The sequence below is a fragment of the Mobula hypostoma genome, chromosome X1 (genome assembly GCF_963921235.1).
Source record: "Mobula hypostoma chromosome X1, sMobHyp1.1, whole genome shotgun sequence".
Lineage (NCBI taxonomy): Eukaryota > Metazoa > Chordata > Chondrichthyes > Myliobatiformes > Myliobatidae > Mobula > Mobula hypostoma.
This window is the reverse complement of record NC_086128.1, coordinates 68,776,604-68,848,692: the sequence shown is the minus strand read 5'-3', so window position 1 is coordinate 68,848,692 and position 72,089 is coordinate 68,776,604. Positions and strand designations below refer to the sequence as shown.

General features: G+C 52.2%; 1 protein-coding gene across 1 annotated transcript; it reads left to right on the top strand.

Moving 5' to 3' along the window:
- Nucleotides 1-16,274: 16,274 nt before the first annotated feature.
- On the top strand, nt 16,275-49,681 carry LOC134340214 (migration and invasion enhancer 1-like). The gene is made up of 5 exons (XM_063037189.1): nt 16,275-16,350; nt 29,081-29,179; nt 29,552-29,638; nt 45,581-45,657; nt 48,282-49,681. The coding sequence occupies exons 1-5, from the start codon at nt 16,275-16,277 to the stop codon at nt 48,363-48,365; spliced, it is 423 nt and encodes a 140-aa protein (XP_062893259.1). The 3' UTR covers nt 48,366-49,681.
- Nucleotides 49,682-72,089: the final 22,408 nt, after the last annotated feature.

Here is a 72,089-nt window from a genome sequence, read left to right as displayed (position 1 = left end):
ATCCACTCTATCTGTGTCCTCTGGTCCTAGACTCCCCCCACTATAGGAAGCATCCTCTCCACATCCACTCTATCTGTGTCCTCTGGTCCTAGACTCCCCCCACTATAGGAAACATCCTCTCCACATCCACTCTATCTGTGTCCTCTGGTCCTAGACTCCCCCACTATAGGAAACATCCTCTCCACATCCACTCTATCTGTGTCCTCTGGTCCTAGACTCCCCCACTATAGGAAGCATCTTCTCCACATCCACTCTATTTGTGTCCTCTGGTCCTAGACTCCCCCCACTATAGGAAACATCCTCTCCACATCCACTCTATCTGTGTCCTCTGGTCCTAGACTCCCCCACTATAGGTATCATCCTCTCCACATCCACTCTATCTGTGTCCTCTGGTCCTAGACTCCCCCCACTATAGGAAACATCCTCTCCACATCCACTCTATCTGTGTCCTCTGGTCCTAGACTCCCCCCACTATAGGAAGCATCTTCTCCACATCCACTCTATCTGTGTCCTCTGGTCCTAGACTCCCCCCACTATAGGAAACATCCTCTCCACATCCACTCTATCTGTGTCCTCTGGTCCTAGACTCCCCCCACTATAGGAAGCATCTTCTCCACATCCACTCTATCTGTGTCCTCTGGTCCTAGACTCCCCCCACTATAGGAAACATCCTCTCCACATCCACTCTATCTGTGTCCTCTGGTCCTAGCCTCCCCCACTATAGGAAACATCCTCTCCACATCCACTCTATCTGTGTCCTCTGGTCCTAGACTCCCCCACTATAGGAAACATCCTCTCCACATCCACTCTATCTGTGTCCTCTGGTCCTAGACTCCCCCACTACAGGAAACATCCTCTCCACGTCCACTCTATCTGTGTCCTCCGGTCATGGACTCCCCCACTATAGGAAACATCCTCTCCACGTCCACTCTATCTGTGTCCTCCGGTCATAGACTCCCCCACTATAGGAAACATCTTCTCCACATTCACTCTATCTGTGTCCTCTGGTCCTAGACTCCCCCACTATAGGAAACATCCTCTCCACATCCACTCTATCTGTGTCCTGTGGTCCTAGACTCCCCCACTATAGGAAATATCCTCTCCACGTCCACTCTATCTCACCTGAAGTCCCCCAGCACCCAGACCATGCTCTTTTTCATTGCTGCCATCAGGAAGGAGGTACAGGAGCCTCAGGACCCACACCACCATGTTCAGGAACAGTTATTACCCCTCAACCATCAGGAAGGAGGTACAGGAGCTTCAGGTCCCACATCACCAGGTTTAGGGACAGTTATTACCTCTCATCCATCAGAAAGGAGGTACAGGAGCCTCAGGACCCTCACCACCAGGTTCAGGAACAGTTATTACCCCTCACAAGTCAGGCTCTTGAACCAGAGGGGATAACTTCACTCACCCCATCACTGAACTGTTCCCAGAAGCTATGGATTCACTTCCAAGGACTCTTCATCTCATGTTCTCGATATTTATTACTTACTTATCTACTATTCTTTTTGATTTGGTGCACAGTTTGTTATCTTTTGCACACCGGTTGAACGCCCGAGTTGGCACGGTTTTCGATCGATTCTGTTACTCAGTTATGGACTTACTGAGTCTGCCCACAAGAAAATGAACCTCAGGGTTGTATATGGTGACATCTTTGTACTTTGATAACGAAGTTACTTCGAACTTGGCACATCAGGTTGTTTGTTAGTCCAGTTGGGTGTGGACTTCCAGTGAATCTGTTGTGTCCCTTTGTATTTACCGGGAATGCCCACAAGAAATTGAATCTTGGGATTGTATATCAAAGGTCGAACTTAATGTCAGAGAAGCGTATACAATATACATCCTGAGATGCTTTTTGTTCGCAAGCATCCACGAAAACCGAGGAGTGCCCCAAAGAATGAACGACAGATAAATGTGAGAACCCCAAGGTTCCCCCCAGTTCCCCCCTCCGCATGCAAGTGGCCCCTCCCCCACCTGAAAAAAAAAGCATCGGCACCCGCCCCCGAGCCCTCAAGCGTGAGCAAAGCAACAGCAAAGACAAAGGACTCCAAAGGAGTTTGTGTTTCACCCGGTATTTGACATACCACAGGCTCTCTCCCTCTCTCCCTAATAAGGGAGAAAGAGGTGCCTCCATTTTCCCAGCGAGCGGGGAGACATAACAAACAACTTGCTGGTTTACGACGTTAAAAGTCCGTTACGTCGCTTTTTCGAGCTCTGTGCTTGAAGGTCGCAAAGATCCCGGGTCTTCGGGCCCACAGCGAAAGATTTTCCGACTCCCCCGACGTGTCACTGACCCTCGATCCGCCCGTCCCCGGAGCCCCGAGATCTTAGGCTTCCGAATTCGAGCCGGACTCTCAGGCCGAACCCTTGGCGTGCCGAACAACGGCCGGTCCTGAAACCCCGAGAATGGGTCCTGTTCCCGCAAAGAACTGAAGTCAGCGTGTTACTCCAGGTCAGGGTCTTCAAAAGAACCCTGGAAGGGGAAAATAAAGATACTTAAAGATGGAAATAGAGCTGTTTCCGAAGATGCAAGCATTTAGCGCCATCTTAACTTCGCTCCGCCTCTCCTTGACATATAGGTACTTTGATAAAAAATGTTACTTTGAACTTTGAGCAACACACATCAAAGTTGCTGGTGAACGCAGCAGGCCAGGCAGCATCTCTAGGAAGAGGTACAGTCGACGTTTCAGGCCAAGACCTTCGGGATGATGCCTGGCCTGCTGCGTTCACCAGCAACTTTGATGTGTGTTGCTTGAATTTCCAACATCTGCAGAATTCCTGTTGTTTGCGACTTTGAACTTTGAACCTGTTTAACCTACTTCGATCGGACAATCCTCTCGTCCCAAGAATTAGCATAATGACTGATATCCGTTGGTCTAATATATTCTCGATAAAGAGTCCAGATCTTCGTGCCGAACTCCAGGTGTGGCCTCACCAACACCCTGAAATGAAACCTCCCTCTTTCTAAACTCCGAGATTATAAGAGTCAAAGTACGTTTATTGTCCAGGTATCGTATTTATGATTTATAATTTAAATTTTTAATATTTACAAATTTTAAACTATTTTTAACATTTAATATTTGTAATCCAGGGAGTGGGAAGCGCAGAATCGAATATCGCTGTGATGATTGTACGTTCTAGTACCAATTGCGTTGAAGCGCCCCAGACGTGTCAGCCCACGGAGGAGAGGTTGACACCCTGACACAGTGCGAGATGAGAACCTCTCCCTCGATGTCTGAAAACAGAAGAGCTGAATGTAGAAGAACAGAGACAGGCTCGACCAATCAACATCTGTAGTTGGGAGGGTGAGTAAGTTTCACATTCCTCGGTATACACATCACCGAAGACCTCACCTGGACCGTACACGCCGGCTGTGCGGCAAAGAAAGCACAACAGCGTCTCCTCCACCGCGGGCGACTTAAGAAGTTCGACATGGGCCCCCAAAATCCTCAAGGCCTTCTGCAGGACCACCATTGAGAGCATTCTGACTGGCTGTATCACCGCCTGGTATGGGAACGTCACTAACCTCGATCGCTGGGCACTGCAGGGAGTGGGACGGACAGCCCAGCGCATCTGTGGACGTAAACTTTCCTCCAATGAGGACGTTTACAGCAGCAGGTGCAGAAAGAAGGCCTGGAAGATCATCAGGGTCACCAATCACCCCGACCATAAACTGCTTCTGCTGGTTCTGTCCGGCAAATGATACCACAGCATTAAAGCCCGGACCAGCAGGCTAGGGGATAGCTTCTTTCTACAAGCCATTAGACTTTTAAATTCACATGTCTGTACATTGCAACGGTGTCATAACGCAAAGAGTTTTACTGTCTCGCATTGTGGGATGGCTGTAGGATTTAAATAAATTCGGGATAAATAAAGATGGGGGGAGGAGATAGCAGCGCAGCCCTCTGGTGAAAATGATATCGTATCCGTTAAATAGGGGCCGTGGACAATTCTGATTTGATGGAGACAGACGTGAAAGCACAGAGGGACATCTGGAGAAATTTCTGAAACGCCGGTTCATTGCCGCTGTTACTGCGATCGGGAATCTTCAGGAGGGAAGGCCCCAAAATCCCCGGCTTTGCCTGCTGCTGGTGACTGAGGCTGAGGTCGAAGCGTTCGGCAGAGATGGTGCTCGGTACTCGGGTGTCGGAGGGCTGGTCGGAGGCTCGAAGTTTTCGGACGACTCAGAGTCGGACTGTGGTCGGGCATGGCAGGGAGAGTTTTCTTCCTTCTCCCGTCTGCGTGAGATGTGGGACTTTCGAGAAACTTGGAACTTTTTACTGTGCCCATGGCCTGTTCTTCATCAAGTTATGGTATTGTTGCACTGTTGTAACTGTATGTTATAATTATGTGGTTTTGTCAGTTTTTCAGCCTTGGTCTGTCCTGTGTTTTGTGATATCACACTGGAGGAATATTGTATCATTTCTTAATGCATGCATTACTAAATGACAATAAAAGAGGACTGTGTGTCTTCATAATCTAAAAAAAAATTCCAATTCATTTCAAATTGCTCAGTATCAGCATCAGGAACACGCACAACATGAATCCCAAATACTCCAAAATGATTCAGAATCAGGTTTATTATCAGCTGCACGTGTCACGGAATTTCCTAACTTAGCAGCAGCAGTTCGATGCAATACATAATGTTGAAGAAGAGGAAAAAAATTAATAATGATAAGTAGGTAAGTACATCAATTACAGTATTTGTATATTGAATAGATTAAAAATCGTGCAAAAAACTGAAATAATATATATTAAAAAAGGGAGGTGGCATTCACGGGTTCAATGTCCATTCAGGAATCTGATGGCGGAGGGGAAGAAGCTGTTCCTGAATCGTTGAGTGTGTGTCTTCAGGCTCCTGTACCTCCTCCCTGATGGCAGAGGGGAAGAAGCTGTTCCTGAATCGCTGAGTGTGTGTCTTCAGGCTCCTGTACCTCCTCCCTGATGGCGGAGGGGAAGAAGCTGTTCCTGAATCGCTGAGTGTGTGTCTTCAGGCTCCTGTACCTCCTCCCTGATGGCAGAGGGGAAGAAGCTGTTCCTGAATCGTTGAGTGTGTGTCTTCAGGCTCCTGTACCTCCTCCCTGATGGCGGAGGGGAAGAAGCTGTTCCTGAATCGTTGAGTGTGTGTCTTCAGGCTCCTGTACCTCCTCCCTGATGGCAGAGGGGAAGAAGCTGTTCCTGAATCGTTGAGTGTGTGTCTTCAGGCTCCTGTACCTCCTCCCTGATGGCAGAGGGGAAGAAGCTGTTCCTGAATCGTTGAGTGTGTGTCTTCAGGCTCCTGTACCTCCTCCCTGATGGTAACAGTGAGAAAAGGGTATGCCCTGGGTGCTGGAGGTACAAATCACACAAACAGCAACGAGGACATCAAATCCCACCCCCTCACCGCAAACAAACAAATTCCGCCAACAGCAATGAAGAAGGAACGAGTGATAAAGAGTCCAATCGAACTACACGAGCCGCAGACCCAGAACTCCGGTATCATCCTCTGACGGCATTGAGAGAGAGGGACCATTCGATCGCGGGGACCTTCCCTCGGAGGCACCAAGCAAGAAGCGGAGGGAGGGAGAGGGAGAGAGGGGAGGGGGGGAGAGAGAGAGACCATCATACAGACATCTTCCTGCAGCAGCAGTGAACAAGAGACTGGTAGACGGGGCTGAACCCTCGCTTGCGCCTCGACAAAGATTCCAATCTTTGTCGAAACCTTAACTGGCGAGATATGGAGTCTTGAAGCCTCCTCAGAGACAGTGATGCGCTAGATCGGTCAATGGGCCTGAAAGCACACCTTCAAACTGCGGATCGCGGGCTCCAACAGCACCAGAACCACATTGAAGGGAAAAAGAAGACGGAAAAAAGAACAGTTTCTTGACTATCTGGGAGCCGCCAGCAGAGGTAGCTCACAGCCTCCACCTCCAAGTCCTTCCCAATAAAATCTAATCTACTTCTCTTCTTCCCGCACCTACTGCCCGCACCTGCCTGTTAACTGCGTAAGAGCCATGCACAAACCCCGAGGTCCCTCCGAACTTCTCTCATTTTCAACCTCTTTCCACTTAAACAATTTGAGGCGGCCGACCGTGGATGTGGTGCCCCGGCTGTCTACGTGATGCGCAAGCCGGGTCAGTACGATGCGGAGAGCGAGCTGTTGCCCCGTGTAGCGGGCTCCCCCCTTCTCCACGCAGATGATGATTCCAAAGGAACGGCAGAGACCCGACACAGTTTGGCACCAGGAGTTGCCGGTCAGCGTTGAACTCAACACAGGACTGCCTCGGGGACTCCAGCTCTGGATTTTTCCCTAGGGGTTTACTCCAGAAGCCTTCCCCGTCAGCGGGCACAGCGGGAGGTTTGAGACCAGAGTTTTCCTTCTCCTAGATGAGCTGGTGAGCCCCATCCGCCCGGAGCGACTGGTTTTAAGGGGCCAGTAACCCGACTTTGCCCCTTCTCCTGTCAGTAGAAACGGTTCCGCCGGGCTTAGCAGCTAAACCACACGTGAAGGCCGGGAGCCGGACTTGGTTGTCAGAGGCTGTTTGAGACGCACGTCACTGGGAGTGTTTAGTAGGCTGTGGGGAGCTTATTCCCCTCCCCTCCACCCCTCACCCCACTCCCCACCTACGACAACCTTAGGAAACCAATTTAAACAATAATTCCTTTTTAACTTCTCTTGAGCTCGCACTTCCCGTACATTCAGCACGGCAGTCTGAGGCAGGCGTAACGTGACCATTCGTAGTTTTGCGGCAGCAGGGCATTACAAAGAAGTTACACTAAGAAATCTGAGAAGTTAGTAAGTATTTCAAAAAGCAGAGCAAAATTGTAGGAGAGTGTGCACCAGTTCATTGTCTGTTCAGAAATTTGATGGCAGCCCATTCCCTCCCCCCCTCAGCCAATCCAAAGTGGCTGCTCCACCTTTTGTCCACAGTGGCAAAGAATGTTGCAGATGTAGATTGTCTTCTTCAGCCATCGGCGCGCCCACAGAGCAGTCTGGCCCCCTATAAGTCACGGATGACTGGAGCATTTCTCATTGTTTCGCAATGGGAGAGAAAAAAACAAACAAACAAAACGAACCAGTCGCAACCCGCCCTCCCCCCCCACCGGCACCTTTTACTTCATCCCCCGCCCCGCACCCTCGCCATCATACTCCCTCTCGTTTAATTTATGGCAGCTGTGCTGACGTAACCGTTGCTCTGAGCGGGAAGAGGCGTAATGAAGCACAGGACAACAAAGGAAAGTTTCGCCTTCCGTAAACTTCTTCTATCTGCGCCCAGCTCTGCCTACATGGCAACAAAGGCGTCGCACTTACAGTGCGGCCGAGCAGGAATAGTGTCCCGTGCCCCCCCCCCGCACTACGGCTGGTTAATTATCCCTCTCAACTCCGCACAATATGCACATCAAGCAAAGCCAAGCCACGACTTGCAACACAAGTAGACAATGTCAGGCAGTCAAGCCAACTGAAAGGCAGAATGGGAAAAATAAGATGTTTCGGCTAGATGGCGTCAGCGCTCAGCGAGCCGTCGGTTTATTAACAATAGGCTACTGACTTCCATTCTGTGTTTATTGTTGCAATCTGTAGCAGTGTTGCAATTTGTGTTGGAAACCAATTTCCCCTGGGATCAATAAAGTATGACTACGACTATGACTATTTGAAACACTGACAGTGTAAATACGTTGAAGCTTTAAAATGTTTCAAAGTAAACGTCGTGGTACATTTATTATTTAGAAAATTAATGGGATTATATTCATCTGACTGCTTTTCCCAGAGGGTGGTGCATCTGTGCCCAATGAAACACCGGGGGCTCCCTCAGTAAATATATTTAAGACAAGGTTGGATAGATTTTTGCACAGTACGGGAACTGAGGATTTTGGGGAAAGGGCAGGTAGGTGGAGATGAGTCCATGGTCAGATCAGCCATGATCTTATTGATTGGCGGAGCAGGCTTGACGGGCCAGATGGCCGACTCCTGCTCCCATTTCTTATGATCTTATCTATATTATAGAACATAGAATAGTACAGTACAGTACAGGCCCTTCGGCCCACAATGTTGTGCTGACCCTCAAACCCTGCCTCCCATATAAGCTCCCACCTTAGATTCCTCCATATACCTGTCTAGTAGTCTCTTAAACTTCACTAGTGTATCTGCCTCCACCACTGACTCAGGCAGTGCATTCCACGCACCAACCACTCTCTGAGTAAAAAACCTTCCTCTAATATCCCTCTTGAACTTCCCACCCCTTACCTTGAAGCCATGTCCTCTTGTATTGAGCAGTGGTGCCCTGGGGAAGAGGCACTGGCTATCCACTCTATCTATTCCTCTTATTATCTTGTACACCTCTATCATGTCTCCTCTCATCCTCCTTCTCTACATAGAGTAAAGCCCCAGCTCCCTTAATCTCTGATCATAATGCATACTTTCTAACCAGGCAGCATCCTGGTAAATCTCCTCTGCACCCTTTCCAATGCTTCCACATCCTTCCTGTAGTGAGGTGACCAGAACTGGACACAGTACTCCAAGTGTGGCCTAACCAGAGTTTTATAGAGCTGCATCATTACATCGCGACTCTTAAACTCTATCCCTCGACTTATGAAAGCTAACACCCCATAAGCTTTCTTAACTACCCTATCCACCTGTGAGGCAACTTTCAGGGATCTGTGGACATGTACCCCCAGATCCCTCTGCTCCTCCACACTACCAAGTATCCTGCCATTTACTTTGTACTCTGCCTTGGAGTTTGTCCTTCCAAAGTGTACCACCTCACACTTCTCCGGGTTGAACTCCATCTGCCATTTCTCAGCCCACTTCTGCATCCTATCAATTCACGTTCCTTGGCTAACTCTTTTGAGTTAGTGGTGGAGAGAAGGTCACTAAATAAACTGTTATCCATTATATGGATAATCGGGTACATCCTCTCCACGACCTTCTGAATAAGCAGTGGAGCACCCTTTCGAACAGGCTTACTCTCTTCCACTGTCACAAGGATCATTACAGAAAATCTTTCCTGCCAAATACAATAAGCATATACAACAGTTCATCTCTGTGCGACGGGAGAACACACATCATAGTGCAATGGTCTCAGTTTTATTATTTCATATATTACTAGTGTGTATTAGCAACACAGATGCTTGCTAATAACGTGCTAATAATTGCTAACATGTAAACACAAAATAATCTGCAGATGCTGGGGTCAAAGCAACACTCACAACATGCTGGAGGAACTCAGCAGGTCAGGCAGCATCTGTGGGAAAAACTGCTAACATGTGTTGCCTGAAATTCCAGCATCTGCAGATCTCCTCGCGTTCGCGTTACTTGTGCTGCCAGGATAATCAAGGACACGACCCACCCAGCCAACACACTTTTCGTCCCTCTTCCCTCCGGGAGAAGGCTCAGGAGCTTGAAGACTCGTACGGCCAGATTTGGGAACAGCTTCTTTCCAACTGTGATAAGACTGCTGAACGGATCCTGACCCGGATCTGGGCCGTACCCTCCAAATATCCGGACCAGCCTCTCGGTTTTTTTGTACTACCTTACTTTCCAATTTTCTATTTATGATTTATAATTTAAATTTTTAATATTTACTATTGATTGTAATCCAGGGAGCGGGAAGCGCAGAATCAAATATCGCTGTGATGATTGTAGGTTCTAAAATCAATTGTTTGGCGACAATAAAGTATAGAGCATAAAGTACTTTATTATTAGTTAGGTCTGCACGCTGCTAATTTATTTCTCACTCGGGATCGATAAAGTATTATCATTTTTATTAAAAAATGTTCAACACACACAAAATGTTGGAGGAACTCAGCAGGTCAGGCAGCGTCTGTGGAGGAAAGAACAGTCGATTTACCCGTAACCAACCAGGCAAGGCCCCGCCCCCTAATTACCAAGTCTTGACCCCGCCCCTAGTTACCCAGGCGTGGCCCCGCCCCCTAGTTACCCAGGCGTGGTCCCGCCCCCCCAGATACCCAGTGATTGGCTCCGTCCCCGCCTTCCCCGCCCTGACGCCGCAGCAGGCGGTTGCCTCTCTTCTATTGGTCGGAGGCGACCACGTGGTGCACGCCGACTCCCTGTCAGTCACGTGAGAGAGGCGAAGGTGGCGGTGGTGGCGTCTGTTGATCGTGCGGAGCAGAGCGGAGCGAAGCGAAGATGAGCGTCAAAGTTCACGTCGAGTACTGGTGTGTGGGGCCGAGATGCAGGGGCGGCGGGTGGGGAGGTGTTTATGTGAAGAGGGGGCACCGCGGTGTCCGCGCTCGGTCATCGCCCGGCTAACGCATCGGCAAACCGGGGGATAGGTATGATTGACGGCTCCTGCAGCCAGTGGGATTTGCCAGGTGCGGGTCGCCAGCCAATGGGATTTGCCAGGTGCGGGTCGCCGCCCAATGGGTGCGAGAGGGGGGCGGGCGGGTCCGCGGACTCCGTAGACCCGGGAGCTGCGAATGGTTTGGCCGCTGCTCCTGTGAACTGGACAGGAGGGGAAGGGGAAAGGAAGGGAGGGGAAGGGGAAAGGAAGGGAGGGGAAGGGGAAAGGAAGGGAGGGGAAGGGGGAAGGAAGGGAGGGGAAGGGGGAAGGAAGGGAGGGGAAGGGGGAAGGGGAAAGGAAGGGAGGGGAAGGGGGAAGGAAGGGAGGGGAAGGGGGAAGGAAGGGAGGGGAAGGTGAAAGGAAGGGAGGGGAAGGGGAAGGAAGGGAGGGGAAGGGGGAAGGAAGGGAGGGGAAGGGGGAAGGAAGGGAGGGGAGGGGGAAGGAAGGGAGGGGAAGGGGAAGGAAGGGAGGGGAAGGGGGAAGAAGGGAGGGGAGGGGGGAAGAAGGGAGGGGAGGGGGGAAGAAGGGAGGGGAGGGGGGAAGAAGGGAGGGGAGGGGGGAGGAAGGGAGGGGAAGGGGAAAGGAAGGGAGGGGAGGGGGAAGGAAGGGAGGGGAAGGGGAAAGGAAGGGAGGGGAAGGGGAAAGGAAGGGAGGGGAAGGGGGAGGAAGGGAGGGGAAGGGGGAAGAAGGGAGGGGAGGGGGAAGGAAGGGAGGGGAGGGGGAAGGAAGGGAGGGGAGGGGGAAGGAAGGGAGGGGAGGGGGAAGGAAGGGAGGGGAAAGGAAGGGAGGGGAGGGGGAAGGACGAGGACGAGGAAGGGAGGGGAGGGGGAAGGGAGAGGAAGGAAGGGGGAGGGGAGGGGGAAGGAAGGGAGGGGAAGGGGATAGCCGTAAGGAGGGGGAGGGTGCTGAAGAAATCAGGTTTAATACCAATAGCATGTGTAAAAGTTATGAATACGTATGTAGCGTTCTCCGCCTGTAAAGAAATCTGATGGCCGAGGGGAAGAAGCTGTTCCTTTCGGCTCCTGTGCCCTCCTCCCTGATGGTAGCAGTGAGAAGAGGGCACGTCCTGGGTGGTGGGGGTCCTTAATGATGGACCCGTTGAAGATGGCCTGGATGCTGGGGAGGGTGGGGCCCGTGCTGGAGCCAGATAGATAGACATACTTTATTGATCCCGAGGGAAATTGGGTTTCGTTACAGCTGCACCAACCAGGAATAGAGCATAAATATTGCAATACAAAAACCACAAACAACAATATGCAAACTATGCCAGATGGAAATAAGTCCAGGACCAGCCTATTGGTTCAGGGTGTCTGACCCTCCACGGGAGGAGCTGCAAGGTGCGATGGCCACTGGCGGGAGCGACCTCCCCTGACACCCAGTGTTGCAACACAGTGGAATGTGGCCGAGTTGTAAACTGAGTTTGCAACTCTCTGCAGTTTATTTCAACCCTGTGAGTGCCCTCTCTCCCCGCCCTCCCCATACCAGATGGTGATGCCGCCAGTTAGAATGCTCTCCACAGGTCTTCAGGCTCCTGTACCTCCTCCCTGATGGTAGAAATGTGACCAGGCCCTGCCTGGGGTGTGGGGGGGGCTCCTCTCTCGATCTTTGAGGTCTGCAGAAGATTTGACTGGATGCTTCTGGTACGGGTGACCAGACCCACGAGGAGATCGTTGCTGGGCGCGAGGGCTTCCACTCGGACTTTGAGGGAGGGATTAGCCCAGGTTTTTGGAAGGGTCCTGCCAGAAGCTCCCTCTATCGCTATATTCAAAACGGAGGTTGATAGGTTCTGGATTAGTCAGGGAGTGACTCACGGTGTTGGCGCATGGCCAAGTAGTTAAGGTATTCGTTTAGTGATCTGAAGGTCGCTAGTTCGAGCCCCAGCCGAGGGAACGTGTTTGTGTCCGTGAGCAAGGCACTTAACCACACATTGCTCTGCGACGACACCAGTGCCAAGCTGTATGGGTCCTAGTGCCCTTCCCTTGGACAACATCGGTGCAGCATGGGCAACTGCCAGTCTTCCATACAACCTTGCCCAGGCCTACGCCCTGGAAACCTTCCAAGGCGCAAATCTCGAGAGACTAATGGATGCCTGGTCAGGGAGTCAAAATTACGGGGAGGAGGCAGGAGAATGGGGGTTGGGAGGGGTAATAAATCAGCGGTGATAGAATGGCGGAGCAGACTCGATGGGCCGAATGGCCCGTAGAATGAGAGTTGGGTTTAATATCACAGGCATGTGTTGTAAAGTTCGTTATTTTGCAGCATAACTTTTAAAAATCCTATAAATTACAGTTAAAAAATGTATATATTTACGGGATGTGGGTGTCGCTAGCTAAGCCAGTGTTTACTGCCCATCCCGAGTTGCCCTTGAGGAGGTGGTGATGAGCTGCCTTCTTGAACCGCTGCAGTCTCTGAGATGTAGGTTCACCCACAGTGCTGTTAAGGAGAGGATTCCGTGACTTTGACCCAGTGACAATGAAGGAACGGCGATGTGTTTCCAAGGCAGGGTGGTGAGTGACTTGGAGGGGGATTTCCAAGTGGTGGTGTTCCCAGGGACCTGCTGTTCTCGTCCTTCTGGGTCTGGTAGGTGCTGCCTTAGAAACCTTGGTGTGCTGTTGCAGTGCATCCTGTAGATAGTACACACAGGGCACGTGGCCAAGTGGTTAAGGCATTGGACTAGCGAGCTGAAGGTCGTGAGTTCAAGCCCCAGCCGAGGGAACGTGTTGTGTCCTTGAGCAAGGCACTTAACCACACATTGCTCTGTGACGACACCGGTGCCAAGCTGTATGGGTCCTAATGCCCTTCCCTTGGACAACATCGGTGTCGTGGAGAGGGGAGACTTGCAGCATGGGCAACTGCCGGTCTTCCGTACAACCTTGCCCAGTGACGACTTTCCAGGCGCAGATCCATGGTCTCGCAAGGCTAACGGATGCCTTTACTTGTTCATGCACTGCAACGGTTCGTCGATGGTGGAGGGATTGGATGCATGTGGAAGGGGGACCAATCGAGTGGGCCGCCCTGTATGGTGTCCAGCTTCTCGAGGGTTGAGGGAGCTGCATTCATCCTGGCAAGTGGCGAGTATTCCATTACGCTCCTGCCCTGAGCCTTGTAGATGGTGGACGGGCTTTGGGGAGTCAGGAGGTGAGTAACACGCCGCAGGATTCCTAACCTTTGACCTGCTCTGGTAGCCACGGTGATTTTATGTCTCGACCAGTTCGGTTTCCTGTCGATGGTCACCCCCAGGATGTTGATAGTGGGGGATTCAGTGATGGTGATGCCGCTGAATGTCAAGAGACGATGGTTAGATCCTCTCTTGTTGGAGATGGTCATTGCCTGGCACTTGAGTGGCTCGATTGTCACTTGTCAGCCCAAGCCTGGATGTCGTCCAGGTCCTGCTGCATTTGGGTACGAACTGCTTCACTATCGGAGGAGTCAAAAATGGTGCAGAACGTTGTGCGGTCATATAGAAACATCCCCACCTTAGGCGGGAGGAAGGTCATGGATGGAGCAGCTGAAGATGGTTGGTCCCAGGACACTTCCCTGAGGAACCCCTGCAGTGATGCCCTGAGGATGAGATGATTGACCTCCAACCATCTTCCTTTGTGTCAGGTGTGATTCCAGGCAGCAGAAGGTTTTCCCTCGTAATTCCCACTGACTCCATTTTAGCGAGGGCATCTTGATGTCACTCAGTCAAATGCTTCCTGGATGTCACTCTCACCCCACCTCTGGTATTTAGCTCTTTGGTTCATGTTTGGACCAAGGCAGTGATGAGATCAGGAGTTGAGTGGCCTTGGTGGAACCCAAACTGGACATCTGTAAGCAGGTTAGTCATAGTCATGCTTTATTGATCCCAGGGGAAATTGGTTTTCGTTACAGTTGCATGGTAAATAATCAAATAGTAATAAAACCATAAATAGTTAAATAGTAATATGTAAATTATGCCAGGAAATAAGTCCAGGACCAGCCTATTAGCTCAGGGTGTCTGACCCTCCAAGGGAGGAGTTGTAAAGTTTGATGGCCACAGGCAGGAATGACTTCCTATGACGCTCTGTGCTGCATCTCGGTGGAATGAGTCTCTGGCTGAATGTACTCCTGTGCCCACCCAGTACATTATGTAGTGGATGGGAGACATTGTCCAAGATGGCATGCAACTTGGACAGCATCCTCTTTTCAGACACCACCGTCAGAGAGTCCAGTTCCATCCCCACAACATCACTGGCCTTACGGATGAGTTTGTTGATTCTGTTGGTGTCTGCTACCCTCAGCCTGCTGCCCCAGCACACAACAGCAAACATGATCGCACTGGCCACCACAGACTGGTAGAACATCCTCAGCATCGTCCGGCAGATGTTAAAGGACCTCAGTCTCCTCAGGAAATAGAGGCGGCTCTGACCCTTCTTGTAGACAGCCTCAGTCTTTGACCGAGTTATTGCCGAGTGGGTGCTGCATGATGGCGTTGTTGCTGACGCCTTCCATTACTTTGCTGATGGTTGAGAGTAGGCTGATAGGGCAGTAACTGGCTGGGTTGGACTTGTCCTGTGACTGGGGTACAGGACATACCTGGGCAATTTTCCATCTTGCCGGGTAGAAGCCGGTGTTGTAGCTGTATTGGAGCAACTTGGCTAGCAGCGCGACAAGTTGTGGAGCCCAAGTCTTCGGGATATTGCTGGGATTTCGTCTGGGGCCCATACCCCTCGCGGTATCCAGTGCTTTCAGCTGTTTCTTGATGTCACGTGGAGTGAATCGGATTGGCTTATGTAATTATATATAGAACTTATTGCGAAAGTACACGTATGTCACCAGAAACAACCCTGAGATTCATTTTGCCGTCGTCCTACTCAGTAAATCATTAACCAGAACAGAATCAATGAAAGACTGCACCAACTTGGGCGTTCAACAGGGTGCCGAAGACGACGTACTGTGAGGAGCTTTAAGCTCCTCGGGGTCAATATCACAAATGACCGGACTTGGTCCAACCAAGCAGAGTCCACTGCCAAGAAGGCCCACCAGCGCCTTTACTTCCTGAGAAAACTAAAGAAATTTGGCCTGTCCCCTAAAACCCTCACTAATTTTTATAGACGCACCGTAGAAAGCATTCTTCTAGGGTGCATCACAACCTGGTATGGAAGTTGTCCTGTCCAAGACCGGAAGAAGCTACAGAAGATCGTGAACACAGCCCAGCACATCACACAAACCAATCTTCCATCCGTGGACTCACTTTACACCGCACGCTGTCGGAGCAGTGCTGCCAGGATAATCAAGGACACGACCCACCCAGCCAACACACTTTTCGTCCCTCTTCCCTCCGGGAGAAGGCTCGGGAGCTTGAAGACTCATACGGCCAGATTTGGGAACAGCTTTTTTCCAACTGTGATAACACTACTGAACGGATCCTGACCCGGATCTGGGCCGCACCCTCCAAATATCCGGACCTGCCTCTCGGTTTTTTTTGCACTACCTTACTTTCCATTTTTTAATTTTCTATTTATGATTTATAACTTAAATATTTAATATTTACTATCGATTTGTATTCCAGGGAGTGGGAAGCGCAGAATCAAATATCGCTGTGATGATTGTACGTTCTAGTATAAATTGTTTGGGGCAATAAAGTATAAATACAAAAAGATTTTGCTCCTTGTGTTGCAGCAGCCCCAGCCTAATCGCAGGAGAATTTACAATGATCAATTAACCCCCTAACCTGTACGTCCTCGGACTGTGGTAGGACCCCCTCACCCCCACCACGGTACACGGGGAGAATACGCAAACGCCCTGCAGAGTTGAACTCCGGAACGTCCCCCAGGCTCGCGCCAGCCTCTACCGTCGCCGGCCGCACGCAGTGGCGTCCGCACTGGACTTCGAGCCGAACGGTCCCAGCTGCTTGCATGCTTCCTGTCCGTGCTGGGTCGAGCGGCGAGCTAGCACGACCCGGCCTCGTGTTTTCTTTTCTTAAAAAAATACACGCAGTCAAATGTCGCAGAAACAGCAAAAATAAAAATGGAGGCCGATGCGCCAAGCGGCGTGAAAACGAACAGTGACAACGGCCTCTACTGTGGCGCCTTGGAGTCGGAAGGCACTTGCAGACTCCCCTCCTCCCCCCCCCAGCACGATGCCATGGTGTGTTGATTGTTAAGGTAAACAACACAGTTCATTCTGTGTTTTGATGTACACCTGATAAATATCACAGAAACAAGCTCATGCAGGTGAGATGAGCTCGAGCACTCACTTTGTTAATTGGCAGCCCATCCCTTTCTAAAATCCAAAACATGTTTTGTTACAGGGTAATTTTTTAATGAACACCATTATCTTGAAAGGTCAACTGGGTGCACCACTTTCCCCCCAGGATTTAAATATTTCCATATTGTTTGTTGAGAATTTCTTTGTTAATGATCACTGGGCTGGTTTCTCACTCGATCGAGCCTCTGATCCTGTGGCGCATTCGGTGAAAATTATTTTCGTATGAGCAAGAGCAAACTGTTAGAACACCTTGTTCAGGTTGGGTGTCGAGGCAGAAACATTTGGAGCATCTAAGGCAGATTAAACAAGAAAGCCAGAGACTTTTTTCCCCCCCGGGGGTGGAAATGGCTGTTTCGAAGGAGGCAGAATTTTAAGGTGACTGGGGGGAGTATGGGGTGGGGGGTGTTGTCAGGAACACGAGGAAATCTGCAGATGCTGGAAATCGAAATTCTCTGTAACTTCTGCGATCTCCAACGGGATCTCACCACCAAGCAGCTCTTTCCCCTCACCCCCCCCCCACTTTCTGCTTTCCACAGGGAGCCCTCCCTACGCGACTCCCTTGTCCACTGATCTCCCGCCCAGCACTTACCCTCGCAAGTAGCACAAAGTGTCACACCTGCCCCTGCACCAGCTCCCTCACCACCATTCAGCACAACCCAAGCGGTGAGGTGACACTTCACTTGCCAGTCTGTTGGGGTCATCTACTGTATCCAGTGGCTCCTGGCGTGGCCTCCTGTACGTCGGTGAGACCCGACGCAGATTGGGAGACCGCTTCGACGAGCACCCAGAAAAAAAGCGGGATTTTCCGATGGCCGCCCATTTTATTTCCACTTCCCATTCCCATTCTGATATGTCCATTCTGCTGCGATGAGACCACACTCAGGCTGGGGGAGTAACCCCTTGTATTCCGTCTGGGTAGCCTCCAACCTGATGGCATGATCATCAATTTCTCCAATTCTGGTAATTGCCCCCTCCACCCCTCGCCATTCCCCATTGTCATTTCCCCCTCTCACCTTATCGCCTTACCTGCCCATCGTCTCCCTCTGATGCTCCTCCCCCTTCCCTTCCTTCCATGGCCTTCTGTCCTCTCCTAATAGGTTCCCCCTTCCTCTGGCCCTTTATCTCTTTCACCAACCAACTTCCCAGCTAGTTACTTCACCCCCTCCCCCTCTCCCAGTCTCGCCCCTCACCTACCACTTTGTATTTCTCCTTCCCCTCCCCCAAAACTTCTTACACTGACTTCTCAGCTCTCTTTCCAGTCCTGGTGAAGGGCCTCGGCCTGAAAAGTCGACTGTTTACTCTGTTCCGTTTACTCTCAGCCTGACCTGCTGAGATCCTCCAGCATTTTAAGATTATTACGGGATTGGACACGCTAGAGGCAGGAAACATGTTCCCGATGTTGGGGGAGTCCAGGACCAGAGGCCACAGTTTAAGAATAAGGGGTAGACAATTTAGAACGGAGTTGAGGAAAAACTTTTTCACACAGAGGGCTGTGGATATGTGGAATGCTCTGCCTCAGAAGGCAGTGGAGGCCAATTCTCTAGATTCTTTCAAGAAAGAGTTAGATAGAGCTCTTAAAGATAGCGAGTGAAGGGTTATGGGGATAAGGCAGGAACGGGGTACTGATTGTGGATGATCAGTCATGATCACAGTGAATGGCGGTGCTGGCTCGAAGGGCCGAATGGCCTACTCCCGCACCTATTGTCTATGTTGTGTGTGTTGCGGGGGATGTCAGAGGTAGGTATAGAGAGTGGAGAGTACCCGGAACACCCTGCCAGGGGTGGTGGTCAAGGCAGATACATTAGGCACATGGATGGTAGAAAAACGGAGATATACGTGGGAGGGAAGGGTTAGATTGACCTTGGAGTCGGTTAAAGGGTTAAAGAATGCCATACTATTTCTGTCAAAAGGCTTACAAATCAGCCACCTTTGCTCTTTACCCAAGTGGCAGGGTATTTTATTGTGACATTGTGGGGCAAGGGGCCTGTAGCGTGCTGTAATGCTCTCTGTTGTATGATAGGGTGCTAGAAGTGGATTTGTTCTTTCTTTTCAAATCATTTTATTATACAAAAGAGATAACACGAGTACGTTGGAGTAAAAAAGACATTATCTTAAAGATTGAAAAAAAATTTTGTGATAACGAAAGAAACCTACTGAGCAGAAAAGTGAGGGGGGAGAAAAAAAGAACCTATTAGGTGTACAACCCTGGAGCAGCGTGTCATACAAAAAGCTTCTAGAAATAAACATCAAACCGCCAGCAAGAAAAGAAAATATACCAAAAAATTTACAATTACATTGTGGAAAAAAATCTATCAATTAACTCAGATGATGATAACGAGCAAATGAGCCCCATCTTTTCTCAAAATCAAATAAAGGTTTGACTTATAATTTTCTCCAAACTAAGACATAGCATCACTTGGGAGAACCATTGTGACAAAATGGGAGCTGATGTATCCTTCCACTTTAACAAAATGGCCCTCCTGGCTATCATAGAACATAGAACACAGAATAGTACAGCACAGTACAGGCCCTTCGGCCCACAATGTTGTGCTGACCCTCAAACCCTGCCTCCCATATAAGCTCCCACCTTAAATTTCTCCATATACCTGTCTAGCAGTCTCTTAAACTTCAGGAGTGTATCTGCCTCCACCACTGACTCAGGCAGTGTATTCCACGCACCAACCACTCTCTGAGTAAAAAACCTTCCTCTAATATCCCTCTTGAACTTCCCACCCCTTACCTTAAAACCATGTCCTCTTGTATTGAGCAGTGGTGCCCTGGGGAAGAGACGCTGGCTATCCACTCTATCTATTCCTCTTATTATCTTGTACACATGTACACATATTTGTTATCGATGTAACAAATGCAATAACATGTTGGTCAGGGACAGAAATACCATGAATATTTTGAGGAATTATTCCAAAAAGCACAGTTAATTTATTAGGTTGTAGATTAGTTTTAAGTGCTTTAGAAATAGTTGGAAAAAAAAAAGACTTCCAGAGCTGTTTCAATATAGAACAAGTCTCGGCCTGAAACGTCGACTGCACCTCTTCCTATAGATGCTGCTTGGCCTGCTGCGTTCACCAGCAACTTTGATGTGTGTTACTTGAATTTCCAGCATCTGCAGAATTCCTGTTGTTTGTGTCATGAAGTGGATTTGTTCATAACGTGCAAAAGGGAGCTGGGTAGAGATTAGAGAGGGGTGATTAGGGGAGGGTGAAAGAACTGCTACTAAAAAGAACCACACAAAATGGGGGGTGGCTACCATCTGCAGTGTTCAGAATACACTCATTTTTAGTTACAGTAAAATACCCGGCCATTTCGGTAAAGGTGGTTGTTTTGCAAGCCTTTCGATGGAAATGGTATCACATCGTTTGTCATCATTACGATAAAGTGAGTGCCACTATCCTCTCTAAGCTTCAGATGAAGGACCACCTTTCGAATGTGATTATTATTGGTTAAACGTTCTGCTGGCTAGTCTACCTTTCTGTGGCTGTCTGCTCGTCAAGAGCTTTAAAACAAAAACTGAACATAGAGCCTTACAGCACAAGATCAATCTAACCCTCCGTTTTTCTATCATCCACATGCCTATCTGAGAGCCTCTTAAATGCCCCTAATGTATCTGCCTTGACCACCACTCCTGGCGGGACGTTCCACACACCCACCACTCTGTGTAAAAAGAAAACCTGCCTTTGACATTCTCTCTCTCCCTCTCTCCCCCCCCCCCACCCCCGCCATACGTTCCTCCAAAAACCTTAAAATAATACCCCCTCATATTGGCCATTTCCACCCCTGGGAAAAAGTCTCTGTCTAGTCGATCTGTGCCTCTTATCATCTTGTACACCTCTATCAAGATGCCTCTCTTCCTTCGCTTCAAAGAGAAAAGCCCTGACTCACTCAGCCTATCCTCATAAGACATGCTCTCTGATCCAGGCGGCATCCTGGTAAATCTCCTTTGCACCCTCGCTAATCCAGGCAGCATCCTGGTCAATCTCCTCTGCACCCTCTCTGATCCAGGCGGCATCCTGGTGAATCTCCTCTGTGCCCTCTCTGATCCAGGCAGCATCCTGGTGAATCTCCTCTGCACCCTCTCTAATCCAGACAGCATTCTGGTCAATCTCCTCTGCACCCTCTCTAATCCAGGCAGCATCCTGGTAAATCTCCTCTGCACCCTCTCTAAGCCAGGCAGCATCCTGGTAAATCTCCTCTGCACCCTCTCTAATCCAGGCAGCATCCTGGTAAATCTCCCTCTGCACCCTCTCTGATCCAGGCATAATCCTGGTCAATCTCCTCTGCACCCTCTCTAATCCAGGCAGCATCCTGGTCAATCTCCTCTGCACCCTCTCTGATCCAGGCAGCATCCTGGTGAATCTCCTCTGCACCCTCTCTAATCCAGGCAGCATCCCGGTGAATCTCCTCTGCACCCTCTGTAATCCAGGCAGCATCCTGGTGAATCTCCTCTGCACCCTCTTTAATCCAGGCAGCATCCTGGTGAATCTCCTCTGCACCCTCTCCAATCCAGGCAGCATCCTGGTGAATCTCCTCTGCACCCTCTCTAATCCAGGCAGCATCCTGGTGAATCACCTCTGCACCCTCTCCAATCCAGGCAGCATCCTGGTGAATCTCCCTCTGCACCCTCTCTGATCCAGGCAGCATTCTGGTGAATCTCCTCTGCACCCTCTCTAATCCAGGCAGCATCCTGGTAAATCTCCTCTGCACCCTCTCTAATCCAGGCAGCATCCTGGTCAATCTCCTCTGCACCCTCTCTGATCCAGGCAGCATCCTGGTGAATCTCCTCTGCACCCTCTCTAATCCAGGCAGCATCCTGGTGAATCTCCTCTGCACCCTCTCTAATCCAGGCAGCGTCCTGGTGAATCTCCTCTGCACCCTCTGTAATCCAGGCAGCATCCTGGTGAATCTCCTCTGCACCCTCTCCAATCCAGGCAGCATCCTGGTGAATCTCCTCTGCACCCTCTCCAATCCAGGCAGCATCCTGGTGAATCTCCTCTGCACCCTCTCCAATCCAGGCAGCATCCTGGTGAATCTCCTCTGCACCCTCTCCAATCCAGGCAGCATCCTGGTGAATCTCCTCTGCACCCTCTCCAATCCAGGCAGCATCCTGGTGAATCTCCTCCGCACCCTCTCTAATCCAGGCAGCATCCTGGTGAATCACCTCTGCACCCTCTCCAATCCAGGCAGCATCCTGGTGAATCTCCTCTGCACCCTCTCTAATCCAGGCAACATTGTGGTGAATCTCCTCTGCACCCTCTCTAATCCAGGCAGCATCCTGGTAAATCTCCTCTGCACCCTCTCTAATCCAGGCAGCATCCTGGTAAATCTCCCTCTGTACCCTCTCTGATCCAGGCAGCATCCTGGTAAATCTCCTCTGCACCCTCTCTAATCCAGGCAACATCCTGGTAAATCTCCCTCTGCACCCTCTCCAATCCAGGCAGCATCCTGGTGAATCTCCTCTGCACCCTCTCTAATCCAGGCAGCATCCTGGTGAATCACCTCTGCACCCTCTCTAATCCAGGCAGCATCCTGGTGAATCTCCTCTGCACCCTCTCTATTCCAGGCAGCATCCTTGTGAATCTCCTCGGCACCCTCTCTAATCCAGGCAGCATCCTGGTGAATCTCCTCTGCACCCTCTCTAATCCAGGCAGCATCCTGGTGAATCTCCTCTGCACCCTCTCTAATCCAGACAGCATCCTGGTGAATCTCCTCTGCACCCTCTCCAATCCAGGCAGCATCCTGGTGAATCTCCTCTGCAGCCTCTCTAATCCAGGCAGCATCCTGGTGAATTTCCTCTGCACCCTCTCTAATCAAGGCAGCATCCTGGTGAATCTCCTCTGCACCCTCTCTAATCCAGGCAGCATCCTTGTGAATCTCCTCGGCACCCTCTCTAATCCAGAGAGCATCCTGGTGAATCTCCGCGGCGCCCTCTTTGAAGTTTCTCAAGGTTGTTTACGGTGCAGTGGGGCCCCCGGGGGAGAATCTCCAGCTCACCTGGTTACCCAGGGAGTTGATGGAGAGTGCACAACAACATCCACAGCGGCAGTGAAGATTTCACAGTGTTATTCTGGTGTAAGTCAATTTGTTACCGCGTTGGGCACAGGGAAAAGCTGCTTTGCTTACGGTCCAGACAGGCTATTTCATCTTATCAGTGCATTGGAGCAGCAGAAAGAAAAACAAATTTTTTAGGAATGCAAAATACAGGGGAGTGCAGAAACAGGTCAGCAGTAAAGTTGTTTCCTCCTTATGCCCTGCACGCAATACTGGGTGACAGCAGCTCAGCAAAGTCCTCCATTTTGGGCCACCATTCTTTCAAGGCATAAGATCCTTCCTCTCCCAGGGATGAGGACTTTGGAGCCTCTGTTGGCGTTTCTGTAGTGCCAGGTTTTTACGGGACGGGGTTATCATCATCCCCGTGTCCGACCCTTCCTCCTTCATTGGCTGTGCTTGGGACTGTCCACGGTTGAGCTGGACAAGCCTGAGGTAGCTTTGGGTGGGTGGGTGGAGTTGGGTCTCTATTAAAGGAGGTGTGAGGTGCTCCTTCCCTCCGCTAGCCCGCAGGTCACCCTCAGGCAAGGCGTATATCCTGCTCAGCATCCCCCCCCCCCCCGCCGATCAGGGTCACGTGAAACCATGGGAGCAGGTGGTGGACGGTCGTACGAGCAGCCGGTGCAGATCACAAGTCCTGGGTGACGCGATCACTGACGCCAGGCAGACAATCTCTGAAGAGTATTGATAATGGCTGGGGGTTCACCCGTCTTGTAAAGTCACTGCCCAGAAGGCGGCAATGGCAAACCACTTCTGTAGAAAAATTTGCCAAGAGCAATACTGCTCGTGGAGAGACCGCGATCACCCGCGTCATACGGCACGTAATGGGCTGACGACGAGATCAACGGACCACGCGGGAGCTGTCCAAATGTCTTGTAGTTGTGGGGTAGATGGTCCTTGAATCTGGTGGTCTGTGCTTTCAAGCTTTTGAGAGAGGAGAAGAGGGAATGGGTGGGGGTCTTTCATTACGCCGGCTGCTTTACTGAGACGGTAGGAACTGTCGAGGCAGTGGAGGGGGAGGCCGGCTCCTGTGGCGCGCAGAGCTGTGTCCATGAGTCTCTGCACTTCCTTCCACTGACAGGCGTAGCTGTTGCCGTACTGGGCCGTGATGCAACCAGGCAGCACATCCTCTGCTGCTTTGTGGTAGGTTTAGACAGGAACCTGCCGAATTTCTGTCAATGGCAGGAGACATTTTGCAACAGACCCAAGGTAAGGAAGTATCAGTGGCTCAGTTTTCCCCCAACGATAGAGTAAGTTTCAAAGTACAAAGTCAATGCATGATCGAAGTACACATCTGTCACCATATCCAACCCTGACATTCATTTTCTTGCCGACTCACGGCAAGTGGGAAGAAACACAACAGAATCACTGAAGAGCTGCATGTGACAAAGTTGGACGGGCAAGCAATGTGCAAAAGACAGCTGTGCAAATGCAAGAGGAAATAGATAATAGTCATAATAAGTAAATAAGCAATAAATATCGAGAACGTGAGATGAAGAGTCCTTGAAAGTGAGTCCCTAGGTTGTGGGAAGAGTTCAGTGATGGGGCAAGTGAAGTTGAATAAAGTTGTCCTCTTCGGTTCAAGAGGCTGATGGTTGAGGGGTAACCCTTGGAGGGTCAGACACCCTGAGCCAATAGGCTTGTCCTGGACTTATTACCTGGCATAATTTACATATTACTATTTAACTATTTATGGTTCTATTACTATTTAGTTATTTATGGTGCAACTGTAACGAAAACCAATTTCCCCCCGGGATCAATAAAGTATAACTACTAGACTAATTGTTCCTGAACCTGGTGGTGTGGGTCCTGAGGCTCCTGTACCTCCTTCCTGATGGTTGAGGGGTAATAACTGTTCCTGAACCTGGTGGTGTGGGTCCTGAGGCTCCTGTACCTCCTTCCTGATGGTTGAGGGGTAATGACTGTTCCTGAACCTGGTGGTGTGGGTCATGAGGCTCCTGTACCTCCTTCCTGATGGTTGAGGGGGTAATAACTGTTCCTGAACCTGGTGATGTGGGTCCTGAGGCTCCTGTACCTCCTTCCTGATGGTTGAGGGGTAATGACTGTTCCTGAACCTGGTGGTGTGGGTCCTGAGGCTCCTGTACCTCCTTCCTGATGGTTGAGGGGTAATGACTGTTCCTGAACCTGATGGTGTAGGTCCTGGGGCTCCTGTACCTCCTTGATGGTTGAGGGGTAATAACTGTTCATGAGCCTGGTGGTGTGGGTCATGAGGCTCCAGTACCTCCTTCCATTCAAATTTGAGGATAAGAGTCTGCTGACCAGAAAGCTAACTATTTAAATAATGCAGTTCCGGGAACTTCTGGGTCTTCCCAGGAGATTTGAATGTAACCACTAGTAAAATTAGATCGGCCATGATGAAATGGGAAATCAGCCTAATTCTGCTCCTCATTCTCATTGTACCAGAATTGACTATGGTGCGAGGAATATTATGTTTCAGAAAACCTATGAACGAAAAGCGCAGTGAAAGTGATTGCATCATCAGGTTAGCCTGGCCTCTTAAAGCGAAGCCCCACCTCAATATCAGAATTATTTCCACCAATTACGTTGTCCTACAGTCTTGCAGCCTGGGGACGAAGCTGTTTCCCCATCCTAACAGTCCATGTCCTAGTGCTACGGTGTAGGTTCAATGAAGTTCTTTTGACCACACTTGTGATCGCTTCTGGTCGTCAGTATAGGAAGGATGTGGAAACTTTAGAGAGGGTGCTTTAGAGATCTACTGCCTGGATTAGAGAGATTTTTCTTTTGCCTTACTCGACTGCAACACAGCGTAACGATTTGACCTATAGGAACAGTGTGCAAGGCAAGCTTTTCACTGTACCTCTGTTCTGTGAGGTTGTCATAGTGGGGGGGGGGAGTGCTGGATTAGCTTACAACTTAGGAGTCAAGTTAGGAAAAGGGGAAGTACAACGAGATCTAGGTGTTCTTGTACATCAGTCACTGAAAGCAAGCATGCAGGTACAGCAGGCAGTGAAGAAAGCTAATGGCATGTTGGCCTTCATAACAAGGGGAATTGAGTATAGGAGCAAAGAGCTCCTTCTGCAGCTGTACAGGGCCCTGGTGAGACCACACCTGGAGTACTGGTCTCCAAATTTGAGGAAGGACATTCTTGCTATTGAGGGAGTGCAGCGTAGGTTCACAAGGTTAATTCTCGGGATGGCAGGACTGTCATACGTTGAAAGATTGGAGCGACTGGGCTTGTATACTCTGGAATTTAGAAGGCTGAGAGGGGATCTGATTGAAACATATAAGATTATTAAGGGATTGGACACGCTGGAGGCAGGAAGCATGTTCCCGCTGATGGGTGAGTCCAGAACCAGAGGCCACAGTTTAAGAATAAGGGGTAGGCCATTTAGAACGGAGTTGAGGAAAAACTTTTTCACCCAGAGAGTGGTGGATATATGGAATGCAATGCCCCAGAAGGCTGTGGAGGCCAAGTCTCTGGATGCTTTCAAGAACGAGAAGGATAGAGCTCTTAAAGATAGCGGAATCAAAGGTTATGGGGATAAGGCAGGAACTGGATACTGATTGTGGATGATCAGCCATGATCACAGTGAATGGCGGTGCTGGCTCGAAGGGCCGAATAGCCTACTCCTGCACCTATTGTCTATTGTCTATTTTTTTATGTGGAATTTTCTGATCCTCTTCGGTGACCCCCTCCAGACCAGACGGGTGCAGCCAGTTAGAACTCTCTCCACAGTGCATCCTGTAGAAATTTGCAAGAGTTAATGGAGACGTACATCAACTCCTAATGAAATATAGCCACTGTCGTTGCCTTCTTTGTAAACCTCGGTGTTGCTCGTGTGAGCGTGTGGATCAGTGGGGATTCGGGCTGGGTTTCCTGCTGGAGACTCTGAAATGGGAATTGCCTTTCCAGTGACTCTGATTCTAAGTTGAGGCTGCCATGTAGGATTCGATATCCAGAACTGGGGGACGCAGCCTCACGATTCGGGGGTGAATAGATTTAGGACGGAGATGAGGAGAGGAGGAACTGCTTTTCCCAGACGGTGGTGAATCTGTGGAATTTCTGCCCAATGGAGCGGTGGAGGATACCTCAGTAAATGTGTTTAAGACAAGGTTGGATAGATATTTGCGTTGTCGGGATATTAAGGGTTATGGGGAAAAGGCAGGTAGGTGAAGATGAGTCCATGGTCAGATCAGCCATGATCTTATTGAATGGTGGAGCAGGCTCGACGGGCCAAATGGCCGACTCCTGCTCCCGTTTCTTATGTTCTTATGTTAACACGCAAAATGCTGGAGGAACTCAGCAGGTCAGGCAACATCTATGGAAAGGAATGAAGAGTTGATGTTTTGGATCAAGGCTCTTCACCAGGACTGTGTGTTCTACTGGGCTTCCAACATCTGCAGAATGTCTTGAGTTTAAGGATTTGTGTGTCCATTGGGGAGTTTGCAGGCTCCCCCCGTGACCCAGTGGGCGTCCTCGGGTTACCTCCTACATTCCAAAGGCATGCAGGCGAAGCTCCTTTCTTCCCGGACGTCTCAGGAAATGGCTCGTCAGCCCTTGCTGAGTGCCGAGAAACCCACCTTTCTCCGGCCTTGTACGTCTAGAGTATACGCACTCTGGTCCCGCCAAGTCCGTGAGATTGGGATGTCTCTCCCATCCAAGCCTCGGTTTGTGTGAGTGTTGTGTGATTTTTCTGCCCTGTTACAGCTCATCGGCAGGAAATAACAGACTGCACACCACATACAATTAAACTAACTATATTTATGAATATTAACTAAAGGGATAGTAAAGAAAAGAAAACAAAACCAAAAAGGGCCCATTATAATTAAACAGTCAAATGTGCACGGGAGCTTATAGATTCCAAAAGTCATACCCAGTAGACTCCCACACCTTGGCTCCATCGAATCACGGTCCCTTCCAGATCAAATCCTATCCCTGGTTCTCTCCAGTGTCTCTCTCTTCGTCTTCTGCTGAACAAAGACAAAAGGCTCCCCATGTCAGGCACGGGGGGGGATAAGTAACCCACACCCCCAGCCTTCTCTCCTGATTGGATGACCCACATTCCTAAGCACCCCTCATCCCTAACAGTAAACCCAAGCACTGCTTCTACAGAAAGACTGTGACGTGAACCACTCTACAATGGTTAGCAGTGAAACCTTGATACCAGGGCGTTACGCAGAAGAGGGTTAATAAGTTCTTAGTGCGCGATATCAGCACTTATGGGCTGCCCAGAACTTCCACGGACTGTGGTTGTTGAAGTGTTTTACAGAACGTTTCAATGCACATTCAACAAAAGAAAAAGTTAATCTGACTAATCTTCAAGGGACCAGTGGTTAAGGTTCTAAATTGGCATTTCTGTGAAGGGTGGCGGGGTGGAGATGGGTCACTACCAGAGGCGGTGTCGGGCACTCCTTCCCTCTGTTAGCCTGCAGGTCGCCCTTGGGCAAGGTGTAGCACCTGCTTAGCCTCCCCGATCAGGGTGATGGGAAGACGTGGGAGCAGATGGTGGGTGGTCGTATGAACAGCCAGTGCATATCGCAAAGTCCAAAGTAAAATTTTATTATCAGAGCACATGTACATCACCACATGCAACAACCCTGAGATTCATTTTCCTGTGGGCATTCTCAGCAAATCTATAGAATAGTAACTGTAAACAGGAGCAATGAAAGATCAAGTAGAGCTTAGAAGACAGCAAACCGTGCACCGTGCTGTTCAATAACGAGAACATGAAACAAGATAGAAAGTCCTTAAAATAAGATAATTGAAGTGAGAACATCTCAGTCAGTGAGTGTAGTTATCTACTTTGGTTCAAGAGCCTGATTGTTGAGGGGTAATAACCATTCCTGAACCAGGTGGTGTGGGTCCTGAAGCTCCTGTACCTCCTTCCTGATGGTTGAGGGGGTAATAACTGTTCCTGAACCTGGTGGTGTGGGTCCTGAGGCTCCTGTACCTCCTTCCTGATGGTTGAAGGGTAATAACTATTCCTGAACCTGGTGGTGTGGGTCCTGAGGCTCCTGTACCTCCTTCCTGATGGTTGAGGGGGTAATAACTGTTCCTGAACCTGGTGGTGTGGGTCCTGAGGCTCCTGTACCTCCTTCCTGATGGTTGAGGGGTAATAACTGTTCCTGAACCTGGTGATGTGGGTCCTGCGGCTCCTGTACCTCCTTCCTGAAGGTTGAGGGGGTAATAACTGTTCCTGAATAACTGGTCTTTGGGTGCTGCTTTCCTGCAACAGTTATTCATGAGGATGTGCTCAATGGTTGGGAGGGCTTTACCCGTGATGTACTGGGCTGAATCCACTAACTTTTGCAGGATTTTCTGCTCAAAGGCATCGGTGTCCCCACACGAGGCCGTAATGCAGCCAGTCAGCAAACTTTCCACGACATATCAATAGAAGTTTGTCAAGTCCTGGTGATGCGACCACTGATGCCAGGCGGACAATCTCTGAAGAGTATAGATAATGGCCGGGCAGCCACAGAAAGACCATGACTGCCCATGTGATGTGATATGGCACATAATGCAGGTTTGCAGATCCTAGCTCCCGCCGGGCGCCACAGTAACGTAACGGTTAGCCCGACGCTATCACAGCTCGGGCTGTCGAAGTTCAATGCCAGCGCTATCTGTAAGTAACCTGTACGTCCTCGCCGTGACTACGTGGGTTTCATCCGGGTGCTCGGTTTCCCCCCACCGTCCAATAGACCGATTTGGTCGTTGTAAATTAGGCCAGGGATAAATCGGTGGGTTGCAGGGCGCCACGGCTGAACGGACTGGAATTGCCAGTTCCGTGCCGTATCTGAGATGCAAATTGGACACGCTGGAATGAAATCTTGGGCGAAGTTGGAAATAGACAGAAGGACTCAAACCCTTCTGTCACAGTTCCACAGGGATCAGTAACTGTGTGTGTGTGTGTGTGTGTATTTTGGGTTTATCACCTGCAGCATAGTCCCTGATAGTGCTATTAATGCAACCTGTGTTCACCGCAGTGGCGCCTGAGGGTACGAAGTCCGCTATCAGGAACTCGCCAACAACATCTTGAAGTCGTTTCCTGATGCGGATGTTTCTGGAGATGTCGGGAGGAATGGTAATCCCAGGAATTTTTTCGGTTCAGTACGGTATTGCCGAGGGGCTGGAGCAAATTCCGACCTTCTTACTCGTCGACGTTCGGTACTGGGGGGGGGTGAATCTGAAATTTCTCTACACATGGCAAGCTTCTTTATCAAATTGAAAAGTACTCCTCCGCACCAACTGACCCACCCCTCCACACCCCCAATCACCCACTGTCCCACCCCTCCATACACCCAATCACCCACTGACCCACCCCTCCACACCCCCAATCACCCACTGTCCCACCCCTCCACACCCCCAATCACCCACTGACCGACCCCTCCAAACACCCAATCAGCCACTGACCCACCCCTCCACACACCCAATCACCCACTGACCCACCCGTCCACACCCCCAGTCACCCACTGACCCACCCCTCCACACCCCAATCACCCACTGACCCACCCCTCCACACACCCAATCACCCACTGTCCCACCCCTCCATACACCCAATCACCCACTGACCCACCCCTCCACACCCCCAATCACCCACTGACCCACCCCTCTACACCCCCAATCACCCACTGTCCCACCCCTCCACACTCCCAATCACCCACTGACCCACCCCCTCCACACCCCCAACCACCCACTGACCCACCCCTCCACACTCCCAATCACCCACTGTCCCACCCCTCCACACTCCCAATCACCCACTGTCCCACCCCTCCATATACCCAATCACCCACTGACCCACCCCTCCACACCCCCAATCACCCACTGTCCCACCCCTCCATACACCCAATCACCCACTGACCCACCCCTCCACACCCCCAATCACCCACTGTCCCACCCCTCCAAACACCCAATCACCCACTGACCGACCCCTCCATACACCCAATCACCCACCGTCCCACCCCTCCACACCCCCAATCACCCACTGTCCCACCCCTCCGCACCCCCAATCACCCACTGTCCCACCCCTCCGCACCCCCAATCACCCACCGACCCACCCCTCCGCACCCCCAATCACCCACCGACCCACCCCTCCGCACCCCCAATCACCCACTGACCCACCACTCCACATCCCCAATCACCCACTGACCCACCCCTCCACACCCCCAATCACCCACTGACCCACCCCTCCACACCCCCAATCACACACTAACCTACCCCTCCACACCCCCAATCACACACTAACCTACCCCTCCACATCCCCAATCACCCACCGACCTACCTCTCCACAGCCCCAATCACCCACTGACACACCCCCAATCACCCACTGACCCACCCCCCCCACACACCCAATCACCTACTGACCCACCCCTCCACACCCCCAATCACCCACTGACCCACCCCTCCACACCCCCAATCACACACTGACCCACCACTCCACACCCTCAATCACCCACTGACCCACCCCTCCACACCCCCAATCACCCACTGACCCACCCCTCCACACCCCCAATCACCCACCGACCCACCCCTCCGCACCCCCAATCACCCACCGTCCCACCCCTCAACACACCCCAATCACCCACTGACCCACCCCTCCGCACCCCCAATCACCCACCGACCCACCCCTCCGCACCCCCAATCACCCACCGACCCACCCCTCCGCACCCCCAATCACCCACCGACCCACCCCTCCGCACCCCCAATCACCCACTGACCCACCCCTCCGCACCCCCAATCACCCACCGTCCCACCCCTCAACACACCCCAATCACCCACTGACCCACCCATCCACACCCCCAATCACCCACTGACCCAACCCTCCGCACCCCCAATCACCCACTGACCCAACCCTCGGCACCCCCCGTCACACACTGACCCACCCCACCTCCAGTCACCCACCGACCCACCCCTCCACACCACCAATCACCCACCGACCCACCCCTCCACACCCCCAATCACCCACCGTCCCACCCCTCCACACCCCCAATCACCCACCGACCCACCCCTCCGCACCCCCAATCACCCACTGACCCACCCCTCCACACCCCCAATCACCCACCGACCCACCCCTCCGCACCCCCAATCACCCACTGACCCACCCCTCCACACCCCCAATCACCCACTGTCCCACCCCTCCAAACACCCAATCACCCACTGACCGACCCCTCCATACACACAATCACTCACCGTCCCACCCCTCCACACCCCCAATCACCCACTGTCCCACCCCTCCACATCCCCAATCACCCACTGACCTACCTCTCCACATCCCCAATCACCCACTGACACACCCCTCCACACCCCCAATCACCCACCGACCCAACCCTCCATACACCCAATCACCCACTGACCCACCCCTCCACACCCCCAATCACCAACTGACCCACCCCTCCATACACCCAATCACCCACTGACCCACCCCTCCACACCCCCAATCACCCACTGTCCCACCCCTCCAAACACCCAATCACCCACTGACCGACCCCTCCATACACCCAATCACCCACCGTCCCACCCCTCCACACCCCCAATCACCCACCGACCCACCCCTCCGCACCCCCAATCACCCACCGACCCACCCCTCCGCACCCCCAATCACCCACCGACCCACCCCTCCGCACCCCCAATCACCCACCGACCCACCCCTCCGCACCCCCAATCACCCACCGACCCACCCCTCCTCACCCCCAATCACCCACCGACCCACCCCTCCGCACCCCCAATCACCCACCGACCCACCCCTCCACACCCCCAATCACCCACTGACCCACCCCTCCACACCCCCAATCACACACTAACCTACCCCTCCACACCCCCAATCACACACTAACCTACCCCTCCACATCCCCAATCACCCACCGACCTACCTCTCCACAGCCCCAATCACCCACTGACACACCCCCAATCACCCACTGACCCACCCCCCCCACACACCCAATCACCTACTGACCCACCCCTCCACACCCCCAATCACCCACTGACCCACCCCTCCACACCCCCAATCACACACTGACCCACCACTCCACACCCTCAATCACCCACTGACCCACCCCTCCACACCCCCAATCACCCACTGACCCACCCCTCCACACCCCCAATCACCCACCGACCCACCCCTCCGCACCCCCAATCACCCACCGTCCCACCCCTCAACACACCCCAATCACCCACTGACCCACCCCTCCGCACCCCCAATCACCCACCGACCCACCCCTCCGCACCCCCAATCACCCACCGAACCACCCCTCCGCACCCCCAATCACCCACCGACCCACCCCTCCGCACCCCCAATCACCCACCGACCCACCCCTCCGCACCCCCAATCACCCACCGTCCCACCCCTCAACACACCCCAATCACCCACTGACCCACCCATCCACACCCCCAATCACCCACTGACCCAACCCTCCGCACCCCCAATCACCCACTGACCCAACCCTCGGCACCCCCCGTCACACACTGACCCACCCCACCTCCAGTCACCCACCGACCCACCCCTCCACACCCCCAATCACCCACAGACCCACCCCTCCACACCCCCAATCACCCACCGTCCCACCCCTCCACACCCCCAATCACCCACCGACCCACCCCTCCGCACCCCCAATCACCCACCGACCCAACCCTCCGCACCCCCAATCACCCACCGTCCCACCCCTCCACACACTCCAATCACCCACTGACCCAACCCTCCGCACCCCCAATCACCCACTGACCCAACCCTCGGCACCCCCTGTCACACAATGACCCACCCCACCTCCAGTCACCCACCGACCCACCCCTCCAAACCCGCAATCACCCACTGACACACCCCTCCGCACCCCCAATCACCCACCGACCCACCCCTCCGCACCCCCAATCACCCACTGTCCCACCCCTCCACACCCCCAATCACCCACTGACCCACCCCTCCACACACCCAATCACCCACTGACCCACCCCTCCACACCCCCAATCACCCACCGACCCACCCCTCCACACCTCCAATCACCCACTGACCCACCCCTCCACATCCCCAATCACCCACTGACCCACCCCTTCAGACCCCCAATCACCCACTGACCCACCCCTCCACCCCCCCAATCACCCACTGACCCACCCCTCCACACCCCCAATCACCCACTGACCCACCCCTCCACACCCCCAATCACCCACTGACCTACCCCTCCACACCCCTAATCACCCACTGACCCACCCCTCCACACCCCTAATCACCCACTGACCCACCCCTTCACACCCCTAATCACCCACTGACCTACCCCTCCACACCTCCAATCACCCACTGACCCACCCCTCCACACCTCCAATCACCCACCGACCCACCCCTCCACACCCCCAATCACCCACCGACCCACCCCTCCACACCCCCAATCACCCACTGACCCACCCCTCCACACCCCCAATCACCCACTGACCCACCCCTCCACACCCCCAATCACCCACTGACCCACCCCTCCACACCCCCAATCACCCATTGACCCACCCCTCCACACCCCAATCACCCACTGACCCACCCCTCCACACCCACAACCACCCACTGACCCACCCCTCCACTCCCCAATCACCCGCTGACCCCCCTCCACATCCCCAATCACCCACTGACCTACCCCTCCACACCCCCAATCACCCACCGACCCACCCCTCCACACCTCCTATCACCCATTGACCCACCTCTCCACATCCCCAATCACCCACTGACCCACCCCTCCACTCCCCCAATCACCCTCTGACCCACCCCTCCACACACCACAATCACCCACTGACCCACCCCACCACAACCCCAATCACCCACTGACCCACCCCTCCACACCCCACCCACTGACCCACCCCTCCACACCCCAATCACCCACTGACCTACCCCTCCACACCCCGAATCACCCATTGACCCACCCCCCACACACCCAATCACCTACTGACCCACCCCTCCACACCCCCAATCACCCACTGACCCACCCCTCCACACCCCCAATCACCCACTGACCCACCCCTCCACATCCCCAATCAGCCACTGACCCACCCTCCACACCCCCAATCACCCACCGACCTACCCCTCCACAGCCCCAATCACCCACTGACCTAACCCTCCACACCTCCAATCACCCACTGACCCACCCCTCCACACCTCCAATCACCCACTGACCCACCCCTCCACACCCCTAATCACCTACTGACCCACCCCTCCACACCCCCAATCACCCACTGACCCATCCCTCCACACCCCAATCACCCACTGACCCACCCCTCCACACCCCAATCACCCACTGACCCACCCCTCCACACCCCAATCACCCACTGACCCACCCCTCCACACCCCCAATCACCCACTGACTCACCCCTCCTCATCCCCAATCACCCACCGACCCACCCCTCCAGAGCCCCAATCACCCACCGACCTACCCCTCCACAGCCCCAATCACCCACTGACACACCCCCCCACACCCCTAATCACCCACTGACCCACCCCTCCACACCCCCAATCACACAATGACCCACCCCTCCACACTCCCAATCACCCACTGACTCACACCTCCTCATCCCCAAACACCCACTGACCCACCCCTCCACAGCCCCAATCACCCACTGACCCACCCCTCCACATCCCCAATCACCCACCGACTTACCCCTCCACAGCCCCAATCACCCACTGACACACCCCTCCACACCCCTAATCACCCACTGACCCACCCCTTCACACCCCTAATCACCCACTGACCCACCTCTCCACATCCCCAATCACCCACTGACCCACCCCTCCACACCCCAATCACCCACTGACCCACCCCTCCACACCTCCAATCACCCACTGACCCACCCCTCCACACCTCCAATCACCCACTGACCCACCCCTCCACACCCCCAATCACCCACTGACCCACCCCTCCACACCCCCAATCACCCACTGACCCACCCCTCCACACCCCCAATCACCCACTGACCCACCCCTCCACACCTCCAATCACCCACCGACTCACCCCTCCTCATCCCCAAACACCCACCGACCTACCCCTCCACAGCCCCAATCACCCACCGACCTACCCCTCCACTGCCCCAATCACCCACTGACACACCCCTCCACACCCCTAATCACCCACTGACCCACCCCTCCACACCCCTAATCACACAATGACCCACCCCTCCACACCCCCAATCACCCACTGACTCACCCCTCCTCATCCCCAATCACCCACTGACCCACCCCTCCACAGCCCCAATCACCCACTGACCCACCCCTCCACATCCCCAATCACCCACCGACCTACCCCTCCACAGCCCCAATCACCCACTGACACACCCCTCCACACCCCCAATCACCCACTGACCCACCCCTCCACACACCCCCAATCACCCTCTGACCCACCCCTCCACACCCCTAATCACCCACTGACCCACCCCTTCACACCCCTAATCACCCACTGACCTACCCCTCCACACCCCTAATCCCCCACTGACCCACCTCTCCACATCCCCAATCACCCACTGACCCACCCCTCCACGTCCCCAATCACCCACCGACCTACCCCTCCACAGCCCCAATCACCCACTGACACACCCCTCCACACCCCCAATCACCCACTGACCCACCCCCCAATCACCCACTGACCCACCCCTCCACACCCTAAATCACCCACTGACCCACCCCTCCACACCAATCACCTACTGACCCACCCTCCACACCCCCATCCACCCACTGACCCACCCCTCCAGACCCCCAATTACCCACTGACCCACCCCTCCACATCCCCAATCACCCACCGACCTACCCCTCCACAGCCCCAATCACCCACTGACACACCCCTCCACACCCCCAATCACCCACTGACCCACCCCTTCACACCCCCAATCACCCACTGACCGACCCCCCCACACACCCAATCACCCACTGACCCACCCCTCCACACCCCCAATCACCCACTGACCCACCCCTCCAAACCCCCAATCACCCACTGACCCACCCCTCCGCACCCCCAATCACCCACTGACCCACCCCTCCACACCCCCGATCACCCACTGACCCACCCCTCCACACCCCCAATCACCCACTGACCCACCCCTTCACACCCCTAATCACCCACTGACCCACCCCTCCACACACCCCCAATCACCCACTGACCCACCCCTCCACACACCCCCAATCACCCACTGACCCACCCCTCCACACCCCCAATCACCCACTGACCCATCCCTCCACATCCCCAATCACCCGCCGACCGACCCCTCCACAGCCCCAATCACCCACCGACCTACCCCTCCACACCCCCAATCACCCACTGACGCACCCCTCCACACCCCTAATCACCCACTGACCTACCCCTCCACACCCCCAATCACCCACTGACCCACCCCCCCCACACACCCAATCACCTACTGACCCACCCCTCCACACCCCCAATCACCCACTGACCCACCCCTCCACACCCCCAGTCACACACTGACCTACCCTTCCACACCCCTAATCACCCACTGACCCACCCCTTCACACCCCTAATCACCCACAGACCCACCCCTCCACACACCCCCAATCACCCACTGACCCACCCCTCCACACACCCCCAATCACCCACTGACCCACCCCTCCACACCCCCAATCACCCACTGACCCATCCCTCCACATCCCCAATCACACACTGACCCACCCCTCCACACCCCCAATCACCCACTGACCCACCCCTCCACACACCCCCAATCACCCACTGACCCACCCCTCCACACCCCCAATCACCCACTGACCCATCCCTCCACACCCCCAATCACCCACTGACCCACCCCTCCACACTCCCAATCACACACTGACCTACCCCTCCACACCCCCAATCACCCACTGACCCACCCCTCAGCTCCCCCAATCACCCACTGACCCATCCCTCCACATCCCCAATCACCCACTCACCCACCCCTCAGCTCCCCCAATCACCCACTGACCCATCCCTCCACATCCCCAATCACACACTGACCCACCCCTCCACACCCCTAATCACCCACTGACCCACCACTCTACACCCCCAATCACCCACTCTCCCTCCCCCCAATCACCCACTGACCCACCCCTCCACACCCTAAATCACCCACTGACCCACCCCTCCACACCAATCACCTACTGACCCACACTCCACACCCCCATCCACCCACTGACCCACCCCTCCAGACCCCCAATTACCCACTGACCCACCCTTCCACATCCCCAATCACCCACCGACCTACCCCTCCACAGCCCCAATCACCCACTGACACACCCCTCCACACCCCCAATCACCCACTGACCCACCCCTTCACACGCCCAATCACCCACTGACCGACCCCCCCACACACCCAATCACCCACTGACCCACCCCTCCACACCCCCAATCCCCCACTGACCCACCCCTCCAAACCCCCAATCACCCACTGACCCACCCCTCCGCACCCCCAATCACCCACTGACCCACCCCTCCACACCCCCGATCACCCACTGACCCACCCCTCCACACCCCCAATCACCCACTGACCCACCCCTCCACACCCCCAATCACCCACTGACCCACCCCTCCTCATCCCCAATCACCCACCGACCTACCCCTCCACAGCCCCAATCACCCACCGACCTACCCCTCCACACCCCCAATCACCCACTGACGCACCCCTCCACACCCCTAATCACCCACTGACCCACCCCTTCACACCCCTAATCACCCACTGACCTCCCCCTCCACACCACTAATCCCCCACTGACCCACCTCTCCACATCACCAATCACCCACTGACCCACCCCTCCACACCCCAAACACCCACAGACCAAACCCACCACACCCCCAATCACCCACTGACCCACCCCCCCACTCACCCAATCACCTACTGACCCACCCCTCCACACCCCCAATCACCCACTGACCCACCCCTCCACACCCCCAGTCACACACTGACCTACCCTTCCACACCCCTAATCACCCACTGACCCACCCCTTCACACCCCTAATCACCCACTGACCCACCCCTCCACACACCCCCAATCACCCACTGACCCACCCCTCCACACACCCCCAATCACCCACTGACCCACCCCTCCACACCCCCAATCACCCACTAACCCATCCCTCCACATCCCCAATCACCCACCGACCTACCCCTCCACAGCCCCAATCACCCACCGACCTACCCCTCCACATCCCCAATCACCCACTGACGCACCCCTCCACACCCCTATTCACCCACTGACCCACCCCTTCACACCCCTAATCACCCACTGACCTCCCCCTCCACACCACTAATCCCCCACTGACCCACCTCTCCACATCACCAATCACCCACTGACCCACCCCTCCACACCCCAATCACCCACTGACCTACCCCTCCACACCCCCAATCACCCACTGACCCACCCCCCCCACACACCCAATCACCTACTGACCCACCCCTCCACACCCCCAATCACCCACTGACCCACCCCTCCACACCCCCAGTCACACACTGACCTACCCTTCCACACCCCTAATCACCCACTGACCCACCCCTTCACACCCCTAATCTCCCACTGACCCACCCCTCCACACACCCCCAATTACCCACTGACCCACCCCTCCACACACCCCCAATCACCCACTGACCCACCCCTCCACATCCCCAATCACCCACTGACCCACCCCTCCACACCCCCAATCACCCACTGACCCATCCCTCCACATCCCCAATCACCCACTGACCCACCCCTCAGCTCCCCCAATCACCCACTGACCCATCCCTCCACATCCCCAATCACACACTGACCCACCCCTCCACACCCCCAATCACCCACTGACCCACCCCTCCACACACCCCCAATCACACACTGACCCACCCCTCCACACCCCCAATCACCCACTGACCCACCCCTCCACACACCCCCAATCACCCACTGACCCACCCCTCCACACACCGAATCACCCACTGACCCACCCCTCCACACCCCCAATCACCCACTGACCCACCCCTCCACACCCCCAATCACCCACTGACCCACCCCTCCACACCCCCAATCCCCACTGCTCCACCCCTCCACACACCCAATCACCCACTGACCCACCCCTCCACACACCCAATCACCCACTGACCCACCCCTCCACGCCCCCAATCACCCACTGACCCACCCCTCCACAGCCCCAATCACCCTCTGACCCACCCCTCCACACCTCCAATCACCCATTGACACACCCCTCCACACCCCCAATCACCCACTGACCCACCCCTCCACACCCCCAATCACCCACTTACCCACCCCTCCACACCCCCAATCACCCACTGACCCACCCCTCCACACCCCCAATCACCCACTGACCCACCCCTCCACACCCCCAATCACCCACTGACCCACCCCTCCTCATCCCCAATCACCCACCGACCTACCCCTCCACAGCCCCAATCACCCACCGACCTACCCCTCCACACCCCCAATCACCCACTGACGCACCCCTCCACACCCCTAATCACCCACTGACCCACCCCTTCACACCCCTAATCACCCACTGACCTCCCCCTCCACACCACTAATCCCCCACTGACCCACCTCTCCACATCACCAATCACCCACTGACCCACCCCTCCACACCCCAATCACCCACTGACCTACCCCTCCACACCCCCAATCAGCCACTGACCCACCCCCCCCACTCACCCAATCACCTACTGACCCACCCCTCCACACCCCCAATCACCCACTGACCCACCCCTCCACACCCCCAGTCACACACTGACCTACCCTTCCACACCCCTAATCACCCACTGACCCACCCCTTCACACCCCTAATCACCCACTGACCCACCCCTCCACACATCCCCAATCACCCACTGACCCACCCCTCCACACCCCCAATCACCCACTGACCCATCCCTCCACATCCCCAATCACCCACCGACCTACCCCTCCACAGCCCCAATCACCCACCGACCTACCCCTCCACACCCCCAATCACCCACTGATGCACCCCTCCACACCCCTAATCACCCACTGACCCACCCCTTCACACCCCCAATCACCCACCGACCCACCCCTTCACACCCCCAATCACCCACCGATCCACCCCTCCACACCCCTAATCACCCACTGACCTCCCCCTCCACACCACTAATCCCCCACTGACCCACCTCTCCACACCCCAATCACCCACTGACCTACCCCTCCACACCCCCAATCACCCACTGACCCACCCCCCCCACACACCCAATCACCTACTGACCCACCCCTCCACACCCCCAATCACCCACTGACCCACCCCTCCACACCCCCAGTCGCACACTGACCTACCCCTCCACACCCCCAGTCACCCACTGACCCACCCTTCCACACCCCTAATCACCCACTGACCTACCCCTTCACACCCCTAATCACCCACTGACCCACCCCTCCACACACCCCCAATCACCCACTGACCCACCCCTCCACACACCCCCAATCACCCACTGACCCACCCCTCCACACCCCCAATCACCCACTGACCCATCCCTCCACATCCCCAATCACACACTGACCCACCCCTCCACACCCCCAATCACCCACTGACCCACCCCTCCACAAACCCACAATCACCCACTGACCCACCCCTCCACACCCCCAATCACCCACTGACCCATCCCTCCACACCCCCAATCACCCACTGACCCACCCCTCCACACTCCCTATCACACACTGACCTACCCCTCCACACCCCCAGTCACCCACTGACCCACCCCTCAGCTCCCCCAATCACCCACTGACCCATCCCTCCACATCCCCAATCACCCACTGACCCACCCCTCAGCTCCCCCATTCACCCACTGACCCACCCCTCCACACCCCCAATCACCCACTGACCCACCCCTCCACACACCCCCAATCACCCACTGACCCACCCCTCCACACCCCCAATCACCCACTGACCCACCCCTCCACACCCCCAATCCCCACTGCTCCACCCCTCCACACACCCAATCACCCACTGACCCACCCCTCCACACACCCAATCAGCCACTGACCCACCCCTCCACGCCCCCAATCACCCACTGACCCACCCCTCCACACCCCCAATCACCCTCTGACCCACCCCTCCACACCTCCAATCACCCATTGACACACCCCTCCACACCCCCAATCACCCACTGACCCACCCCTCCACATCCCCAATCACCCACTGACCCACCCCTCCACACCCCCAATCACCCACTGACCCACCCCTCCACACCCCCAATCACCCACTGACCCACCCCTCCATAACCCCCAATCACCCTCTGACCCACCCCTCCACAGTCCCAATCACCCACTGACCCACCCCTCCACACCCCCAATCACCCACTGACCCACCCCTCCACACCCCCATCACCCACTGACCCACCCCTCCACACCCCCAATCACCCTCTGACCCACCCCTCAACAAACCCGATCACCCACTGACCCACCCCTCCACAGTCCCAACCATTCAGTAACCCATAACATCTTTCAAAGAAAGATGTCTCTAGTTAGAGTTTAGGTTCCGAAAGAGCAAGACGACACAATCAACAGCAATCAGACTGACTGAATTTTGACATTCCCCAGAGATTTAAAATACAATATTTCCTTTTTTAAGAAACAAGTGTTCTCTGCTCTATCTTGAGACAAAGCATTACATATTGAGCCCTGTGTAACATACTCAAATCGCTCCCCATCCTCAGCTGTTTTTACGTGGATGAAATGACTGTTCAATCATTAACTCTCAACATGGCAAAATGGCTTTTTTTATCAATATTGTACGGTTATTGCTTAAAATGTTTTGTCTAGCTATTCCTCTGCACCCTCTCCAATCCAGGCAGCATCCTGGTGAATCTCCTCTGCGCCCTCTCTAATCCAGGCAGCATCCTGGTGAATCTCCTCTGCACCCTCTCTAATCCAGGCAGCATCCTGGTGAATCTCCTCTGCACCCTCTCCAATCCAGGCAGCATCCTGGTGAATCTCCTCTGCACCCTCTGTAATCCAGGCAGCATCCTGGTGAATCTCCTCTGCACCCTCTCTAATCCAGGCAGCATCCTGGTGAATCTCCTCTGCACCCTCTCTAATCCAGGCAGCATCCTGGTGAATCTCCTCTGCACCTCTCTAATCCAGGAAACATCCTGGTGAATCTCCTCTGCACCCTCTCTAATCCAGGCAGCATCCTGGTGAATCTCCTCTGCACCCTCTCTAATCCAGGCAGCATCCTGGTGAATCTCCTCTGCACCCTCTCTAATCCAGGCAGCATCCTGGTGAATCTCCTCTGCATCCTCTCTAATCCAGGCAGCATCCTGGTGAATCTCCTCTGCACCCTCTCTAATCCAGGCAGCATCCTGGTGAATCTCCCCTGCACCCTCTCTAATCCAGGCAGCATCCTGGTGAATCTCCTCTGCATCCTCTCTAATCCAGGCAGCATCCTGGTGAATCTCCTCTGCACCCTCTCTAATCCAGGCAGCATCCTGGTGAATCTCCTCTGCACCCTCTCTAATCCAGGCTGTGTCCTGGTGAATCAGCTCTACACCCTCTCTAATCCAGGCAGCATCCTGGTGAATCTCCTCTGCACCCTCTCTAATCCAGGCAGCATCCTGGTGAATCTCCTCTACATCCACTCTGATCCAGGCAGCGTCCTGGTGAATCAGCTCCACACCCTCTCTAATCCAGGCAGCGTCCTGGTGAATCAGCTCTACACCCTCCCTAATCCAGGCTGTGTCCTGGTGAATCAGCTCTACACCCTCTCTAATCCAGGCAGCATCCTGGTGAATCTCCTCTGCACCCTCTCTAATCCAGGCAGCGTCCTGGTGAATCTCCTCTGCATCCTCTCTGATCCAGGAAACATCCTGGTGAATCTCCTCTGCACCCTCTCTAATCCAGGCAGCATCCTGGTGAATCTCCTCTGCACCCTCTCTAATCCAGGCAGCATCCTGGTGAATCTCCTCTGCACCCTCTCTGATCCAGGCAGCATCCTGGTGAATCTCCTCTGCACCCTCTCTAATCCAGGCAGCGTCCTGGTGAATCAGCTCTACACCCTCTCTAATCCTTCCTATAACGAGGTGACCAGAGCTGAACATAATGCACCAGGGTTTTACAGAGCTGCAACCTAATCTCGCGGCTCTTGAACTCAATCCCCCGACGAGTGAAGGCCAACGCACCCTACGCCTCCTTCACCACCCTGTTGACTTGCACGGCAACTTCGAGGTATCTGTGGACGCGGACACCAAAATCCCTCTGTCCCTCCACGCTGCTAAGAGTCTTACCATTAACCCTGTATTGTGCCCTGAAATTCGATCTTCTGAAGTGAATTACCTTAAACTAATCCATCACACGTCTGACTTCAGCTGGTGGTTGCTCGAGCCCCACCCATCACTGACACCATTTTGTCATAGTCGCAGAACAGAAACAGCCCATCTACTCCACGCCAAACTGTTAATCTCTCGAGTCTCATTGACCATACCACTCCCACTCATGTACCTAGCCAAACTTCTCTTCAATGTTGAAATGGAATCCACATCCACCCCTTCTGCTGGCTCGTTCCACCCTCCAAGTGAAGAAGTTCCGATTAACTTTTCAACTGCCGTCATAAATACACCCAGAACCTGGTCTCCACAACCGTGTGGGACAATAAGTTCCACAGATTCACCATCCTCCGGCTAAAGGAATTCCTCCTCATCTCTGTTCCAAAGGATGTCCTTTATTCTGAGGCTGTGTCCTCTGGTCCTAGACTCCCCCACTACAGGAAATATCCTCTCCACATCCACTCTGTGTCCTCTGGTCCTAGACTCCCCCACTATAGGAAACATCCTCTCCACATCCACTCTATCTGTGTCTTCTGGTCCTAGACTCCCCCACTATAGGAAACATCCTCTCCACATCCACTATCTGTGTCCTCTGGTCCTAGACTCCCCCACTATAGGAAACATCCTCTCCACATCCACTCTATCTGTACCCTCTGGTCCTAGACTCCCCCACTATAGGAAATATCCTCTCCACATCCACTCTATCTGTCTCCTCTGGTCCTGGACTCCCCCACTATAGGAAACATCCTCTCCACATCCACTCTATCTGTGTCCTCTGGTCCTGGACTCCCCCACTATAGGAAACATCCTCTCCATATCCACTCTATCTGTGTCCTCTGGTCCTGGACTCCCCCACTATAGGAAACATCCTCTCCACATCCACTCTATCTGTCTCCTCTGGTCCTGGACTCCCCCACTATAGGAAACATCCTCTCCACATCCACTCTATCTGTGTCCTCTGGTCCTGGACTCCCCCACTATAGGAAACATCCTCTCCATATCCACTCTATCTGTGTCCTCTGGTCCTGGACTCCCCCACTATAGGAAACATCCTCTCCATATCCACTCTATCTGTGTCCTCTGGTCCTGGACTCCCCCACTATAGGAAATATCCTCTCCACATCCACTCTGTCTCGGCCGTTTAATATTTAGCAGGTTTCATTGAGATCCCCCTCCCCCACCCCATTCTTCTGCGCTCCAGTGAGTACAGGCCCAGAGCCATCAAACACACCTCATAGATTAACCCTTTCATTCCCGGGATCATTCTGGTGAACCTCCTCTGAAACCTCACCAAGAGGCCAATCCTCCGGGACAAGAGCTGAACCCTCTCCAAGAGGCCAATCCTCCGGGACAAGAGGGCACGACTTCGGGATTGAAGGACGTCCTTTTAGAACTGAGATGCGGGTAAATTACTTTAGTCAGAGGGCGGTAAATCTGTGGATTTTGTTGACAGGAGCAGCCAAGTCATTGGTGTGTTGGAGGCCAAGTCATTGGGTGTATTCAAGGCAGAGGTAGATAGGTTCTTGATTAGCCAGGGTATGGGGAGAAGGCAGGGGGGGTGGGGATGACTGAAAGAATCGGATCAGCCCATGATCGAATCACGGAGCAGACTCGATGGGTCGAATGGCCTACTGCTCCTATATCTTATGGTCTTGCGGTCAACGCCAGCACATCCTTTCTTGGGTAAGGGTCCCAGAAACTGCTCACAATAGTCCAGATACCAGAGGACTTCGGGTGTGCCTCGTGTCTGAGGAATTGTCTGTTTTAACTCCTTCCTTTCTTCATTCAGGCACCTTTGAGATTCAGATCAATGGCCGGCTAGTCTTCTCCAAACTGGAAACCAAAGGGTTTCCTTATGAAAATGATGTAAGTAAGACGTTCATTTGTTATTTTGTTTTAAGATTGAATCAATATGCATTTGTGTTTCAAGGTTGTCGTCGCTGGGGGAGGTAGTAAGGATAAGCTCCCAATCGCGTTCATCTCAATTAGCAAGTCCAGCTCCCGGCCTTCATGTGTGGCTTAGCTACTAAGCCCTCTGGAACCGTGTCGACTGACAGGAGAAGGGGCAAAGGTGGGTTACTGGTGCCTTAAAACTAATCGCTTCGGGCGGCCATTGTTGGCAGCTCATCTGGGAGAAGGAAAACTGATATCAAACCTCCCGCTGCCTTGTACGCCCTCACGGGGAAGGCTTTGGGAGTGAACCCTGAGGGAAAAATCCGGAGCTGGAGGTCCCTACGTTGGGTTCAACGCTGACTGGCAACTCCTGGTGCCAAACTGTATCCGTCTCTGCCGTTCCTCTGGGTTCATCAGCTGCGTCGAGAGGGGGAGCCTGCTACACGGGCAACAGCTCGCTCTCTCCGTGTCGTACTGTCCTGGCTTGTGTACCACATAGACATCGAGGACGCAACGTCCATGGGCGACCACGGGCCTCGTGTTTAAGTGTGACTTCTGGGCACCCGCATTATTCAGGATATTTGCTCATCCGGCTGGCTGTAGGTTTTCCATAAAGGGAGTGGTGCATTAGATTAGATTATGAGGACACGCAGTCCTCTTTTTATTGTCATTTAGTAATGCATGCATTAAGAAATGATACAATGTTCCTCCAGAATTATATCACAGAAACACAAGACAAACCGACTGGAAAAACTGACAAAACCACATAATTATAACATATAGTTACAACAGTGCAAAGCAATACCGTAATTTGATAAAGAACAGACCATGGGCACGGTAGAAAAAAAAAAGTCTCAAAGTCTCTCGAAAGTCCCATCATCTCACGCAGACGGGAGAAGGAAGAAAACTCTCCCTGCCATGAGCTTCCAGCGCCGCAAACTTGCCGATGCAGCACCCTGGAAGCACCCGACCACGGCTGACCCTTGAGTCCGTCCGAAAACTTCGAGCCTCCAACACCGAGCACCATCTCTGCCGAGCACTTCGATCCCGGTCCCGGCAACAGGCAAAGCCGAGGACTTGGGGGCCTTCCCCTCCGGAGATTCTCGATCGCGCAGTGACAGGCATTTCAGAAGTTTCTCCAGATGTTCCTCTGTGCTTCTCACGTCTGTCTCCATCAATTGTGCACGGTACCTACTTAACAGATACGATATCATTTCGGAGCGGCCGCGCACGCTGTGTCGCGCCACCATCTTCTCCTCCTCCTTATTTGGGTTATCGTGGCTTGAACCAATCTGACCATTCTCCTCCAACCTCTCCCATTAACAAGGCGTTTTCACCCACAGAACTGCCACTCACTGGATGTTTTTTGTAAATTTTTCCACACCGTTTTCCTTAAGCTCTGTGTGTGCGAAATCCCAGGAGATCAATTTCTGAGATACTCAGAATCACCAACAATCACTCCACACAGTCAAAGTCACTTGGATCACGTGGAAAATCCCAGGAGATCAGTTTCTGAGATACTCAGAATCACCAACAATCACTCCACACAGTCAAAGTCACTTGGATCACGTGGAAAATCCCAGGAGATCAGTTTCTGAGATACTCAGAATCACCAACAATCACTCCACACAGTCAAAGTCACTTGGATCACGTGGAAAATCCCAGGAGATCAGTTTCTGAGATACTCAGAATCACCAACAATCACTCCACACAGTCAAAGTCGCTTGGATCACGTGGAAAATCCCAGGAGATCAGTTTCTGAGATACTCAGAATCACCAACAATCACTCCACACAGTCAAAGTCGCTTGGATCACGTGGAAAATCCCAGGAGATCAGTTTCTGAGATACTCAGAATCACCAACAATCACTCCACACAGTCAAAGTCACTTGGATCACGTTTCTTCCCCCTCCTGGTGTTTGGTCTGAACCCCCGACCGTGTCTGCGTGTTCTCATGCATTGAGTTGCTGCCGCTGATTGGCTGGTTAGACACTTGCGTTAACGAGCGGGGGGTATCGAATAAAGTAGCCAACGAGCGCGCGTTTCCATGCTCATTCCAGAAATGACTCGGAGAGCATGTAGCCGATAGTTGGGTTGAGTTGTTGTCTGATTTTTTTTTTGTTTTGGCATGTCTGTGTGTCCGTGATGTCTTTTTCATGGCTTTTACAGGGTGCGGAGCCAGAGAGAGGGACTGTGTGGCGCACCACTCCTCACAGACATTTTCGCAGTATTTTCCCTTCATCTTACGAGGCCGAGTTGCGATCTCGACACTCGACCTGACAGGGATGGAAAGCGTACTCGGGAGCGGACCCAACTGGTTTCGAACCCGGGAACCTCCGCTCCCGGGTCCGGCGCCGATGTCGTCGTGCCACCAGTCAGCCCGTTTTGTTGTCTGATCTTGGCGGATTACATACGAGCATTCTGCCGCCGTGCGAGGAGACATCGTCGGGGCCGCAAATAAGTTGCCAAGATCGGAAAACCGCTCAACCCAGCTTTAGAGCTCGTGTTTTATAGAATGGGATGGATACCACTGAGCCGCGGTTCTCTGCGTTACTGACACTGATCGCTAAGGTCTGCCTGGTTATTTCTCTGTTTCAGATTCTCAGCGCCATCGAGAAGGCCAGCCAAGGCACAGACATAGAGAAGATCGAAAACAGCCGTCCTCCATGCATCATTCTATAAAACTGCTTGCCATGCCTTCTGCTCCTCCTGGTTTCATAACCTGCTCTACTCTCGGCTCTTAACCCACGTCTAGTGGGTGGCGTGGAATCTGTAATTCAAATCACAGCACTGGGGGGGGGGTTGGTCCCTCTGCCCGCGATGTTGCACCGAACCGATTAAGTTAGTAATCATATGACCAACTAAACTAATCCCTTCCGCCTGCACAATGTCCATATCCCTTACATTTTCCTCACATTCATGTGCCCAAACATCTCCTAGAAGTCCCTAATGTATCTGCCTCTACCACCACCCCAGGCACCCCCCATTCTTGACCCTCACATCTCCTTTGAAATTACCCCCTCTCACTTTAAACTCATGCCCTCTGGTGTGAGACATTTCAACCCTGGGGGGGGGGGGTGGAGAGAAAAGATACTCCTTGTCTACTCTATCCAATGAGCCCCTATCAGATTTCTCCTCATCCTCTACTGCTCCAGAGAAAACAACCCAAAAGCCGTTTGACCTCTCCTTGTAGCGCACGCCCTCCAAACCAGGCGGCATCCTGGCGAACCTCTTCTGCCCCCTCTCCAAAGCCTCAACATCCTTCCTCTCGTGGGGACGACCAGAATTGTGTGCGATACTCCAGGTGTGACCAAACCAGAGTTTTATAACTTCCTGACTTTTGAACTCACTGCCTCGACTACTATAGGCAAGCGTGCCGTGTGCCTTCAAAACCACCCTGTCAACCTGCGTAACCACTTTCAGGGGGCTACGAATTTGGACCCCAGGATCCCCCCCACCCCCAGCTCATCAACACTTGCCCTTAACACCATACTGTTTCCTGGCATTTGACCTACCTGGGGCACAACACTTCACACTTGCCCAGATTAAGCAACGCCTGCCGTTTCTCTGCCCATAGTCGGCAACTGGTCGATTTCCTGCTGTGTCCTTTGCCAGCCATGTATTGGGTTCACACTGATTGTCCTGCGGTGTCGGGGGACAGGCCGGTGTTTGGCCTGCGCAGAACCTGTACGTACTGTGCCTGTGTCTCTGATTTTTTTTTCATGCTGAGGGTTTTTCCTGAAACACTTGCCGTTTAATTGAAGTTTCTGGCACGCTGCATACTTGGAATCGGTTTCTGTAAATGACTATTTTAACCGAAACACGTGGTTAAAATAAGAAGAAAAAGAAAAGAAACCCTTTTCCAAACAGGGCAGCAAGTCACTAACTTCAGAACGGAAGTTTTTTTTTACAAACAATCATGATTTGAATCTGTTTGTGATCTGTCAACTAATATGATTAAAATATTTGCACTCTCTAAGCCTTGCGTCGTTAGTTCACCCCAGTTATTACCAAAAAAAATAAATAAAATCCCTACGCTGAAAATTCAAACCAGCCCTCGGGTACGTGTCCTCAGAGGGTCAGCAACTTTAAGTTCCTTGGCGTTATCGTTTCAGGGGGGCCTGTTCTGGGCCCAGTGCGAAAATGTAGTTATGGAGAAAGCACATCAGTACCTCCTGCTTATTCAGGAGTTTGCAAAGATTCGACGTGGAATCGAAAACTTCTGACAGTCTTCTATAGCTGTGTGTGGAGATGATGTCGACTGGCTACATCGCAGCCTGGTATGGGAACACCAACGTCGTTGAACGAAAGGACTGGCTCGGTGCACTGGGGGACGCTTGTGTCCATAAGGAATCGGGGTAGAGTCAGGCCGTTCAGCATCTGCTCCAGAATTCAATCATGTTGGTTGTTCTCCCCACAAGCCATAATCTTCCCAAACTTATCAGTTTTCTCTTCTCCTCACCTGCCTATCACTTCCCCCTGGTGCTGCTGCTCCTCCTCCCTTTCTCCTGTGGTTCATTCTCCCCCTCCTGTCAGATTCCTTCCTCAACCCTTTAGCTTTTCCACCTGTCACCTCCCAGATTCTCACCTCAACCCCCTCCCCCACCCACATTCCCCCTCACCTGTCAGCAGTCCAACTCCCCCTCACCTGGTATCACCTGTCAGCAGTCCAACTCCCCCTCACCTGGTATCACCTGTCAGCACGTCCAACTCCCCCTCACCTGGTATCACCTGTCAGCAGTCCAACTCCCCCTCACCTGGTATCACCTGTCAGCAGTCCAACTCCCCCTCACTTGGTATCACCTGTCAGCACGTCCAACTCCCCCTCACCTGTCAGCTTGTCCTCCTTCCCCTCCCCACTCACCTGTCAGCTTGTCCTCCTTCCCCTCCCCCTCACCTGTTTCACACCCCACCCACCCACCTTCCCCCTCATCTGTCAGCTTGTTACACCTTCCTCCCTTGACCCTCCTTCTCTCACCTGTCACCTGCCAGCTTGTCGTCTTCTCTCTCCCTCAAACCACCCACCTTCCCCCTCACCTGGTCTCACCTATCACCTGCCAGCTTGTCCTCCTCCCCCTTCCCCCCTCACCTGTCAGCTTGTACTACTTTCTCACCCCACCCACCCACCTTCCCCCTCACCTGGTTTCACCTCCAGCCGGTTCTCCTTCCCCTCACCTGGTCTCACCCATCACCCATCAGCTGGTTATCCTCTCCCCTCACCTGGTCTCGCCCATCACCTGTCAGCTGGTTATCCTCTCCCCTCACCTGGTCTCGCCTATCACCCGTCAGCGGGTATTCCTCCCCATTCCTCCCCCTCACCTGGTTTCTTCCCCCTTCCTGTGCAGTCCTGATGAAGGGTCTCGGTCTATGGGATGGTGACAGCGATAGATAGATAGACATTATTGATCCTGAGGGAAATTGGGTTTTGTTACAGTTGCACCAACCAAGAACAGAGTACAAACATAGCAATACAAAACCACAAACAATCAAATAATAATATGTAAACCATGCCAGACGGAAATAAATCCAGGACCAGCCTATTGGCTCAGGGTGTCTGACCCTCCAAGGGAGGAGTTGTAAAGTTTGATGGCCCCAGGCAAGAATGACTTCCTATGACGCTCTGTGTTGCATCTCGGTGGAATGAGTCTCTGGCTGAATGTACTCCTGTGCTCAACGGTGTAAATGATGTTACACGCTGACGTCGGCTTGGCAGAGGGAGGGATGTACACAACAACCACAATTGCATGTGAGATTTCCTTTGGCCGGAGTCCAACAGCAAAAAGTTCAATATCCGGGCTACAAACAGGTTCCTTGACCAGGATTGCACCATCTGTTGTTAACCAGAACAGCAAGCCCCCCTCCTTTACGCTTACCGCTCTCAGTGCACTGCCGGTCAGCCCGAACGGTCTGGAAGCCCTCTATGGAAACGTTTTGGTCGGGTATGTCCTCGTGCAGCCACGTTTCAGTAAAACACGTAACACTGCTCTCCTGAACTGTTCTCTGACTCCCGGCTAGCACCGTCAACGCATCCGTTTTATTACCCAGCAATCCCACCTTGCCCATAATGAGAGACGGGTTCTAGAACGGTGAGGCAATCATACAGGAGTCTGCATTGACTAGGACTGCATTCTCTCGGGTTTTGAGGAAAAGACCATAAGACCAAGGAGCCATTCGGCCCATCGAGTCTGCTCTGCCATTTTATCATGAGCTGATCCATTCTCCCACTTAGTCCCACTCCCCCGCCTTCTCACCATAACCTTTGATGCCCTGGCTACTCAGATACCTATCAATCTCTGCCTTAAATACACCCAATGACTTGGTCTCCACTGCCGCCCGTGGCAACAAATTCTATAGATTCACCACCCTCTGGCTAAAAAAAAATTCTTTGCATCGCTGTTCTGAATGGGCACCCTTCAATCCTTAAGTCATGCCCTCTCGTACTAGACTCCCCCATCATAGGAAACAACTTTGCCACGTCCACTCTGTCCATGCCTTTCAGCATTCGAAATGTTTCTATCAGGTCTCCCCTCATTCTTCTAAACTCCAAGGAATACAGTCCAAGAGCGGACAAATGTTCCTCACATGTTAACCCTCTCATTCCCGGAATCATTCCAGTGAATCTTCTCCGTACTCTTTCCAAAGTCAGCACATCCTTTCTTAAATAAGGAGACCAAAACTGCCCACAGTACTCCAAGTGAGGTCTCACCAGCGCCTTATAGAGCCTCAACATCACATCCCTGCTCCTGTACTCTATTCCTCTAGAAATGAATGCCAACATTGCATTCGCCTTCTTTACCACTGACTCAACCTGGAGGTTAACATTAAGGGTATCCTGCACGAAGACTCCCAAGTCCCATTGCATCTCCAAACTTTGAATTCTCTCCCCACTTAAATAATAGTCTGCCCATTTATTTCTTCTGCCAAAGTGCATAACCATACACTTTCCAGCATTGTATTTCACTTGCCACTTCTTTGCCCATTCTTCCAATCTATCCATCCAGAGGCGATCCCAGTGGGTGGGGTGGCAGGAGCCTGGGTTCGTTTCGCTCTGGGACTGTCAGTGTGCGGTGTGGGCCCTCCCTGTCACCGTGGGTTTCTCCTGCATTATGATACATGAGCAGAATTAGGCCATTCAGCCCATTGAGACTGCTCCGCTGACACATCACGGCTAATTTATTCCCCTGGTACGTGTGCTTGCAACACTGTGTGTCCGACAGAGTGATCAGCAGCACCGGGGCTCCACAGGGGACTGTCTTGTCTCCCTTTCTCTTCACCATTTACACCTCGGACTCCAACTACTGCACAGAGTCTTGTCATCTTCAGAAGTTTTCTGATGACTCAGCCATAGTTGGATGCATCAGCAGGGGAGATGAGGCTGAGTACAGGGCTATGGTAGGAAACTTTGTCACATGGTGTGAGCAGAATTATCCACAGCTTAATGTGAAAAAGACTAAGGAGCTGGTGGTAGACCTGAGGAGGGCTAAAGTACCGGTGACCCCTGTTTCCATCCAGGGGGTCAGTGTGGACATGGTGGAGGATTACAAATGCCTGGGGATACAAATTGACAATAAACTGGACTGATCAAAGAACACTGAGGCTGTCTACAAGAAGGGTCGGAGCCGTCTCTATTTCCTGAGGAGACTGAGGTCCTTTAACATCTGCCGGACGATGCTGAGGATGTTCTACGAGTCTGTGGTGGCCAGTGCGATCATGTTTGCTGTTGTGTGCTGGGGCAGCAGGCTGAGGGTAGCAGACACCAGCAGAATCAACAAACTCATTCGTAAGGCCAGTGATGTTGTGGGGATGGAACTGGACTCTCTGACAGTGGTGTCTGAAAAGAGGATGCTGTCCAAGTTGCATGCCATCTTGGACAATGTCTCCCATCCACTACATAATGTACTGGGTGGGCACAGGAGTACATTCAGCCAGAGACTCATTCCACCGAGATGCAACACAGAGCGTCATAGGAAGTCATTCCTGCCTGTGGCCATCAAACTTTACAACTCCTCCCTTGGAGGGTCAGACACCCTGAGCCAATAGGCTGATCCTGGACTTATTTCCTGGCATAATTTACATATTACTATTTAACTATTTATGGTTTTATTACTATTTATTATTTATGGTGCAACTGTAACGAAAACCAATTTCCCCTGGGATCAATAAAGTATGGCTATGACTATGGTAACCCCTCCTGCCTTCTCCACACAACCTTACTCGTAAAGAATCTATTGCCCCCCACAAAATGACCTGACCTGTGCAGCCGTCTGTGAACGTGGAATAGGGTAACCCGTGGTGCACGCTCTTTGGCGAGGGATCTTGGGATCCACGCCCGCAGGTTACTCAAAGTTGCCCGTTGCCACGCGAGCTGACAGGGTGGATAAGAAAGCGTTGGCCTTCGCTAGTCAGGGCGTCGAGTTCAAGAGCCGCGAGGTGCGATTAAAACCCTGGTTAGGCCACACTTGGGATACTGTGCTCGGTTCCGGCCACCTCATCACAGGAGGGAACTGCAGAGAGGGTGCGGAGGAGATCTACCAGGATGCTGGCTGGATTGCAGGGTGTGTCTTCTTGAGAACAGGTTGAGTTTTTTCTCTTTGGAGTGGAGCAGGATGAGAGGAGACTTGGTAGAAGATGATAAGAAACACAGATCGAGTGGACAGCCAGAGACTTTTTCCCCAGGGTTGGGGGTGGGGGGGCATAACTTTAAAGTGTTGGGAGAACGTATCCAGGGAATTCAGGGGTAACTATCTGGACTATTCCTCTTCTCACCCTGTCTCTTGCAAAAACGCCACCCCCTTCTCGCAATTCCTCCGTCTCCGCTGCATCTGCTCTCAGGATGAGGCTTTTCATTCCAGGACGAGGGAGATGTCCTCCTTTTTTAAAGAAAGAGGCTTCCCTTCCTCCACTATCAACTCTGCTCTTAAACGCATCTCCCCCATTTCACGTACATCTGCTCTCACTCCATCCTCCCACCACCCCACTAGGGATAGGGTTCCCCTGGTCCTCACCTACCACCCCACCAGCCTCCGGGTCCAACATATTATTCTCCGTAACTTCCGCCACCTCCAACGGGATCCCACTACTAAGCACATCTTTCCCTCCCCCCCTCTCTGCATTCCACAGGAATCGCTCCCTACGCAACTCCCTTGTCCATTCGTCCCCCCCCATCCCTCCCCACTGATCTCCCTCCTGGCACTTATCCGTGTAAGCAGAACAAGTGCTACACATGCCCTTACACTTCCCCCCCTTACCACCATTCAGGGCCCCAAACAGTCCTTCCAGGTGAGGCAACACTTCACCTGTGAGTCGACTGGGGTGATATACTGCGTCCGGTGCTCCCGATGTGGCCTTTTATATATTGGCGAGACCCGACGCAGACTGGGAGACCGCTTTGCTGAACATCTACGCTCTGTCCGCCAGAGAAAGCAGGATCTCCCAGTGGCCACACATTTTAATTCCACATCCCATTCCCATTCTGACATGTCTATCCACGGCCTCCTCTACTGTAAAGATGAAGCCACACTCAGGTTGGAGGAACAACACCTTATATTCCGTCTGGGTAGCCTCCAACCTGATGGCATGAATATCGACTTCTCTAACTTCTGCTAATGCCCCACCTCCCCCTCGTACCCCATCTGTTACTTATTTATATACACACATTCTTTCTCTCACTCTCCTTTTTCTCCCTCTGTCCCTCTGACTATACCCCTTGCCCACCCTCTGGGTTCCCCCCCCCCGTCTTTCTTCCCGGACCTCCTGTCCCATGATCCTCTCGTATCCCCTTTTGCCTATCACCTGTCCAGCTCTCGGCTCCATCCCTCCCCCTCCTGTCTTCTCCTGTCATTTTGGATCTCCCCTTCCCCCTCCAACTTTCAAATCCCTTACTCACTCTTCCTTCAGTTAGTCCTGACGAAGGGTCTCGGCCTGAAACGTCGACTGTACCTCTTCCTAGAGATGCTGCCTGTCCTGCTGCGTTCACCAGCAACTGTGATGTGTGTTGCTTGAATTTCCAGCATCTGCAGAATTCCTGTTGTTTGCGTTTAAATTCAGGGGTAAGTTTTGTTTTGGCACGGAGCGCCGTGGGTGCGTGAAATGCCTTGCCGGGGGTGATGGCAGAGGCAGGTGCAATAGGGACGTTTGAGAGACTTACATAAGCATATGGGTGGGTCAGATCAATCTGAGAGCAGGTTAAAGGGCTGGCACAGCATTGTGGGCCGAAGGGCCTGTGCTGTAATTCTATGCTCTACGAACCTCCAGCAATTCCTTTGTGTTCACACCTGATGTCCTTTAGCAGGGAGGTTCCATCCCCGCTCCGTGTAACTCCGATTTTACTGCCCCTCCCTACTGCTTGTCACGCCTGGTTAGAAGTTGGTTTTAATTTGACCTCTTCAGCCTGTCGGATGGTTGCTTTTGTTATTCTAATGGCTAGAAGATCTGTACTGCTGAACTGGAAAGGGATTAGTCCTCCAACTACATTTCATTGGTTCTCTTGAACGATATCTTGTTTAAACCTAGAAAAAACTAGAAGTGTCATTTATGACCCATCAATTAAATATGATGAGACTTGGAGACCATTTATTCAATATTTCCACATGATGTAATTTGACCCTTGCCAATCTATTTTGTGATTTCAATATATGGGGAGAGGAGCGGAAGTGGTGAAGCTATTGGTTCTATCTGAGGTATCATAACAGCCATTTATTTTCTTTTCCTTAGTTTTCTTTTAGTTTGGGTAGATTAGTTTTTTTTAGGGGATATATTTTTTTTTCTTTTTCTGTTTTTTTTTACGATTATTTTGTATTTTTTTGTATATTCTTTATATATTTTATTGTTAATTGTGTGATTTTGGGAGGTTTACTAACTGTGTGTTACCTGACTGTAAGCTTTTATAATTATTATTAATTAATACAATCCCAATTGCTCTGTACTTATTTTTTGTAATGTGTATGATGTTGAAACTAATACAAAGATTGAAAAAGAAAGAAAGAAGTTGGTTTGAACTTGAGGGAGGCCTCGCATAACATATTAAAACGTTACCGTGCTGGTCCGTGTGTGTGGACCGGGGCTGGAGACACACAGGGTCTGGATTAAACACACGCGGAACTGTGGTGAGAGGTGCCAGTCCATAGTACGGCCAAAACCACCAACCGCACGTGGCTGAAGATCGAGCACGGATGGACAGGGGATTCGTCAGCTGGTCTGGGTTTATCCCGCTCTTGCGAACCTCACTTTATTTATTTACGTGGCCCTTCTGAAATTGGAAACAGAGGTTCTCAGGGAAACGCATGGAAGAAATGTGGCAAATGTTCAGGGGATATTCGCGTGGGGTTCTGCGCAGATACGTTCCAATGAGACAGGGAAAGGATGGTAGGGTACAGGAACCATGGTGTACCAAGGCTATTGTAAATCTAGTCAAGAAGAAAAGCAGGAAGGAGCTTAAGAATAAAATTAGGAGAGACAGAAGGGGCCGTGAGAAGGCCTTGTCAGACAGGATTAAGGAAAACCCCAAGGCATGGGGTCAAGTATGTGAAGAGCAAGAGGATAAGATATGAGAGAATAGGACCAACCAAGTGTGAGAGTGGAAAAGTGTGTATGGAACCGGAGGAAATAGTGCAGGCACTTAATGAATACTTTGCTTCAGTATTCACTACGGAAAAGGATCTTGGCTATGGTAGGGATGACTTACAGTGGACTGAAAAGCTTGAGCACGTAGATATTAAGGAATAGGATGTGCTGGAGCTTTTGGAAAGCATCAAGTTGGATAAGTCACCAGGACCGGACGGGATGTACCCCAGGCTACTGTGGGATGCAAGGGAGGAGATTACTGAGCCTCTGGCAATGATCTTTGCATCATCCATGAGGACGGGAGAGGTTCTGGAGGATTGAACATCCTCTCCACATCCACTCTATCTGTGCCCTCTGGTCCTAGACTCCCCCCACTATAGGAAACATCCTCTCCACATCCACTCTATCTGTGTCCTCTGGTCCTAGACTCCCCCAGTATAGGAAACATCCTCTCCACACCCACTCTATCTGTGTCCTCTGGTCCTAGACTCCCCCCACCACAGGAAACATCCTCTCCACATCCACTCCATCTGTGTCCTCTGGTCCTAGACTCCCCCACCACAGAAAACATCCTCTCCACATCCACTCTATCTGTGCCCTCTGGTCCTAGACTCCCCCCACTATAGGAAACATCCTCTCCACATCCACTCTATCTGTGTCCTCTGGTCCTAGACTCCCCCACTATAGGAAACATCCTCTCCACATCCACTCTATCTGTGCCCTCTGGTCCTAGACTCCCCCACTATAGGAAACATCCTCTCCACATCCACTCTATCTGTGTCCTCTGGTCCTAGACTCCCCCACTGTAGGAAACATCCTCTCCATGTCCGCTCCTCAAATTAATGGCATACGATCCCTCTTTTTTCACCTGGGAGAGATGGGGGTGGGGGTGGTGAGGGGTTTGGAGCATCTCCTCGACCAAGCGATGGTGGTCCCACCAGGGTCATGCAGTCTGTGCTGTGAGCTCCTGATTCTCGACTCTCAGGGAAGCAGCATGAAACCAGCAAGCAATTGACTGAGCGGCTGGCAGAGGACCAAATGAGCCGCATCTGGTCTGTGCCTTCCGACCTGTAAACAGAACACCTGGGACTTTGTTTTTCATTTCATTTTGAACACCATTCCTCGAGAGGAACGATGCGATATTCAGCTCTCGCCTGGTACGAAACGGGCCACTGAATACTGCTATTGCCCTCAGAGACTGGGGGAAATTAGCCTTATGAAACGTTTCAGAAAGATTTGGAAGTCTCAGCAATTGGCATTCCCCCTGTACCAAAGGTGACTTGTTCCTGAAGGTTGGCTAGCCGAGGATGGTAGTGGGAACAAGCTCCTGCTACCTATTAAATGTTCCCAATGTCAAGGGTCTCAAACAGCCTCCGGCAACCAAGTCCGGCTCCCGGCCTTCACGTGTGGTTTAGCTACTAAGCCCGGCGGAACCATGTCCACTGACAGGAGAAGGGGCAAAGGCGGGTTACTGGCGCCTTAAAACCAGTCGCTCCGGGCAGACGGGGCTCGTCAGCCGCGGTTGGCGGCTCATCTGGGAGAAGGAAAACTCTGATCTCAAACCTCCCGCTGCCTTGGGAAAAGCTTCAGGAGTAAACTCCCGAGGGAAAGAATCCGGAGCTGGTGTCCCTGAGGGACTACGTTGAGTTCAACGCTGACTGGCAGCTCCTGCGACACCGCTGGTGCCAAGCTCTGCCGTCCCTTTGGGTCCATCATCTGTGTGGAGAAGTGGGGGGGAGCCTGCTGCACGGGCAACACTCGCTCTCCGTATCGTACTGCCCAGGCTCACGTATCACGTAAACACGAGGAAATCTGCAGATGCTGGAAATTCAAGCAACACACATTAAAGTTGCTGGTGAACGCAGCAGGCCAGGCAGCATCTCTAGGAAGAGGTACAGTCGACGTTTCGGGCCGAGACCCTTCGTCAGGACGAACTGAAGGAACAGTGAGTAAGAGATTTGAAAGTGGGAGGGGGAGGGGGAGATCCGAAATGATGGGAGAAGACAGGAGGGGGAGGGATGGAGCCAAGAGCTGGACAGGTGATTGGCAAAAGGGATATGATAGGATCATGGGACAGGAGGCCTAGGGAGATGCTGCCTGGCCTGCTGCATTCACCAGCAGCTTTTAACTGTGTCGCGTATCACGTAGACAGCCGGGACGCACCGCCCATGGTTGGCCTCCAGCCAGTAGGGGCCCTCTTGACTTGTATGATGCGCAGATACATCGTCCCCACGTACAGGATAAAAAATCATCAGCTCTGGCCAGAAACAGCATAAAAGTGAGAAGACATTGCAGCAGAAGTAGGCCATTCGGCCCATCGACTCTGTTCCGCCATTCCATCATGGCTGACTTGTTATCCCTCTCAGCCCCAACCTCCTTACAGCAGAGTACAGGCCTTTCGGCTCATCAAGATGGACCAACTTTTTACTCTGAAATCAAGCTAACCCTTCCCTCGCACGTAACCCTCCATTTTTCTATCATCCATGAGCCTATCTAAGAGTCTGTTCAATGTCCCTAATGTATCTGCCTCTCCCACCACTCCTGGCAGGGCGTTCCACACACCCACCACTCTCCCTGTCGAAAACCTGCCTCTCACGTTCAGAAAAAGATTGAACGGCTAGTCATATGAAGCGTGTTTCATGGCTCTGGGCCTGCATTCTCTAGAATTCAGAAGAAAGAGGGATGACTGAATTGAAGCCTATCGAATGGTGAAAGGCCTCGATAGAGTGGATGTGGAGAGGACGTTTCCTATAGTGGGGGAGTCCAGGACCAGAGGACACAGTTAGAGTGGATGTGGAGAGGATGTTTCCTTTAGTGGGGGAGTCTAGGACCAGAGGACACAGATAGAGTGGATGTGGAGAGGATGTTTCCTTTAGTGGGGGAGTCTAGGACCAGAGGACACAGATAGAGTGGATGTGGAGAGGATGTTTCCTGTGGTGGGGGAGTGTAGGACCAGAGGACACAGATAGAGTGGATGTGGAGAAGATGTTTCCTATAGTGGGGGAGTCTAGGAACAGAGGACACAGATAGAGTGGATGTGGAGAGGATGTTTCCTATGGTGGGGGAGTCTAGGACCAGAGGACACAGATAGAGTGGATGTGGAGAGGATGTTTCCTATGGTGGGGGAGTCTAGGACCAGAGGGCACTGATAGAGTGGATGTGGAGAGGATGTTTCCTTTAGTGGGGGAGTCTAGAACCACAGGACACAGATAGAGTGGATGTGGAGAGGATGTTTCCTGTGGTGGGGGAGTCTAGGACCAGAGGACACAGATAGAGTGGATGTGGAGAGGATGTTTCCTATAGTGGGGGAGTCTAGGAACAGAGGACACAGATAGAGTGGATGTGGAGAGGGCGTTTCCTATAGTGGGGGAGTCTAGGACCAGAAGACACAGTTAGAGTGGATGTGGAGAGGATGTTTCCTTTAGTGGGGGAGTCTAGGACCAGAGGGCACTGATAGAGTGGATGTGGAGAGGATGTTTCCTATGGTGGGGGAGTCTAGGACCAGAGGACACAGATAGAGTGGATGTGGAGAGGATGTTTCCTATGGTGGGGGAGTCTAGGACCAGAGGGCACTGATAGAGTGGATGTGGAGAGGATGTTTCCTTTAGTGGGGGAGTCTAGAACCACAGGACACAGATAGAGTGGATGTGGAGAGGATGTTTCCTGTGGTGGGGGAGTGTAGGACCAGAGGACACAGATAGAGTGGATGTGGAGAGGATGTTTCCTATAGTGGGGGAGTCTAGGAACAGAGGACACAGATAGACTGGATGTGGAGAGGACGTTTCCTATAGTGGGGGAGTCTAGGACCAGAAGACACAGTTAGAGTGGATGTGGAGAGGATGTTTCCTTTAGTGGGGGAGTCTAGGACCAGAGGACACAGATAGAGTGGATGTGGAGAGGATGTTTCCTTTAGTGGGGGAGTCTAGGACCAGAGGACACAGATAGAGTGGATGTGGAGAGGATGTTTCCTATGGTGGGGGAGTCTAGGACCAGAGGGCACTGATAGAGTGGATGTGGAGAGGATGTTTCCTATAGTGGGGGAGTCAAGGACCAGAGGACACAGATACAGTGGATGTAGAGAGGATGTTTCCTATAGTGGGGTAGTCTAAGACCAGGGGACACAGATAGAGTGGATGTGGAGAGGATGTTTCCTATAATGGGGGAGTCTAGGAACAGAGGACACAGATAGAGTGGATGTGGAGAGGATGCTTCCTATGGTGGGGGAGTCTAGGACCAGAGGACACAGATAGAGTGGATGTGGAGAGGATGTTTCCTGTGGTGGGGGAGTGTAGGACCAGAGGACACAGATAGAGTGGATGTGGAGAGGATGTTTCCTATAGTGGGGGAGTCTAGGAACAGAGGGAACAGATAGAGTGGATGTGGAGAGGATGTTTCCTATGGTGGGGGAGTCTAGGACCAGAGGACACAGATAGAGTGGATGTGGAGAGGATGTTTCCTTTAGTGGGGGAGTCTAGAACCACAGGACACAGATAGAGTGGATGTGGAGAGGGCGTTTCCTATAGTGGGGGAGTCAAGGACCAGAGGACACAGATACAGTGGATGTAGAGAGGATGTTTCCTATAGTGGGGTAGTCTAAGACCAGGGGACACAGATAGAGTGGATGTGGAGAGGATGTTTCCTATAATGGGGGAGTCTAGGAACAGAGGACACAGATAGAGTGGATGTGGAGAGGATGCTTCCTATGGTGGGGGAGTCTAGGACCAGAGGACACAGATAGAGTGGATGTGGAGAGGATGTTTCCTGTGGTGGGGGAGTGTAGGACCAGAGGACACAGATAAAGTGGATGTGGAGAGGACGTTTCCTAAAGTGGGGGAGTCTAGGACCAGAGGACACAGTTAGAGTAGATGTGGAGAGGATGTTTCCTATAGTGGGGGAGTCTAGGACCAGAGGACATAGATAGAGTGGATGTGGAGAGGATGTTTCCTGTGGTGGGGGAGTGTAGGACCAGAGGACACAGATAGAGTGGATGTGGAGAAGATGTTTCCTATAGTGGGGGAGTCTAGGACCAGAGGGCACAGATAAAGTGGATGTGGAGAGGATGTTTCCTATAGTGGGGGAGTCGAGGACCAGAGGACACAGATACAGTGGATGTAGAGAGGATGTTTCCTATAGTGGGGGAGTCTAAGACCAGGGGGCACAGATAGAGTGCATGTGGAAAGGATGTTTCCTATAGTGGGGGAGTCTAGGAACAGAGGACACAGATAGAGTGGATGTGGAGAGGATGTTTCCTATGGTGGGGGAGTCTAGGACCAGAGGGCACTGATAGAGTGGATGTGGAGAGGATGTTTCCTTTAGTGGGGGAGTCTAGAACCACAGGACACAGATAGAGTGGATGTGGAGAGGGCGTTTCCTATAGTGGGGGAGTCTAGGACCAGAAGACACAGTTAGAGTGGATGTGGAGAGGATGTTTCCTTTAGTGGGGGAGTCTAGGACCAGAGGGCACTGATAGAGTGGATGTGGAGAGGATGTTTCCTATGGTGGGGGAGTCTAGGACCAGAGGACACAGATAGAGTGGATGTGGAGAGGATGTTTCCTATGGTGGGGGAGTCTAGGACCAGAGGGCACTGATAGAGTGGATGTGGAGAGGATGTTTCCTTTAGTGGGGGAGTCTAGAACCACAGGACACAGATAGAGTGGATGTGGAGAGGATGTTTCCTGTGGTGGGGGAGTGTAGGACCAGAGGACACAGATAGAGTGGATGTGGAGAGGATGTTTCCTATAGTGGGGGAGTCTAGGAACAGAGGACACAGATAGACTGGATGTGGAGAGGACGTTTCCTATAGTGGGGGAGTCTAGGACCAGAAGACACAGTTAGAGTGGATGTGGAGAGGATGTTTCCTTTAGTGGGGGAGTCTAGGACTAGAGGACACAGATAGAGTGGATGTGGAGAGGATGTTTCCTTTAGTGGGGGAGTCTAGGACCAGAGGACACAGATAGAGTGGATGTGGAGAGGATGTTTCCTTTAGTGGGGGAGTCTAGGACCAGAGGACACAGATAGACTGGATGTGGAGAGGATGTTTCCTTTAGTGGGGGAGTCTAGGACCAGAGGACACAGATAGAGTGGATGTGGAGAGGATGTTTCCTGTGGTGGGGGAGTGTAGGACCAGAGGACACAGATAGAGTGGATGTGGAGAAGATGTTTCCTATAGTGGGGGAGTCTAGGACCAAAGGGCACAGATACAGTGGATGTAGAGAGGATGTTTCCTATAGTGGGGGTGTCTAAGACCAGGGGGCACAGATAGAGTGGATGTGGAGAGGATGTTTCCTATAATGGGGGAGTCTAGGAACAGAGGACACAGATAGAGTGGATGTGGAGAGGATGTTTCCTATGGTGGGGGAGTCTAGGACCAGAGGGCACTGATAGAGTGGATGTGGAGAGGATGTTTCCTATGGTGGGGGAGTCTAGGACCAGAGGGCACTGATAGAGTGGATGTGGAGAGGATGTTTCCTTTAGTGGGGGAGTCTAGGACCAGAGGACACAGATAGAGTGGATGTGGAGAGGATGTTTCCTTTAGTGGGGGAGTCTAGGACCAGAGGACACAGATAGAGTGGATGTGGAGAGGATGTTTCCTATAGTGGGGGAGTCTAGGACCAGAGGACACAGATAGAGTGGATGTGGAGAGGATGCTTCCTATGGTGGGGGAGTCTAGGACCAGAGGACACAGATAGAGTGGATGTGGAGAGGATGTTTCCTGTGGTGGGGGAGTGTAGGACCAGAGGACACAGATAGAGTGGATGTGGAGAGGATGTTTCCTATAGTGGGGGAGTCTAGGAACAGAGGACACAGATAGAGTGGATGTGGAGAGGACGTTTCCTATAGTGGGGGAGTCTAGGACCAGAGGACACAGTTAGAGTGGATGTGGAGAGGATGTTTCCTTTAGTGGGGGAGTCTAGGAACAGAGGGAACAGATAGAGTGGATGTGGAGAGGATGTTTCCTATAGTGGGGGAGTCTCGGACCAGAGGGAACAGACAGAGTGGATGTGGAGAGGATGTTACCTTTAGTGGGGGAGTCTAGGACCAGAGGACACAGATAAAGTGGATGTGGAGAGGACGTTTCCTAAAGTGGGGGAGTCTAGGACCAGAGGACACAGTTAGAGTAGATGTGGAGAGGATGTTTCCTATAGTGGGGGAGTCTAGGACCAGAGGACATAGATAGAGTGGATGTGGAGAGGATGTTTCCCGTGGTGGGGGAATCTAGGACCAGAGGATACAGATTGAGTGGATGTGGAGAGGATGTTTCCTATAGTGGGGGAGTCTAGGAACAGAGGACACAGATAGAGTGGATGTGGAGAGGATGTTTCCCGTGGTGGGGGAGTCTATGACCAGAGGACACAGATAGAGTGGATGTGGAGAAGATGTTTCCTGTGGTGGGGGAGTCTAGGACCAGAGGACACAACCTTAGAATAGAGGGGCATCCTTTTGGAACGGAGATGATGAGGAATTCTCCTGCCAGATGGTGGCTAATCTGTAGAATTCATTGCCACAAGCAGCTGTGGAGGCCAGATATAAGATTATTTAAGGCAGAAGCTAATAGATTCTTGGTTGGTTAGGGCATGAAGGGATACAGGAGATTGGGGCTGAGAGGAAAGTTGGATCGGCCATGATGAAATGGTAGCGCAGAATCGATGGGCCAAATGGCCTAATTATGCTCCGATATCTTATGGTCTTATGGATATTCCCCCCTTCCCCCAATCAACTTAAAATTATGTCCCTCGTATTAAACTTTTCCACCCTGGGAAAAAGTCTCTAGGACAGTAGCCTAGTGGTTAAGGCATTGGAGTAGCGATCTGAAGGTCGTGAGTTCGAGCCCCAGCCAAGGGAACGTGTTGTGTCCTTGAGCAAGGCACTTAATCACACATTGCTCTGCGACGACACTGATGCCAAGCTGTATGGGTCCTAATGCCCTTCCCTTGGACAACATTGGTGTCGTGGAGAGGGGAGACTTGCAGCATAGGCAACTGCTGGTCTTCCATACAACCTTGCCCAGGCCTGCGCCCTGGAGAGTGAAGACTTTCCAGGCGCAGACCCATGGTCTCGCAAGACTAACGGATGCCTTTATCTTTAACAGAATCAATGAAAGACCGCAACAACTTGGGCCTTCAACCAGTCAGCAGAAGACAACAAAACTGTGCAAATACAAAAACAAAGAAATAATAATAAATAAATGAGCGAAGAATATCAGGAACATGAGATGAAGAGTCCTTGAAAGTGAGTCCATTGGCTGAGGGAACAGTTCAGAGTTAAGCTGAGTGAAGTTGAGTCAAGTTATCCCCTCTGGTTCAAGAGCCTGATGGTTGAGGGGTGATAACTGTTCCTCAACCTGGTGGTGTGAGTCCTGAGGCTCCTGTACCTCCTTCCTGATGTTTGAGGGGTAATAACTGTTCCTGAACCTGGTGGAAAGTGGCCCACCTCATCTCATTTCTCTTTCTGCAAGCCACGTCCAGTTGTTTCTTTATCCACAAGCCTCCCGGCAATCCTAGGCAGTGTCCTCCTCCTCCCCTCCAATAAAGATTAGCTTTATTTGTGTGCATCGAAACGTTATGAAATGAGTCGGTTGTTTTGTTAGTAAAATTTCTAGTTTTCATTCACCCCGTGTGAGCCTGTGCTTGGCAGTGTGATATCAACAGGACAGATACCCAATGTGCAAACTAGGAATTTTATTAACAAAACAAAGTAGTTGAATTAATTTGGATAAATCAGCCAGAACTTCACTGGGCGAAGATCAAGACGACTGAGCTGACGAGGGGTTTCCACACCCCCTTTAAGTACACTTCAGGCCTCAGAAGCATCTACAGCCAGCTGATAAAACCCCAAACAAGTAACTATTCTAATAAGAGGGAAGGGAAGATGACACGCCTGAGGCCAACAAGAGAAGTCAAAGCCAACGTAAAACCCAAAGAAAGGGGCATATAACAGAGCAAAAATTAGTTTCTTTCCCCAAGCCCTCAGGCTCCTTAACACCCAGAAACTAGACTGACGTCTACATCATTTATTATTATATTGTCATTTGTCCTCGACTGTGCCTGTTGTCTTGTTTATTATTTATCGTACTGTTTTGTCCACTTTATGTAGTCCTGTGTAGGTCTGTAGTCTAGTGTAGTTTTTGTATTGTCTCACATAGTCTAGTGTAGTTTTTGTATTGTCTCACATAGTCTAGTGTAGTTTTTGTGTCGTCTTATGTAGTCTCGTGTAGCCTTGTGCTGTCTCACATAGTCTAGTGTAGTTTTTGTGTCGTCTTATGTAGTCTCGTCTAGCCTTGTGCTGTCTCACATAGTCTAGTGTAGTTTTTGTATTGTCTCACATAGTCTAGTGTAGTTTTTGTATTGTCTCACATAGTCTAGTGTAGTTTTTGTGTCGTCTTATGTAGTCTCGTGTAGCCTTGTGCTGTCTCACATAGTCTAGTGTAGTTTTTGTGCCGTCTTATGTAGTCTCGTCTAGCCTTGTGCTGTCTCACATAGTCTAGTGTAGTTTTTGTATTGTCTCACATAGTCTAGTGTAGTTTTTGTGTCGTCTTACGTAGTCTAGTGTAGCCTTGTGCTGTCTCACATAGTCTAGTGTAGTTTTGTGTTGTTTCAAGTAGCACCAGGGACCTGGAGGAACGTTGCTTCGTTTTTACTGTGTACTGTACCAGCGGTTCATGGTCGAAATTACCATAAAAAGAGACTTGACTTGACTTGGGAAGTTAGAGGATTGGGAAGCTTTTAAAAACCAACAGAAGGCAACTGAAAAAGTCATTAAGAAGGTAAAGATGGAATACGAAAGTAATCTAGCCAATGAGATTAAAGAGGATACCAAGTTTCTTCAGATACATAAAGTGTAAAAGGGAGGTGAGAGTGGATATCAGGTCACTGGAAAATGATGATGGAGAGGTAGTAATGGGGGGACAACAAAATGGCGGATGAACTGATTAAGTATTTTGCATCAGTCTTCACTGTGGAAGACACTGGCAGTGTGGTAGAAGTTCCATGTGTCAGGGGTCATGAAGTGTGCAAAGTTATCATAACCAGAGAGAAGGTTCTTGGTAAGCTGAAGGTCTGAAGGTAGAGAGGTCACCTGGACCAGATGGTGTACACCCCAGAGTTCTGAAAGAGGTGGCTGAAGACAGAGTGGATGCATTAGGAATGATCTTTCAAGAATCACTAGAGTGGGAATAAAGGGAGCATTTTCTGGTTGGTTACTGGTGCCGTGGTATTCTACAGGGCTGTACTGGGACCGATACTTTTTACATTATATGTCAATGAATTAGATGATGGGGTTGATGGCTTTATTGCATAGTTTGCAGACGATATGATGGTATGTGGAGGGGCAGGTAGTTTTGAAGAAGTGAGAGATGACAGAAGGACTTAGACAGATTAGGAGAATGGGCAAAGAAATGGCAGAGGTCGGGAAGTGTACGGCCATGCACCTTGAAGAAAAGAAAGGGTTGACTGTTTTCTAAATGGAGAGAAAATATAAAAACCTGAGGTGAAAAGGGAATTGGGAGTCCTTGTGCAGGATTCCCTAAAGGTTAATTTGTAGGTTGAGTCTGTGGTGAGGAATGCAAATGTGATGTTGACATTCATTTCAAGAGGACAAGAATGTAAAAGTAAGGTTGTAATGCTGAGACTTTATAAAGCACTACTGAGGTCTCACTATTGTGAGTGAAAGTTTTGGGCCCCTTTTCTTAGAAAGGATGTGCTGAAACTGGAGAGGGTTCTAAGGGTTTTCGTGAAAATGATTCCAGGATTGAATAGCTTGTTATATGAAGAAAGTGTGATGGCTCTGGGCCTGTATTCACTAGAATTCAGAAAAATGAGGGGTGACCTCATTGAAACTTATCAAATGGTGAAAGAACTCAACAGAGTGGATGTGGAGAGGAAGTTTCCTGCAGTGGGGGAGTCTAGGACCAGTGGACACAGATTGAGTGGACATGGAGAGGATGTTTCCTATCGTGGGGGAGTCTAGGACCAGACGACACAGATAGAGTGGATGTGGAGAGGATGTTTCCTATAGTGGGGGAGTCTAGGACCAGAGGGCACAGATAGAGTGGGTGTGGAGAGGATGTTTCCTACAGTGGGGGAGTCTGGGATCAGAGGGCACAGATAGACCATAAGACCATAAGACAAAGGAGCAGAAGTAGGCCATTTGGCCCATCGAGTCTGCTCCACCATTTTATCATGAGCTGATCCATTCTCCTATTTAGTCCCACTCCCTCGCCTTCTCACCATAACCTTTGATGCCCTGGCTACTCAAATGCCTATCAATCTCTGCCTTAAATACACCCAATGACTTGGCCTCCACTGCTGCCCGTGGCAACAAATTCCATAGATTCACCACCCTCTGGCTAAAAAAATTTCTTCGCATCTCTGTTCTGAATGGGCGCCCTTCAATCCTTAAGTCATGCCCTCTCGTACTAGACTCCACCATCATGGGAAACAACTTTGCCACATCCACTCTGTCCATGCCTTTTAACATTCGAAATGTTTCTATGAGGTCTCCCCTCATTCTTCTAAACTCCAAGGAATACAGTCCGAGAGCGGACAAACGTTCCTCATATGTTAACCCTCTCATTTTCGGAATCATTCTAGTGAATCTTCTCTGTACCCTCTCCAATATCAGCACATCCTTTCTTAAATAAGGAGACCAAAACTGCCCATAGTACTCCAAGTGAGGTCTTACCAGTGCCTTATAGAGCCTCAACATCACATACCTGCTCCTATACTCTATTCCTCTAGAAATTAATGCCAAATAGAGTGGATGTGGAGAGAATGTTTCCTATAGTGGGAGGAGTCTAGGATCAGAGGAAACAGATAGAGTGGATGTGGAGAGGATGTTTTCTACAGTGGGGGAGTCTCGGAACAGAGGACACAGGTAGAGTTGATATGGAGAGGATGTTTCCTGTAGTAGGGGTGTCTAGGACCAGAGGACACAGATAGAGTGGATGTGGAGAGGATGTTTCCTGTGGTGGGAGAGTCTAGGACCAGAGGACACAGATAGAGTGGATGTGGAGAGGATGTTTCCTCTAGTGGGGGAGTCTAGGACCAGAGGACACAGATAGAGTGGATGTGGAGAGGACGTTTCCTATAGTGGGGGAGTCTAGGGCCAGAGGACACAGATAGAGTGGATGTGGAGAGGATGTTTCCTATAGTGGGGGAGTCCAGGACCAGAGGGCACAGGTAGAGTGGATGTGGAGAGGATGTTTCCTATATTGGGAGAGTCTAGGACCAGAGGGCACAGATAGAGTGGATGTGGAGAGGGTGTTGCCTGTAGTGGGGGAGTCCAGGACCAGAGGGCACAGATAGAGTGGATGTGGAGAGGATGTTTCCTACAGTGGGGGAGTCTAGGACCAGAGGACACAGATAGAGTGGATGTGGAGAGGATGATTCCTACAGTGGGGGAGTCTAGGACCAGAGGACACAGTTAGAGTGGATGTGGAGAGGATGTTTCCTACAGTGGGGGAGTCTAGGACCAGAGGGCACAGATAGAGTGGACGTGGAGAGGATGATTCCTATAGTGGGGGAGTCTAGGACCAGAGGGCACAGATAGAGTGGACGTGGAGAGGATGATTCCTATAGTGGGGGAGTCTAGGACCAGAGGACACAGTTAGAGTGGATGTGGAGAGGATGTTTCCTATAGTGGGGGATTCTCAAAAACAGTGACTCTCCCCGAATCAGTAAGGCTGATCAACACCTCCACCCACTGACCCACCCATCCACACCCTCCAATCACCCACTGACCCACCCCTCCGCACCCCCAATCACCCACTGACCCACCCCTCCACACCCCCAATCACCCACTGACCCACCCCTCCACACCCCAATCACCCATTGACCCACCCCTCCACACCCCCAATCACCCACTGACCCACCCCTCCACACCCCCAATCACCCACCGACCCATCCCTCCACACCCCCAATCACCCACTGACCCACCCCTCCACACCGCCAATCACCCACTGACCCACCCCTCCACACCCCCAATCACCCACTGACCCACCCCTCCACACCCCAATCACCCATTGACCCACCCCTCCGCACCCCCAACCTCCCACTGACCCACCCCTCCACACCCCCAATCATCCTAGACTCCCCAACTATAGGAAGCATCCTCTCCACATCCACTCTATCTGTGTCCTCTGGTCCTAGACTCCCCCACTATAGGAAACATCCTCTCCACATCCACTCTATCTGTGCCCTCTGGTCCTAGACTCCCCCACTATAGGAAGCATCCTCTCCACATCCACTCTATCTGTGCTCTCTGGTCCTAGACTCCCCCACTATAGGAAACATCCTCTCCACATCCACTCTATCTGTGCCCTCTGGTCCTAGACTCCCCCACTATAGGAAACATCCTCTCCACATCCACTCTATCTGTGCCCTCTGGTCCTAGACTCCCCCACTATAGGAAACATCCTCTCCACATCCACTCTATCTGTGCCCTCTGGTCTTAGACTCCCCGACTATAGGAAACATCCTCTCCACACCCACTCTATCTGTCTGCTCTGGTCCTGGACTCCCCCACTATAGGAAACGTCCTCTCCACATCCACTCTATCTGTGTCCTCTGGTCCTGGACTCCCCCACTATAGGAAACGTCCTCTCCACATCCACTCTATCTGTGTCCTCTGGTCCTAGACTCCCCCACCATAGGAAACATCCTCTCCACATCCACTCTATCTGTGTCCTCTGGTCTTAGACTCCCCCAGTAGAGGAAACATCCTCTCCACATCCACTCTATCTGTGTCCTCTGGTCTTAGACTCCTCCACTATAGGAAACATCCTCTCCACATCCACTCTATCTGTGTCCTCTGGTCCTAGACTCCTCCACTATAGGAAACGTCCTCTCCACATCCACTCTATCTGTGTCCTCTGGTCCTAGACTCCCCCACTATAGGAAACATCCTCTCCACATCCACTCTATCTGTGTCCTCTGGTCCTAGACTCCTCCACTATAGGAAACGTCCTCTCCACATCCACTCTATCTGTGTCCTCTGGTCCTAGACTCCCCCACTACAGGAAACATCCTCTCCACGTCCACTCTATTGAGGCCATTCAATATTCCATAAGTTTCAGTGAGATATCCCCTTGTTCTTCTGAACAACTGCAAGCATAGGCCCGCAGCAATGTCCCCCCTAATTCGTAATGACCAGTGTGCGCAAAAATCTTGTGCTGTGCGATTTGTTTTTTGCTCAGTGACAACAACATGTGCTCACTGAATAATTTCTCCAATTAAAAACAGTATCAATAAGCCAGTTCTAAAATCTGCAGGCAAATAATTGCAAACTCCATGTTGTTAACACCATCTTGCATCAGAAGCGGGAAAAGGAAACGTGATTGTGTACGATTGTGAAAATGTAGTGAACGTGCTGACGAGGTGGAGGGTTTAAGTTCCCCCTTGTGCGCGCGTGCCAGGAGGCGTGCACAAGCACACTCGCATACGTAAGTGGGACCATTGGCCCAGAGCCATCAAACGCACCTCACGCGTTAAACCTTTCTCTCACGGGAACGCCCTCTCGATCCTCTCCAGTGTCAGCCACATCCCTTCTCAGATAATGGCCCCCAAAACTGCTCACAGTAGCCCCCAGTGAGGCCTCACCAACACTTCATAAAGCCTCAACGTTACATCCTTGCTCTTATATTCTGGTCCCCTCGAAATGAAATTGCACTGGGGTCTTCCTCACGACCGACTCAACCCGCAAGTTAACCCGCAGGGAACCCTGCGTGAAGATTCCCGAGTCCCTTTGAACCCCAGTTCTCCGAATTCGCCTCACGGTTTCAAAAATTATTCCGCGCCTTTGTTCCTCCAACCAAAGAGCCTGACCACACACTCCCCTCTTTATCTCTT

Excerpts from the sequence above, each read along its gene's own strand:
- LOC134340214 (XM_063037189.1), top strand. The coding sequence starts at position 16,275 with ATGGAGGCCGATGCGCCAAGCGGCGTGAAAACGAACAGTGACAACGGC. Across the intron at positions 29,180-29,551 it reads GTTCAATGCCAGCGCTATCT|GGTACGAAGTCCGCTATCAG; the intron begins GTAAGTAACCTG and ends GTGGCGCCTGAG. Across the intron at positions 29,639-45,580 it reads TGGAGATGTCGGGAGGAATG|GCACCTTTGAGATTCAGATC; the intron begins GTAATCCCAGGA and ends TTCTTCATTCAG.